The sequence below is a fragment of the Canis aureus genome, chromosome 36 (assembly GCF_053574225.1).
Source record: "Canis aureus isolate CA01 chromosome 36, VMU_Caureus_v.1.0, whole genome shotgun sequence".
Classification (NCBI taxonomy): domain Eukaryota; kingdom Metazoa; phylum Chordata; class Mammalia; order Carnivora; family Canidae; genus Canis; species Canis aureus.
In genome coordinates this window covers 5533974-5598172 of record NC_135646.1, presented here as the reverse complement: position 1 = coordinate 5598172, position 64199 = coordinate 5533974, and the positions used below count along the sequence as shown (strand labels likewise).

General features: G+C 44.8%; 1 protein-coding gene, 1 long non-coding RNA gene and 1 pseudogene across 3 annotated transcripts; all 3 read left to right on the top strand.

The window, feature by feature from the left end:
- Positions 1 to 9341: 9341 nt before the first annotated feature.
- Positions 9342 to 11019, top strand: LOC144306191 (small ribosomal subunit protein eS6 pseudogene; annotated as a pseudogene).
- A 72-nt stretch (positions 11020 to 11091) lies between these two features.
- LOC144306193 (uncharacterized) lies at positions 11092 to 16971 on the top strand. Its single transcript, XR_013373199.1, has 3 exons — positions 11092 to 11427; positions 11845 to 11995; positions 14783 to 16971. It is a non-coding gene; the product is annotated as an uncharacterized LOC144306193 (long non-coding RNA).
- Positions 16972 to 24831: 7860 nt separating this feature from the next.
- Positions 24832 to 60636, top strand: CYP27A1 (cytochrome P450 family 27 subfamily A member 1). Of its 2 annotated transcripts, XM_077885604.1 has the most exons (10): positions 25099 to 25221; positions 50751 to 50889; positions 54853 to 55043; positions 58015 to 58214; positions 58343 to 58540; positions 58709 to 58881; positions 59403 to 59569; positions 59727 to 59808; positions 59889 to 60101; positions 60252 to 60636. In XM_077885604.1, exons 2-10 carry the CDS (start codon positions 50794 to 50796, stop codon positions 60369 to 60371), a joined length of 1440 nt encoding a protein of 479 aa, XP_077741730.1. In that variant the 5' UTR covers positions 25099 to 25221; positions 50751 to 50793; the 3' UTR covers positions 60372 to 60636. The 2 variants fall into 2 exon arrangements, with proteins under 2 accessions (XP_077741732.1, XP_077741730.1); XM_077885606.1 differs by lacking the exon at positions 50751 to 50889 and having other exon boundaries at positions 24832 to 25221.
- The last annotated feature ends 3563 nt before the right edge of the window (positions 60637 to 64199 follow it).

The window sequence follows — 64199 nt, the reverse complement described above, 5'->3', positions numbered from 1 at the left end:
AAGTCTCTTTACTCTCATTTTCTAGCAGTGGTGCCCAGTAAGAAGGCACCTGGCCCCGGGCTCTCTGCCTTCATTCTCTCGAAGTTTTGGAAAGATGACTACCCTGCTTTGTGGCTCCTAGAGTTCTAAGTGGAGAGTTGGGATAGAGCTATAGAAAAGTCACTGAGAGGCCTGGCTGGGTTCAAGGCCACCCAGTGATGGCTACACTGGCCAGTCTGAAGGCCATGTTGACAATTGTGAAGAAAGCTTGGTGGCAAAGTCCTGGGGCAATACATGCTGCTCGGCGGCAAGGATTTCAAAGTTGGGCCCAGCAACAGTGGCCCTGGCAGTCTGGTTAAATCCATTTGGGTAGAAATGAAGCCAACTCCCCCATCCTACCTGCATGCAGTACTCTAGAGCAATGTCAAAACAAACCTTGTGACAAGGGCAGATGCGGTCTTCCTAAAAAAGCTGGCCACCTACTTGAGTACTTTTGTGATGTCTGGTCTGGTGCAAGGGCTTCAGTGTGGAGGCCTGGCCAAGCTGCTTTACTTCTTGGAAAGCAACTTCAGTTCTTTGGCCTGCCATCTGAGAATCCCCAGACAGCATCCATGCAACGAGAGGGGACCAGCATTGTGGCAGCATGGAACGGCGGGTGAGAGGTGGACTTAGTAAGTTAAATGAGTAATGAAAATAAGTGTCCTTAGTAGTTTAAAGCATGTGTATACAGACATTTTTAATTTCCATCACATCGCATCATATCTGAAGGTGTGTTTTGCCAGATGGGAGAAAGGAATGGGTCTTATATGCCCCCTTCATCCTTGAGAGAAAATTGAATCTTGCTTAAGCATTCAGCATACATGTTTAGCAATGAAAACCCACAGTATAAGGTATTCAGCTAAATAAGGGCTTTAGGGGAAGTAATGAAATTTTTTTTTTAAGTTTAATTTTGGAGCTATAGTAGGGTAAACATCAGAATGTATCCGCTATTTTTCTAAATTGGTAACTTACACCCAGGCAAGTGTTCCTGAGCCAAAGAATGAAATACAGGGTATTTCTGGGTCAATGGAGTAGGGATCCAGGGGAGTGGGGGTATGGAAGGTGGTCACTATTCCCATTCACTTCAGATTCACTCAGGATTGATAGAAAACTATTTTTAGAATGAACACTAATGAAGAGGTGGCATTGTGATAGGAAGAGAGCATGGACCTTGTAGTCTGACCCTGGGTTCTAATCTCAGATCTGCTGTGTGACCTTTGGCATGTTATCTAACTTTTTAAAGTCAGGGTTGGTTTTTTTAAGATTTTATTTATCTATCTATTTATTTATTTATTTATTTGAGCACACGCATGAGCGGGTGGGGAGGGCAGGGGCAGAGGGAGAGAATATCAAGCAGACTCCATGCTGAGCATGAATCCTGATGCAGGGCTCAGTACCACAAACCTGAAATCACACCCAAGCTGAAACCAAGAGTCAGACACCCAACTGATTGAGCCACCCAGGCATCCCTAAAGTCAGGTGCTTTTAATAATTTAAAAATAATACCTACATGCCAGGACTGTGAAAATTAAGCAAGACATAGTAAAAGTACTTAGGTTGTAAAGGGACTTAATACATGGTTACTCCTCTCTCCATTTGCTGCTCAAGCCCCGCTCCTTGGCTAAGGGAAGGCAAACAAGAAATGTAAAGCCCTTTCCACAGGGAAGTGAAGCAGCTGAGACGTGTTCGAGGTGAGGAATGCCAGAACAGGCTTTATATACCTCATCACCCTCCCACCCTGCACAAACACCACCAGCATTAATCATTCTGCTGTTTTGCTCTTCACTGGGCATTTCTTTGATTCATATTTTAGAGAATACAAATTCTCTGGGACAGGAAACACATTAAGCATTTTAAGTATGTGAATTGAATGAAATTCTTCAGTCCTATCCCAAGAGAAACCTCAATAAAAACAAGGGAGCGAAAAGGGACCTGGTGGCAGGAAAGGGGGAGGAGCAGGGCAGGTACAGAAAGGAGACCTTGAGCTAGGGCCAAGGAACATGCAGACCCAACAGCTGTGCCGAGGGATAGCTGTTACAGGTGCATTCTTAAGATTCTAGGCTGTTCATTGAGGGTGGTTATCCCTATCACCATAGCCAAACAGCACACCCGGAGGTCCCCTGGGACCATCCAGCACTGGGCCAGTGAAAGAGGTGGAGAATCCAGCGCATGGTAGGTAATTCCATGTCCCTGTCAGCTGAATTAGTTACACAAATAAGGATCACTAAAGGCAGCCAGGGGTCCTCCCCTTACTGTTTACCCTGGATTTGTCCTTTAAGACTTACGATTCAGCTGTGTACTTACTGATTGAATCCCCCAACTGCTTTGAGACTTTTCAGAGATGTGTAGCCAAGGCACCTCTATTTCATGCCACTTGTGATTCTGATCCAGCCTCTCAAACCTTGGCCTTTGGACCTCACCCCTACCCCCACCTGAGCAGAGTTTGCATCCTTGTTAATGTCCAGGGATCAATAGATGCTCTTTTGCCATGACCTTTCATCAGCTTTGGAGCAATGAAAACTGCAAGCAGTCTTACATTGCTCTTGGCAGATTTCTCACATAGATGAAAGAATACAAGAAGGATCAATAGTTTTCTAAAACTTATTTGCGCCTTTATTATAATGGATTAGGACACAGAATGCTAGGGACTGTCACTGGAAAAGCTAACACAATGAAAAGCTCTTCTATGTTTCCATTAATGAAGTGAGGAGGCCAAAGCATACGAAATAGGGTAGTTGTGAGGGTTAAATGGGGATGAGAAATATATGTAAAACATTAGACAAAGTGATAACATAGTGCAGATTTATTTTTTTTAAGATTTGTTTATTTATTCATGATAGACATAGAGGCAGAGACACAGGCAGAGGGAGAAGCGGGCTTCATGCCAGAAGCTCGATGCGGGACTTGATCCCAGGACTCCAGGATCGTGCCCTGGGCCAAAGGCAGGTGCTAAACCGCTGAGCCACCCAGGGATTCCCCCATAGTGCAGATTTAAAATAGATTCTGGGGCTCCCAGCTGGCTCAGAAGAGCATGTGACTTGATCTCAGGGTCGTGAGTTCAAACCCCAAGTTGGGCATAGAGATTACTTAAATAAAACTTTAAAAAAATAGATTCTAAAATCACCAAAAGGATTTTTTCCATCAACTAATAGTAACCTAGCACGTTACTATTTCAATAGTTCTTTTTTTTTAAATTTTTATTTATTTATGATAGTCACACAGAGAGAGAGAGAGAGGCAGAGACCTAGGCAGAGGGAGAAGCAGGCTCCATGTACTGGGAGCCCGACGTGGGATTCGATCCCGGGTCTCCAGGATCGCGCCCTGGGCCAAAGGCAGGCGCTAAACCGCTGCGCCACCCAGGGATCCCCTATTTCAATAGTTCTACAAAACTGTTAAAACAGCATTTTGCTATTATAAAACTAACCAAATCTACTTTAATAGTATTTGTGAGATACAAAACCTCATGATTTCATCAAGATAATTAACTTAGAAAGATTGGATCCTTTAACATTCGTTGTCAGGAAAGTGCATTTAAAACTATAAAGATGCAAGTTCAGAGATTTGGTGTATATGCTTGAATGAGGATCCAGTGAGGGCAAAGTTACCATCTGTAGGATTGTGACTGATCCTTTAGGTCAGAATGTTATTGAGGCTAAACAATAGGGCAGCATGACTGGGCCTCCACCCATTCTCGCAGGTGCCTGCTGCCTGAGCGGAGAGCCGCTCCTCCAGATACGAAGGAAGGAGCCTTCTCCTTGCATGCCATGCGAGGCACATTCAAGGAGAACCTGGTGTTACACTTTTTGTAGAGGGCCTGTTTCTGGGTCTGGGTTGCTAAGTAGCTGAGCAGTAGCCTCACTGGGATCTGTTGAAAGTCAGCCCTTGACATAAGCGGGTAGGGGTGGGATGGGAAAGGAGTAAAACAAAAGAAAACCAAAATACAAGAAAAACCGCAAGGAGACACCACGTACATAGTGGGATGGCTCAAATGAAAAAGGCTGAAAATACCCTGTGTCAGCAGCTGGAATGCACACATTGCCGGTGGGAATGGTACATTGGAAAACAGCCTGGTAGGTTCTTGTAAAGTGAAACCTACTCTTCTTCTTCAACATATGACCCAGCAGTTCACTCTTGCATACAAACGTTCATAGCAGCTTTATTCATAGTAGCAAACACTTGGAAACAACCCAAATATCCAACAACTACTGAATAAATTGTGATACATCTATTCAATACTACTTCGATATAAAAAAAGGAATAAGCTGGTGTGCCTGGGTGGCTCAGTCGGTTAAGTGTCCAACTCTTGACTTTGGCTCAGTTTGTGATCTCAGGGTCGTGACATCAAGCCTTGCGTCGGCGCCACGCTGGGCGTGGATCATACTTAGGATTCTCTCTCTCCCTCTGCCTCCCCCAGCCTCCCACCCCAGCATGCACACTCACGTTTCTCTCTCTCTCTCTCTCTCTCAAAAGAACCAAAACCAAAACAAAAACCTGATATGCAACAATATGGATGAATCTCAAGAGCATTGTGCTAAGTCAAAAAAGCCAGAAACAAGGGACTATGTACTATACAATTCCACTTAGTATAACAAAGGCAAACTAGTGACAAAGCCTATCAGTGGTTGCCAGAGACTGTAGATGAGGGAGGGGATTGACTCTTCAGGGGCATGTTGGAAATACTCTATCTTGATTGTGATGGTGGTTACATGACTGTACATTTGTTAAAAGTAGTCAAATTAGACACTTGAGATGGGTGAATTTCATTGTAGTAAGTAAATAAAGCTAACTTTTTAAAAAGGACAAAGAGATACCGTTTCATGATGCATATGCAAATTAAAGACAATGAGATAATACCAGAATAATTAAAGTTTAAAAGGCAAACAAGACCAAATGTTGGAGAGGTTATACCATCGGGGCTTTCACATACGACTTGTAAATGTAAAATGGTACAACTGCTGTGGAGCACCAGCAGTTTCTTGTGAGTTAACATATATCTACCTACGATTCAGCATTTCCACTCTTAGATAACCCCTCCCCGATAAAATAATACACCCACCAAAAATGTTGTTGCAGCTTTCTTCATAATAACAAAGCGTTGGAAACAACCCAAATGTCTCTCAATAGAAGATCAGATAAACTGGTCAGAAATACTATCACTCAGCATAAAAAGAAACAAACTACTGATTTATTCAACAACCCGAGTCTGGAAAAAATTATATTGCGTAAAAGAAGCCAGATGCAAAAGAGTACACGCTGTACCACTCATGGAGTTCAAGAACTGAGGAAAGTAAACTATGGGGATTAAAATCTGAGCAGTGTTTCCTTCTGAGAGTTAATGGTGTGGTAAGTAAGGGGGTGTCAGGGAACTTTCTGGAGTGATGGCAATGGCAATGTTTTTTTTGTTTGTTTGTTTGTTTGTTTGTTTGTTTTGGATTTTATTTATTTGCCAGGGAAGGAGACAGAGCATGAGCATGGGGAGGGGCAGAGGGAAAGGGAGAAGCAGGCTCCCCACTGAGCAGAGAGCTGGACCTTGGGCTGATCCCAGGACCCCGGGGACATGACCTGAGCTAAAAGGCAGACATTTAACTGATTGAGCCACCCAGGCGCCCAGCAATGCTCTATTCTTGATGGGGGTGTTGTTCACATAGGGAATGCACTAGTTCAACTCATCAAGTTGTGTGCTTAAGACCTGTACATTAATTTTAAGATAGCACTTATTATTATTTTTTTTTAGAAATTGAGGTAACATTGACATAACAAAATTAACTTACTTTTTAAAAGACTTGTGTGAGAGAGTAGTAGGGAGAGGGGCGAAGGGAGAGGGAGGAAGAATCCTCAAGTGGATCCCCCACTGAATGTGGAGGCTGATGTGGGGCTCATTCTGGGGACCCCAAGATCATGGCCTGAGCCGAAATCAAGAGTCAGCTGCTTAAGCAACTAATTTGGGCGTCCCCAAATCAACTGTTTGAAAGTGAACAATTCAGTGGCATTTAGTACATTCACAATGTTGTGTGACTGCCATCAGTCCCAAAACATCCTCATCAATCTAAAAGGAAACCCTAGGGGGGAATCCCTGGGTGGCTCAGTGGTTTGGCGCTTGCCTTTGGCCCAGGGTGTGGTCCTGGAGTCCTGGGATCGATTTCTGCATGGGGCTCTCTGCATGGAGCCTGCTTCTCCCTCTGCCTGTGTCTCTGCCTCTCTCTCTGTCTCTCATGAATAAGTAAATAAAATCTTAAAAAAAAAATAAAGGGAAACCCTAGCACCCCTACCCCCAGCCCCCACTTTCTTTTTGCTGTTTCTATTGATTTACCTATTGTGGATATTTCATGTAAATGGAATCCTACAATTAGTGATCTTTTGTGCCCGGCTTCTTTCACTTAGTATATTTTAGGTCCATGCACTTCGTAGCATGTATCAGCACCTCATGCCTTTTTTTGGCTGAATAATATTCCATTGTGTGCCTGTGTAGATTCACAACCACCTCCTAAGCTTTCCTGGTGTAATCTGAAACCAGCCCGCATATGCAGAGGGCGGGGAGAGGCTGAAGAAAGAAGCAGGCCACCCCAGCGTGGTAGGTGGCAACTTTAATACTAGCAAAGGGAACTTACATATGAGGCTTGTGTTGGGTGGCAGCAAGGTGAATGGATCCCCACACCCGCCCTGCAAATCTTAAAAGCTTATAAAGAGGCCCTACCTGGGTTCAGCCACATATACTATGCAGGTGTTTTCAACACCTCATCACCACCCCCAACGCTCTGTCCTTGGAGGAGGGAAAGCAAGTGGAACCCACATTTCAAGGACAGGGGAGAGAGGGAGTGCCTGGGTCCAGTTCACAGGTCAATCAGTGCTCATGTTTTGTTTTGTTTTGTTTTGTTTTGTTTTGTTTTGTTTTGTTTTGTTTTTTAAGACTTTATTTATTCATGAGTGATAGAAAGAGACAGGTAGAGACAGACAGAGGAAGAAGCATGCTTCCTATGGGGAGCCTGATGTGGGACCTGATCCCAGGACCCTGGATTCACAACCTGAGCCGAAGGCAGAGGCTCAATCACTGAGTCACCCAGGCATCCCAATGTTTTTTGTTTGTTTTTTAAGAATCACATCCCCCAGAGTATATACTATTATTTATCCATTCATCCATTGGTGAACATTTGGATGGTTTCTGGCTTTTGGCTATTGTGAAGAGTGCTCTTGTGAACACGCTTGTGTATGTATTAGTTTGAGTGCCTGTTGTCAATTCTTTTGGATATTGTATTAGTTCACTAGGGCTGCTGTGACAATGTACCACACATTGGGTGGTTGGTTTAGAACAATAGAGATTTATTGTTTTGCAGTTCTGGAGGCCTGAAACCTGAAATCAAGGTGTCTCCAGAGTTTGTTCCTTCTGAGGATATGAGGGAGGATTTGTTCCATGCCTCTCTCCTAACTTCTGGTGGTTCATTGATAATCTTTGGCATTCCTTGGCTTGTAGACCTAACACCCAATCTCTGCCCTCAGGTCCACATGTCCTGGTGTCCCTGTGTGCCTATTTGTATCCAAATTTCCCCTTTCCATAAGGACACCAGATTGGAATAAGGACCCACCCTGCTCTAGTATAACCTCAACTATTTACACCCTGCAATGACCTTATTCCCCAATAAGATCACAATATGAGCTACTGAGGGTCAGGACTTCAATATATGAATTTGGGGGCACACAATTCAATGTATCATAGCACATACGTAGGGGTGGAATTCCCAGCTCATATCAGCAACTGATAATGCTGTGACAAGGACATTATCAGCCGTAGTATGTACCTCTCTAGAATAATTATGATAGTCATAATATTGTCAGTGCATGATATATTTAAAATTTGAGGGATCCCTGGGTGGCGCAGCAGTTTGGCGCCTGCCTTTGGCCCAGGGCGTGATCCTGGAGACCTGGGATCGAATCCCACATCAGGCTCCCGGTGCATGGAGCCTGCTTCTCCCTCTGCCTGTGTCTCTGACTCTCTCTCTCTGTGTGACTATCATAAATAAATAGAAAATAAAAATAAAAAAAATAAAATTTGAAAGATAGTTCACTTGAAACAAGCCAACCCAAATCTGAATACAAATAGAGAGGAATACAAATTTTAAGTCATTTTTCTTGGAACTGATTCAAAATCAGGATCCATGGGCTTGGTAAGTGCCAGGTATCTCAGCAATCATACCTGAGACTGTAGCTGAGAGAAATTCTGTTGCTTTTATCACATGGGAAAAATCTCAAATCCCTGGGGATGACAGAGGGGTTTTTTTTGTTGTTGTTGTTGTTTTGTTTTGTTTTGCAATCCTTCTCTAGCCTCCAAAAATGACCTTATGGGTCCCACGTTGGGCTCCCTGCATGGAGCCTGCTTCTCCCTCTGCCTCTCTCTCTCTCTCTGTGTGTGTCTCTCATGAATAAATAAATGAAATATTAAAAAAAATAATCCTAGAAGGTCTGTTCTAATCCCACCTAACAATTTAAAATCTACATGGCTGAAAGTACTTATTTCCCATCTTTGGAGATGGTTGTCTTCCCATCTGGTCCCACAATAAATATTCATTAAATAACTATAAAGCTGAATAGAGATTTTTGCCTAGATTTTGGCATCCAACTCCCAAGTTATACAAGCGTGAGGGGAGATATGGGTGAGAAGGTCACAGAAGTGGAATAAGGTGTACCCTTTGTCCGGGAGCCAGAATGTCCGGTCCCCTTCAAGGTCCTTCCAGCTAGAGTAAGAATCAAATTGACTTGAGACAGAGAAGATCAAAATTAAGAGCGAACATATAGGGGATCCAAACAGACATGGAAATTCCAAAGACAGGCGTAATGAGGTCTATATGTCATCCTGAATGAGGAGAAGGGGGGTTGGGGTCCGGGACTCCAGAGGAAAGGAATGCAGTTTACAGAGCAGTAAGAAGAGCAGATGCTGGTAACTGTATGTTTTCCCTGCTGTACAGATGGGTCACTCAGATAAAACTTATCTCTGGTAATAACTATTATTTTGGGAAAGATCCCCAATTTAAATTCTTCTAAGTAGTTAAGGGAAGGGCAAATGTTTCTATTGAGCCCTCAGGGTCTTAATTGCCTTCAGCTCGAAAAAATCTCCATGCCAAAGTGGCCCATCTTGGGGGGCGGCCTGCCCTGGGCCCCTACACATTCAATTTCTATTTTCTCCTCTATCTAGTTTGTGTTCTATTTAGCAGCAGATGTATCCAGCTCTCTGGCTAAAGCTGTAAAATCTAATGCCCCCATATGTGTTTAGAACGTGCGATGCAACTTTTTTTCGTGGCACCTCGCAGGCTGCAGCCTGCTCTAGAATATGACTGAACAGCTCTTTCCCAGCTACTGGCTGCCAGGACTCATTGAGGTGGATGATGAATGCAAACTTCGTGCCTTTTATGAGAAGCCTATGGCCACAGAATTGCCGCCGATGCTCTGGGTGAAGAATGGGAGGTCATGTGGTCTGAAGCACGGTGCCAATGACAAACAAGGCACCCCGCGAAGCAGGTGCTCTTGACCCACAGCAGTGGCCCCGCGGCCGTGGCCCCCAGCCACCAAAAAAACAGAAACCCCTGCTGCTGGGTAAGGGGCATTCCTGTGAGAGACCAAGGAGGTCTGGAGAAAGGATGCACAAATCTGTTCAGGGTTGCATTGTGGATGCCAATCTCAGGGTTCTCGATTTGGTTATTGTCCAAAAAAAGTGGAGAAGGATATTCTTGGGCTCACTGATACCGCTGTGTCTGGTCACCAGGGGCTGGAAAGAGCCAGCAGAGGCTGCAGACTTTTCAATCTCTCTAAAGAAGATGTCCACCCGTTTGTTGTGAGAAAGCCCCTAAACAAAGCAGATAAGAAACCTAGGACCAAAGTGCCCAAGATCCGGTGTCTTGTTCCTCCATGTGTCCTCCAACGCAAATGTCGGTGTATCGCTCTGAAGGAACAGCGTACTAAGAAAACTACGGAAGAAGTTGTAGAATATGCTAAACCTTTGGCCAATAGAATGAAGGAGGCCAAAGAAAAGCACCAGGAACAGGTTACCAGGAGATGGGGACTGTCCTCTCTGAGAGCTTCCACCTCGAAGTCTCAGTCCAGTCAAGAGGAGATTTTTCTAAGAGTAACAAATAAATTCCATCAGCCATCAGATCTTTAAAAAAAAAAAAAAAAAGCCACCAAAAAAATAGAAACCGGAAACGAAATATGTGATGACAGCACTAGAAACCACTTCCTCATTTTGAACAGACAATGTACCCATTGTTTGGTAGCATTACTGCCCCCTTGTTATACAATCACCCACATAATATCATTCAGGCAACACCACTGCCCAGAGACTATGCTGGTGATCTTTCTGCCCCGGAGAGTTGCTCTCAGCTCAGTGTCACTGTTCATTAAAAGTGATTTTGAGAAATTCACTAATGTTGTTGGAATTGTAAGTTAGTCTTCCAAGGTTGGTCTTGTAAACCTGTTGAAATTCTGGGTTTGGAAATGGAAGTTGGTCCTTTGGTTTTATTCTTAGCCTCTCGTTTACTCTAGTGAGTACACTTGATCGTGGGTCCAGCCAAACCCTCTCCTATCCTTCACACTATCTACAAAAGCTCTAACAAGCTTCTAGATGGAGGATCATGGGGGTACAAATTATATGCACAGGGAGGACCCAGAACATAGTATCCAGCTTTTCTCTGGAGTGTCATGCCTCGTTTCCCACCAGCCCTGGGCTGGTCTGGGCCTCTTTCTTTCCTTATTTACTCCGTCTCTTCCTTCTTTCCCTCCTCCCTTCCTCCCTCTCTATAGTTTTTTGTTTTTTGTTTTTTTGGTGGCAAAATATATATAAAATAAAATTGGCCCATTTTAACCATTTTAAATGTACAACTCAGTAGCATTAATGACATGCACATTATTACATAACCATTATCTCTACGTGTTGCCAAATATTTCATCACCCCAAACAGATGGCCCAAGTGGGAGGTTTTTTGTTTGTTTTTTCCCCCAAAGGGAACCGCAACAATTTCTTTGGAAACTCATGTAATTTTTTTTTTTTTTTTTTTAATGATAGTCACACACACACACACACAGAGGCAGAGACACAGGCAGAGGGAGAAGCAGGCTCCATGCACCGGGAGCCCGACATGGGATTCGATCCCAGATCTCCAGGATCGCGCCCTGGGCCAAAGGCAGGTGCTAAACTGCTGCGCCACCCAGGGATCCCAACTCATGTAATTCTATAACTGATCTGGTCACTCCTCCGTTAGGAATTCGAGTGTACCATCCCTCCCCCTGAGCATGGAACTTCTCTGACGAAAGCGTATGGCAAAACGGATGCTGTGTCACTTTTGAAGCAGGCTAATAAAAGGTCACGCCGCTTCTGTCTTATTCTTTGGAACATTCATGCTCGGAGCCCTGGGCTGCCATGTAGTGGTAAGTCCTACTGCTTCACTCCCGGAAGCCCAGCCACACAGAAAAGCCATGTGAGGACATTCTGGATGGCAATCCTTGCCCCTGAGTCACTGGGCACTTCCAGATTCTTCCAGCCCTCAGCCTTTGAATCCTTCAGCCTGAGCTCTCACACATCATAGAACAGAAACGAGCGATTCCCACTGTGCCCACTCCTGATCCCCTGACTCACAGAATCCGTACCTGTAACATAGCAGTTGTTGTTTTAAGTTGCTAATTATTTGGACAGTTTGTTATGCAGCAATAGCAGAAATCTAATACACATGACTGGTTTTAAAGTGTCATGCTCAGTATGTTAGAACACATTAGCTCCAGTTGCCTTCCTGCCTTTTGCATTATTATTACTATGACATTGTGATTTATGATATATATATCACGCAGATGACCAAAACATATTCTTCATCCGTGGCTCCTGGCTCACAGCTCCTAGGACCCTTGGAATTTCCTGAGCAATAAGAGCAGTGGGACAATCTTTTGTTACAACATTTGCTCTCTCGTCTTCAGTTCCCGAAATCACTCCCGAGCCATAAAGGTACAACGAGCGTCTGGCTATTCCTCACGAGCCCCTTTGCACCCCAATTGAGTTTACATTCATAAAGGGACTTTTGGAAAGCACCTAAGAGGGGAGGCTGGTCGCCAGGGGGAACCAACCAGGAATAGAGGATTGGAACTTCCAGTCCCAACCCCTGATTCCCAGGGAGGGGAGTGGGGCTGGAGGTGGAATCAATCACCAACAGCCAATGATTTCACCAACATGCCTCTGTAATGAAGCCTCCGTAAAAAACCCAAAGGATGGGGTTTGGAGAGCTTCCAGTTGGGGAACCAGAAGGCTTCCACATGCCTCTGTGCTGGGCCCAAAGTCCACGGGGACAGAGGCTCCTTTGTTCTGGATGTTGTCCTGTTTCTCTTCGTCTGGCTGTTGGTTTATCTCCTTTAAAATTCTTTGTAATAAACTAGCGATCTCGTGAGTGACTGGGTTTCCTGAGTTCAGTGAACTGCTCTGGCAAATTAATCAAAGCCCCAAACTTAGAACCCTCTGATTTACAGCTAGTTGGTCAGAAGTACAGACAACTAACTACCTGAATTCATGGCTGGCATCTGAAGTCTAAGGAGGAGGCCATGGGAACCTCCAGGCTGTAGCTGGGTGGTCAGAAGTACAGATAACCTGGGCTTGCAATGGTACCTGCAGGGGTGGGGGGCTGTTTTGTGGGACTGAGCTCCTAAGCTGTGGAATCTGATGCTATCTCTGGGTACCTAGTGTCAGAATCGGGTTGAACTGTAGGACACCCAGCTGGCATCCAAGCACCATTTGGTGGTGTATTCCCCACCCCAGGGACACATGGAAATTGGGTGAGCAGAACCTCTTATTTAAAATTAATATTTTTAATTCTATGCATATGGCAAGGCTGCTAAAAGCAATGCTCTGCTTTGGGGAGCCTTTTCTTCTTAGATTTTCAATCTCTCATTTTGCAACCCTAGAATCTGGCAAATGTCCTGAAGGAGAAACTGGCTGTGTGCTGAAGGCCCCCATAAGTTCTGCCAACATTCTTTGTACTTTCTCCATCTCTCCTAAGTGGTTCTCCTTGAAATTAAAGCCTGGACTTTCAACCTTCTGCCTGTTTCCAGAATTTCCAAATGCTCCCCAGTTGAAAATACTTGCAGTGATCAGCTATACCTTCTTTCCCCTCAATGTCTTCATCCCTCCAGACCTGTGACTCAAAATGTGGTCTATGGACCAGATGTCTTGTCATTACCTAGGAGCTTGTTACAAATGGGGAATTCCAGTCTTACCCCGGGCCTCCTGAATCAATACTTTTCTTTCTTTCTTTCTTTCTTTCTTTCTTTCTTTCTTTCTTTCTTTCTTTCTTTCTTCTTTCTTTCTTTCTTTCTTTCTTTCTTTCTTTCTTTCTTTCTTTCTTTCTTTCTTTCTTCTTTCTTTCTTCCTTCCTCCCTCCCTTCCTTTTTTTCTTTCTTTTTCTTTCTTTCTCTTTCTTTCTTTCTTTCTTTCTTTCTTTCTTTCTTTCTTTCTTTCTTTTTAAAAAAAAGATTTTATATATTTATTCATGAGAGACACAGAGAGAGAGGCAGAGACACAGGCAGAGGGAGAAGCAGGCTCCATGCAGGGAGCCCGATGTAGGACTCGATCCTGGGACTCCAGGATCACACCCTGAGCAGAAGGCAGGTACCCTACTGCTGAATCACCCAGGCATCCCAATACTTTTATATCCATTCATTAAAAGAAGTGAACAGATGGGGATCCCTGGGTGGCTCAGTGGTTTGGTGCCCGCCTTCAGCCCAGGGTGTGTTCTGTGTGTCTCTCATGAATAAATAAATAAAATCTTAAAAAAAAAATAAACAGAGCCCTGGTTATAGATTAAACACGATGCCCTGGTATATGACAGTAATGATAATAATTAATCTAGTGATGAACTTGATTTATGTTATCTTTCATCCTCACAACAGCCCTGGAAATTTGCTGTGTATTATTCTTACTTCATTCCTTAAGAACTGAGGCTTGCTCAAGGGGTTACGTAACTTCCCCAAAGTCTCATGGCTAGTAAGTAACAAAGCCAGGACTCTATGTGCTTTACTGTCCTGAACATTTTTCTTCTTCTTATAAAGAAATTCATTTTAAAAATCAAGGCAGCTTGCAGAAAAGGATAAAGAATATAAGCCACATCCAATTTATCACCATTATTAATTTTGGTGTGTGTATTTCCAATTTTGTGTGTGAGGGGGAGAGAGGTAGGGAGGGAGAGAGACAAATTGTTGAAATGGTTTCATAACATGTTTTTGTTTCTTCTTAATGAAACATGAGCATTTTTAAACAAAGATTTTATTTATTTACTTGAGAGAGAGAGAGAGACAGGGATAGGGAGAGAGAGCAAGAGTGGGGAGGAGAGGGAGCAGCAGGCCCTCCCACCCCAGCAGGGAGTCTAACCGGGTTGGGGGTGGGGGCAGGCTCAATCTCAGGACCCTGGGATCATGACCTGAACGGAAGGCAGATGCACCCCACGTTGTGAGCATTTTAACACAACCCTTGCTCTTTCCACCATGTCAAACTGTCTCCTGTCTCCAGGAATTCTTTTGTGTCAGGCTAGGGAGCCCCATTCAAGTGTCGGAGTATAGCAACACTCCCAGTGGTTCCCTTTTCATCAGGTGGCCCTCACCCATCAAGGAAGCAGTGGCCGGAGTGTTTTATCTCATTCCTTTTAGGGAAAGATTTTAGGGAGAAGAAGATAGTCATTTATTTGTTCACAAAATTTCAAGCTTAGACATGTTATGAGATATTTAGAAAAATATGTATTTGTTACCTTAGGTGGCAGAAGGGGAGGCAATGGCGAGGAGGTCTGGTGAAAGGAAGTCAGTACAGAGCACTGCAGAGAGCAAGATGGAGTCACTCGTGTCAAGCAGTGGCCTGTGTGGAGCAATGGTGCAGGCCGCGCAGGGCATTGCAGCTCAGACCAGATACCTAGACGGGCCACAGCTGAGGACGCACCGGAACTGATAACCAGTAGAAACAGAGGCGGTCTGCAAGGGCCCAACACTGACCAAATCCCTGTTAAAAAAGAAGATTTTTCCAGCAAACGGTCAGACTCTCTAGACACTGACTCCTCTATGTCTGACCACTTAAAAAAGGCAGCAGCTGCCAAAGGCTCTGCCCAATAGGTCTCGGAGAGAACCGAGATCCTTCACGGCTTGAACACAATGAGCAGTAAGTGCGGAGAGCTGACCTGGACCAGACAGAGGCCTTATCTGAGGCCTTATCTCAGGGGCGGCTCAGACTGACTTCACTTTTGGTTCATTAATTTCCAACCCCTGTTCTATCTTGTTTGTTGTGTGACTTGCCTTGAGCCTTGCGTGACTTTTTTTTTTTTTTTTTTAAAGGAGGCTCCACACCCATCACAGGGCTTCAACTCATCTGGGATCAAGAGTCAAACACTTGGGGCGCCTGGGTGGCTCAGTTGGTTGAGTGTCTGCCTTCAGCTCAGGACATGATCTCTGTGGGTCCTGGGATCGAGCCTCTCATTGGGCTCCCTGCTTAGTGGGGAGTCTGCTTCTCCTTCTCCCTCTGCTCCCTACCCCCCCACCTCTGCCACTTGCACACAAGCTTGCTTTCTCTCTCTCAGGTGAATAATGAATGAATAAAATCTTAAAAGAGAGAGAGAGAGACTTAACCAAATGAGCCACCCAGGTGCCCCTCTTTGTGTTAAGAAAGAAGCCAAGTTAAACATGTGGTGAGATGTCCTTGGGTTTGGAATCCTGACTCTGCTTTACAGTCATGTTAACCTGCCTTTATGACTGAACAAAACTGACATGCGGAAATGATGCAGCGCATATGTGCTCATGACAAGCGTTGGTGATCATGGCAACTTTCGGTTTTGGAATTCTGGGCTCTGATTTTACTGGCTGTGTGACTTGGGCAGATTATTTTTAATCTTTACCCCTCTGCTTTCTAAAATATTAGGATAATAATGTAAACTGTAGTGCTGCTGCGGGAATCCAATGGATTTAATATTAGGAAAGTCTCAGACCAGTGCCTGGCACATAGTAAGTCCTCAAATGTTAATTCTTCCTCCTTCTCCCATCCCCTTCTTCTTCTCTTCTTCCTCCTCCTTCTTCTAGACTGATGTGTGTCTCTGAGATTGGGGCCTGTGTCCTGTACTTCTCCTCTGCCAATGATCTGGAGAATCAGAGAACAGAAAAGCCTTGCACCAGCCTCCTGGAAGGGAAGTCCCAGAGATTCCTTCATGCCCAATATGAGGACATATGGGATATGTAGGCAGATAGGCCTGAGATGACCTTCAAGTTCTCTTTGCCTGAGTTCAGGAAGACCCAGATGCTCCCAGGAGCCCATATAAGATGTAGAAGTAGGAGAAGATGTGTGTGTTGGGTGAGGAAAGACCGAGTGGGAACTGTACCTAAGAGCCCTTTGGTCAGAAAGAGGAGAGGAGTTTGCAGCCAGGCAGAAATGAGGATATTTCAGTTAATGGCAGCCTGAGCCAACAGCAGCTGAAGACCAGGTTGGGACCCTCACAGGCACTGGGCACAGCGTGATTGCTTAACCACAGGGAAGGGGTAGGTACGACACTGCAATTCTGACACTAACTACCTGCAGTTAGCACAGACTTTACAAGAGGCCAGTCTCCCAACAAGACTACCCTCATTTCAGATGCCATCTGCTACATTGGGGGTCCCCAAGCCACCTATGCTTCTGATCAACTGGCTACAAAGCCAAGGGTTCCCACAACCCTATGAGATTTGATAATTCACTAGGAAGACTCACAGAACTGGGGAAAGTTCTATACATAAAATTACAGTTTTAGGGGTCCCCTCACTGGCTCAGTGATTTAGCACCTGCCTTCAGCCCAGGGTGTGACCCTGGAGTCCTGGGATCGCGTCCCACATCGGGCTCCCTGCATGGAGCCTGCTTCTCCCTCTGCCTGTGTCTCTGCCTCTCTCTCTGTGTGTCTCTCATGAATAAATAAACAAAATCTTTTTTAAAAATTATGGTTTTATTGGGGCACCTTGGTGGCTCAGTTGGTTAAGCAGCCAACTGTCTATTTTGGCTCAGGTCATGATCTCAGGGTCCTGGGATCAAGCCCTGGGTTGGGCTCCATGATCAACAGTGAGTCGGCTTGAGGATTCTCTCTCCCTCTCCTTCTGCCCCTCTCCACCACTCATACACACACACTCTCTCTAAAATAAATAAAGAAACACATTTTTTTTAAGTATAGGTATGTTATAATCATCTGAATCAAGACCAGGCAAAAGAAGAGACCTATAGGATGGAGTCTAGGAGTGTCTTGAACATGAAGCTGTCAAGTCCTCTGTCCATGGAATCAGGAGGCGTCACCCTCCCAGCATATTCATGTGCTTACCCACCAGGAAGCTCAACTGAGCTTTGGTGTCAGAGTTCTTTTATTGGTGTTTCATAACTTAGCCAGGATCTAATCATATGACCAAGCTCTCCAGCATGACCATCCCCACCCTGGAATTATCTAAGGATCCACTGTGAACAACAATGGATCGTGGACACTCCTACCACTCATAGAATTTCAACAGCTAGACACTGTCCCTGAGGAACCTGGGACAAAGACCAGAAAAATTCTTTATTATACAGCAGCAGGCATCCCTAAATTTACTGAGGATAACTTTCGGTTGCAAAATGGAATTCCACGGGTCACCTGGGTGGCTCAGTTGGTTAAGTGTCTGCCTTTGGCTCTGATCATGATCGAGGGTCCTGGGATCAAGCCCCAGGTCAGGCTCCCTGCTCAGTGGAGAGTCTGCTTCTCCATCTCCCTCTGACCCTCCCTCTCCTTGTGCTCTCCCTCAAATAAATAAATATATATATTTTAAAAACAAAACAAAATAGAATTCCAGATAAGAGCTTGTCCAGATTCAGAAGGCCAGCACGTACCCTTGAGGTAATTTCTGGAGGCCTCAGCATGGCAGCACTGGTTGGGGTAACAGTGAGCCACCACACCCACAGATGCTCAGGTCACAAGGACTGGAGGGCACTGTTTGCTCCAAGCAGATGTCTTTATGTGGGGCCAGGCTAGGGGTCCTACCTTCTTATGGACCATCATCCAGCCTCTGGTTATCAGGGTAATAGTGAGCTCCTCCTCATTCCCATTTTTGCGGTAGAAATGTTCGAACAACGTAGTCGCTCCCCTCTCACCACAAACCTAGCAGAAAGAACACTAAGCTCGGTACCTGAAGTCCTGGGTTCATGCAAAGTCTGGCTCGGCCACCTCCTTTTCACCTCTCTGAACTTCATTTTTCTTACTTGGAGAAGTGTAATGACCTCTAACTATTCAAGGAGGCTGTAATAGTCCCATAAATTGCTGTGAGTTGGAAATCTTTTTAAAAAGAGGCAGCACCTCAGTGGCTTGGTCAGTTAAGTATCTGCCTTCAGCTCAGGTCATGATCCCAGGGTCTTGGGATTGCGCCCCACATCCGGCTCCCTGCTCAGTGGGAAGCCTGCTTCTCCCTCTCCCTCTGCTTGTGTTCTCTGTCAAATAAATAAATAAAATCTTAAAAAAAAAAAGAAGAAGCCTCTGAAGCACCAAGTCACGAAGGTCTAGGGCACCAGCTGCCCACCCTTGAGCAACATGAAGGAGAATGTTTGATTCTCCTATGTAGTGCTTCCCTTCTGGAAATGTCCTTTTTGCTAAAGGAACATATGCCCCCTGCTATGTTGGTCTTGTGAACACTAAAAAGGCAGAGTGGCATGACGTGGAAGGGGATGTCCCTTCCCATCTTCTCCTGGCCTCCAGTGAAAGATGGAGGGTCACCCTTGGGTGAACTGTAACTCTAAGCTGCAAGTGGTCATTGTAATATCAGAAGATGATCCAGAGGACAGCATTTGAAAGCTACATGGCCCCAAAGGAATGTTCTGGAGTGAAATGGAAGATCAAATCTGCTAAGCCTTGTAGTTTAAAGAATGCTACTCCCAGAGAGGAGATGGAAGCATCTAGCAAACTCCAAATCTATTATATAATAAATCATGTTGGAATAATTAGATGTCATTTAATTTAATGACATTGGAATAATTAGATACATTAACACCCTAGGTCACATCAGAAATGAAAATTAATGCCAGATGGATTAGATTGCTCATTGTGAAGAAAATGTGTAGCATATAAAGACAAAACTGTCAAATATAAGGTAAAATCTATTAAAGTTTTTTCCACTAACAATCTTGGGGTAGTCCCAAGTAAGATATGGAACCAAGAGGTCATAAAAGAAAAAATTCCAGATTGGACCACACAGAAATTAACAAAAGATGCCTCAAATGTAACCAAGATATAGGGAACAGACTAGCAGGAGAAAATACTTGTAATACATACAGACAAAGGTTAATCTCCCAAAATAGGGCAAGAACACCAACACACTAATAAGAAAGACCCAAAAAACCCAATGGGAAAAAGATCAAAGAATATGATTAAGGACTTCATAGAGAAATAGAAATGGTCAATAAGAATACATTTTTTTTTTAGAAACCCTGAGCCTTTATAATATTTAAAGGAATTCATGTTAATGTATCAGTCTGATTCTTTTACTTATACATGAAAAAAGATTTGTAAATGTGGAATAAGGTCTGAAAGAGTATGTACTTACCTACGAGCAGTGCTTTATTCTAAGGGAATAAAATTGGCCAAAGAGAGCAGAGGTCTTTTATTTTGTTACATTATATCAACTTTTCATGTGGTGAGATTATGGGTGATTTTTCCTTTGGGGATGTTTTGCTGTATAATTCAAAGCCTTTGCAAGCAGCGCAAACATAAATTCACTACTTTCGGAAGGTCTGGGAAATTCTTGTTTATTTTAGTTTTCGAAATCACACACAAAAATGTATGAGTTAGAAGAATCAGACCAGTTTTTACCTCCTCTCACATCTCAATATTTTGGGGTGAGGAGGGGTAGAGGGAGAGGAAGAAAGAGAATCTAAAGGAGATTCTAAGACCTTGAGATCATGACCTGAGCCGAAATCAGGAGTCCAACACTTAACTGACTGAGCCACCCAGGCACCCCTCAAACCAATTTTTATTCACACTATTTGACCTTGTACTTAATTCATGGATATCTTCAATTATACATTTTCCCCAATATACTTCTTTCTAGAAATCCCCCCCTATTGAAAATAGAAAGAAAACAAGAAGGAAAGAAAGAAAAAAATGTGCCTATGTGTATATGTGTGGCTTTAATTATTTTAATTATTTTAATACATGATTATTGCTTTCACTAAAGCTTTTGGCTCTGATGAGGATCAAAGTGACCAAGATAATAGCCAGACATCACTTTGGGAAACGAGTTTTCAGAAAGGTGAAAAGAAAATGTCCTTGCTATGTGACTTTTAAATAAGCCACTTGAAAAAATTAGGACATGTACATATTGCATAATTCAAAGAGTCCAAGAGAGTGTGGTGGGAAATTGTGTCCTTGCCACCTTTGTTCTTTGAGGCAGATACTATTACAAAGAGTAATATCCTGTGTATCCTTTCAGCGACGGTCTATGCATGTGCCAACATTGGCATAATCACAGGGTAGCCTATACCCTACTACAACACAGTTTTGCATCTTGCTCTTTTTACTTAGAAAAATATATATCTTAGAACTTTCTGTCTATTGGAGCTCCTGGGTGGCTCAGTCGGTTAAGCATTGGCCTTTGGCTCAGGTTATGATCCCAGAGTCCTGAGATAGAGCCCCGCATTGGGCTCCCTGCTCGGAGGGGAGTCTGCTTCTCCCTCTCCCTCTGCCTGCCGCTCCCCGTTTGTGCTAACACGCTCTGTGTGTGTCAAATAAACAAATAAAATCTTAAAAAAAGAAAAAAGATTTTGTTGCATATCAGTATACAGAGAGCTGTATCGTTTTCAGTGATATGCAAATTCAAATGGTATCAGTGTGTGGATTAAGCTTAATTTACCTCTTTAGTCCTCTACTCATGGATGTTTATGTTGCTTCTAAAATTTTATCTTTTCAAGCAATGCTGTAATAAATATCCTTCTGTATTTGTGATTTTGCAAATGTGCAAGTATATTTGTAGAAAAAAATCTCTGCAAGTAGGATCACTGGTTCATAAGGTAAGGGCACTTTAAACTTCAAATGCTCTGTAGCAATTTGTATTCCTTTGAACCATGATTAAGAGTTTGTTTCCTTATACCTTCATAGATAGCAAGCTTTTGATCTTTGCCAAACTAGGTGAAAAATGAACTCTTATGTAGTTCAGATTCGTCTTTCTTTCATTGTAAGTGAAGTTGAACATTTTTCATTCATATTTCCTCTTCTGAATTACCCATTTGTTGTCGTAATTTTATTCAGTTTCATTTATTTAGTTTTAAGCTTCATTCAAATTAAAAAAATATTTTTTGCTGTTTAAAGATTCTCTTCCTGGGTAAGAAAAAAATCCAGCTACATGGTATTTACAAGATACTTCTAAATCAAAATAACTTAGAATAACTAAAAATAAAGGGATGAATAAAGGTATCAAACATGAATAAAAAATAAAGTAGGAGTAACAATATTAAAATCAAACAAACTAAATCCAAAGCAATTTTTCAGATTTATGACAGGTGCTATCCATCAAGAATATATAATAGTCATGAACCTTTATGACTCTAACAACAGATTCCAAAATGTCAAACAAAAACTGTCAGTGGGATGCCTGGGTAGCTTAGTGGTTGAACCTTTGGCTCTGGGTGTGATCTTGGGATCCTGGGATCAAGTCCCGCATCTGGTGCCCTGCAATGAGCCTGCTTCTCCCTATGCCTGTGTCTCTCATGAATAAATAAATAAGATCTAAGAAACCCCAAAGCAACAACAACAACAAAAAACCTGTCGGAAATACAGGAAAACTTGACGAATCCACAAATATATACTATTTTGAGGATCCTTAATGAGCCTCTCTCAGAAGTTAGCATATCAGGGACACCTGGGTGGCTCAGCGGTTTGACGCCTGCCTTCAGCCCAGGGCCTGATCCTGGAGTCCCGGGATCGAGTCCCACATCGGGCTCCCTGCATGGAGCCTGCTTCTCCCTCTGCCTGTGTCTCTGCCTCTCTCTCTCCATCTCTCATGAATAAAGAACTAAAATTAAAAAAAAAAAAGAAGTTAACAAATCAAGTAGACAAAAGTAAGGTTATAGAGGATCTGAATAACAAAATTAAGTTAATAAACAGAGAATACATATTTTTAAAAAACCATATGAGATGCTCAGAAAAAGCAATTATGAGACTTATAAAAACATTTCAATAATTCTAAAAAGCAGAACCCATACACTGACCACAATGTAATACCTATAAATCAATAACAAAGGAATGGAACTTTTCAAAACAAAAAACAAAACTGCAACTATTTGCAGGAGAACAAAATTGCCTTTTTGTATGACTCTTAGCTTAAAAAGAAAATCAAAATGGAAATTACAAACTATTGGGATTTGAACGACTACGAAAAGAGAGAATGTGTATTGAATCTTGTTGGAATGGCCAACACAGTAACATGTGAAAATGTACAGCATTCAACGTACTTATTGGGAAATCAGAAAATCTGATGAAGCAGTTTGGTTTTTTAAAAAGGTTAAAAGATACAACATATCAGGAAAATGAATCCAGAGGGAGAAAAAAGAATAAAGGTAGAAGCATATATCAGATTTTTACTTCTAATACTAGACTCTCTAAGGATAGCTAGGAAAGCTATATGACTACGAATATGTCAAGCATTTACTTGAAGCACCAGCATCAGCGAACACACAAGGTAACAGACAAAAACCAGACAGGAACCGGAAGACAGAAACTCAGAGGTAAGTTAGGTATTAGGTACCACTTTCCTATTAGTGGTATTTCCCATTTTCATTGGAGGAAGCTGAGTGTAATGCTGGGATCCACGATCTCTTATACCCAAACTTTGGGTTGAGATCCTCAAGGATTAAGGACTGGATTAGACTGGCTTTCTAAAGGATTGCAGCCTGGTTTCAAAGCATCTCACTCCCCAAACTGAATTAAGTGGATCCTAGGTTGCTTGTGCCTTCAGGCAACTGTCAGGAAGAAAAGTAAACCTTGCCCGAGGAAAATGAAATCATCCTAAACTTAAATGAGTTCCTCCAGTAACTTAATTCTTTTTTTCTGGCACACCAATCAAAAGCAACCAGGCCCAGGAAGAAATATGGCAACATGAACAAAACCTAGTAGAAACAATGGACAAAAGAAATCACCTCAGGGAGAATCCAGATGTTGGAGTTATTAATCATAATTCTTAAAACAACTGTTCACACAATAGAAAGGGATATTAAGAGATAAAACTATGAATTCTGACATAAAACTAGAAATACAAAACAAAGACATAGATTTGAAAAAAACGAATCGAAATTAAAAACTGAAAAACACAATACCTGAAATTGAGAATTCAATGGACAGATTTAATAGATTATACACAGCAGAAGAGAAAATTAATGAGCTAGAATAGACAGGAGGACTTTTAAAAATGCAGAAGAGGGGCACCTGGGTGGCTCAGTCCAGTAGGTGACCAATTCTTGATCTTAGCTAAGGTCTTGATGTCAGTGTCCTGAGTCTAAGCCCCATATTGGGCTCCACCCTGGGCATGCAGCCTGCTTAAAAAAAAATTCAAAAATGCAGAAGAGAGGGTAAGAGATGGGAAGGATCAGTTAGAAGGTCTAACATATGTATAATCTGGAGTCCTAGAAGGGGGGTGGAGAAAAAGGAATGGGGTAGAAAAAAATGTTTGAACTGATAATGTCTGAAAAACTCCCAAACTGATGAAAGATTTTCAGTCACAGTTTTGAGAAATTCTACGGTCCCAAATGGGATAAATAAAACCGTAAATCCACACCTAGCCACATTAACTGACCCTCTAATTGTTGCCCCTTTGAACCTTATATGCCCCATTCTTCCTCTGATTCCTAATAAATAACCAATTCTTCCAATATTCTTTTTTTTTCTTTCCGATATTCTTTTTTTTTTTAAGATTTTATTTATTTATTCATAGAGACAGAGAGAGAGAGAGAGAGAGAGGCAGAGACACAGACAGAGGGAGAAGCAGGCCCCATGCGGGGAGCCCGATGTGGAACTCAATTCTGGGTCTCCAGGATCACACCCCGGGCTACAAGCGGCGCTAAACCGCTGAGCCACCAGGGTTGCCCTCCTTCCAATATTCTTAAAACAAGTTTTTCCATCCTGCTTTTAACTTTCTGAAATAGAAATAACTTTTCAGTAGACTTCCAATATACACGAAACAAAAGATTCATGAAACACCACTCTTTCTTCTTGGCCGTGTTTCCTGTACTATTTTATTCTTTTCCACCTTATTAAAAAAAAAACCCGGCCACAGTCCCTAAATCTGGGCTCAACCTGCGGTCTGAAAAACCCTGCCTTAGCCGACTTAGGAGTGGGGGTGGGGGGCCTCTAGAACTGCATTAGTAAATCCCTAATATTTAAATGTTTGTTTGGCTTTCACCTTCCAGGAATCAGATGACCTTGGACACCGGACCGGTGTGTTTTTCTTTTGCTTTGCTCTGCTTTGCTTACTTCCTTCTTCTCCTTCTTCTTCCCCCCCCCCCCCCGCCCCCCGCTTTGCTTTTCTTTTCTGTCGTCCCTGGACGCTCCGACTCCGGGGATCACCCGGGGTTGGGGGCATTAGGAGAGGCCCGCGAGAGGCCCGGCTCCCGGGCTGGGGCTTCCCGGCGGTGGAGGCGGCCCCGGCTCCCGACAACTTGCTGTGCTGCGACCCAAAGAACTGGGAGCCAGGGAAGGCGGGGAGTCGCGGCGAGGGCCGCGGGGCCGCTGAATCCGGGGCGCGCCCTCGGCTTGCGGCCGGAGGAGGAGGCTTCGGCGCGTGGGTTAGCTCCCCGCCGTCGGGGGACCGGGGCGAAGCGAGCAGAGGGGCCCGCCCCCCCGCGCCCTTGAACCCGCCCCTCGGGATCGGGCTGCGAGCGGCTCGGGCGCTGCTCACTCGCGGTCCCGACGCGCGGCGGCGCGGGCCATGGATCGGCTGGCGGCGCTGCGGGGCGCGAGGCTGCGGGGGGCGCTGCGGGGCGCGCGGGGGGCCCTGGCCGGCCTCTGCCCACGCGGGGCCAGAGCCAAGGCCGCGATCCCCGCCGCCGTCCCGGCCACCGCCGAGACTCCTGGAGACGGGCCTGGCGACCGGAGGCTGCGGACGCTGGAGGAGCTTCCAGGGCCCGGGCAGCTGCGCTTCTTATTCCAGCTGTTAGGGCAAGGCTACGTTCTGCAGTTACACAAGCTCCAGGTAACCGAGCGGGGGTGGGGCGGGGCTGGCCCGCCACCGGGTGGGGTGCGGGGCGTGGGGGGGTGAGCGCCAGGACCCAGACGCCCGAGGGGGAGAGATGTTGGGGCAAAAAAAGTGAAGAAAAAAGAAAATCAAAATGGAAATTACAAACTATTGGGATTTGAACGACTACAAAAAGAGAGAATGTGTACTGAATCTTGTTGGAATGGCCAACACGGTAACATGTGAAAATGTACAGCATTCAACGCACTTATTGGGAAATCAGAAAATCTGATGAAGCAGTTTGGTTTTTTAAAAAGGTTAAAAGATACAAAATATCAGGAAAATGAATCCAGAGGGAGGAAAAAGAATAAAGGTAGAAGCATATATCAGATTTTTAGTGGAAAGGCCTAATTCTCCAGTTGTTGAGAATTTAGCTGAGGACCAACTGGAGCTGTAGGGATTATGTGCAAAGGGGAGTCAGAACCGCTTAAACTGAAATGGATAGGTCCTCGAGGGGTTTGCACCAGGAGGGCACCAGGGAAGAGGTGACTTGGGAGGCCGGGCTCAAAATGAACAGAGGTCGAGGGAGGAGGGACCCGTTTGGTCACGGAATGGCAGGTACAGGTGTCTAAACGACCAGGTGTGGAAGAACCACTGTGTAATTCTGCGATGCTGTTGGCTACCACAGACTTGTCCCGAAGGAGGGGGCTTCATGGAGGATAGACATCTAGTGATTTGCAAGACAGACTTGGCCATAGGGAGAAAAATGTCACTTCTCAGGGAGCAAAATCATAGACATTCTGGAAAAGGTGTATTTTTTGTTGTTGTTGTTGTTGTTATTAAGGAATCCATGTCCACGAAGAAGAGTTTATTCAGTGGGACCCTGGTTGAGGCAGCGATGGGTGGAGATCCCACTGTGAACGGACAGAGATTGGAAATCCCGATGTGGGTTCAGTTGGAGAGGTTTTGGGAAATGAACTCAACACATCTGGGTGGGATCTGTCTTCTTAATGACTATTACAAAGTATAAACACATCCACTGTGACCCCAGTATTTTTCCAAGTGCTGGGATTCATTGGGAGGTGGCCAGTGCTCTCCTGGGCTATATGCTCAGCTGGAGGCTTACACCCCAAGGTTTCTATGCTCCTTTGGGGGAAGAAAGAGGGCAGGAGTGTGAATAAGTCAATACACAGCTAACTTCAGATAGAGAACTTCAGTACCCTGAGAGGGGAAGCTGGTCCAGGGTTGGGGGCGGGGTGGGACTTTTGATTCATTTGCCCTCCTGGCACATGTGTGGTTATCGGTGGTTGGCGGGAGGAGTGGGCAGGCCTTTGGCTGGGCTGGTGAGCAGTCTGGTTACTGGGTAGCTGGGCTGGGCAGCGGTCAAAAACTCAGAGGAGCTGTGGGCACTGGGCTAGGACTAGCCTCTGAGGAGGGCCTTGGAGGTGAGACTGAGAGCCCTAGTTCCTCTGAGGGCCACGGTGGGCTCTTGAGCAGGTACTGCCCAGGTACTGCCTGGGTACTGCCTGGGTACTGCCCAGGTACTGCCAGGTGTGTGCAGTAGGATGGACCAGGCAGGAGAGGTGGAGAGGCCCTCAGGGGACAAAGGCTTCAGCGTGGCCTGTCAGAGCCACCCTCTATTCAATGGACCAAGAGTTGAGGATGAGGGGGAAATGACTCTGAGGGTTGGAAGCACTAGCCTGACCAGTTTCTGAGCATCCCACACCCTCTGCCCCCTCCTGGGTGCTACTACAGGGCGGGGATCTTCCCTGTTAGCTCTTGTTTCCAGGACTTGGTGGGCAGCTCCCGAGGCACTCTGGGATGGTGAAAAAAAATCATTCCTTCTGGGCTCAGCATCAAGAAACTAAGTAAGCCAAGAAACCAGAGTCCTGTAAATTTTTCCTACTTCATTTAACCTCTGGAAATATGAGAGGCCCAGTGAATGCCCCAAGGGTGGGTTTAAAGAGTTCTCATCACTTCTGAAGGAGAATTTACTGGAAGGTGTAGCTTAGGGTTCTCTCTAGAGCAATAACTATCAAAGAAATTCTAGACCATCCTAGGAGGTGGTCTCCTGCTTGCTTCCTCAAGCAGGAGAAAGCCAGGAATGTGTAGTTTTTATTTTATTTTATTTTATTTTATTTTATTTTATTATCTTATACAGAGAGAGAGACAGGGGACAGGCAGAGGAAGAGGGAGAGAGAGAATCTCAAGCAGACTCCACACTGAGTGTGGAGCCCAATGTGGGACTCCATCTCACAACCCTGAGATCATGACCCGAGCTGAAATCCAGAACTGGCTGCTTAACCAACTGAGCCACCCAAGCACCCCAGGATTGTGCAGTCTTTTAAAGGAGCAGCCAGGGCTAGGGTTTAGGAGAGTCCCCGGCTCCAGCCCTTGTATCCCAGAGATCTGGCGTCACATGAACCTTCCCAGGGCACGGATGAGAAATATATTAGGCCTTTCTACTACATGTGGCTGGTGTGAGTTAATCAAGGGTGTTGTGCTGCACATCCGGAAAACCCAGTTAGTGCCCCTAATGAGGAGGAGGATACATTTCAGGGACCCACTTTGTATCAGTTAGGATTTGTTTGGTTGCCACTCACCCTGACATAAACTTTAAAGTAGCTTTATTGGTTCATATAGTTCAAAAATTCTAATAGTTGGATGCTCTTCAGCTATATAATTTGCTCTAGAGATTCAGGAGATCATCAAAGCTATAGCTTTGTTTTTCTGGAGTTCTCTTGGCTCTGTTGTCTTGCAGAAGTTAGTTGACTGACCTGGGTTAATAGGTCATCTCTGAACCCAGCACAGAGGCCAGAGGTGTACTCTAATTAGCTTAGATGCATGCAGGCTCGCTCCTAAAGCTGGGATTGGGGTCCCTCCCACCTAAACCGTCTGAGGGCTGCACAAGGCAGAGGAGTGGAGTTGAAGGACGGCTGACCACGATATCCCCTGCACCCTCAGTTGTCAAAAACTGCATATCACACAGAAAAAGAATAAAATCAGCTCAGGGAAACATTGAAGGACTTAAGGGCATGGTGGGAATTGGAACATGTGAAAATCATACTGGTCCATAAATGCAGTTCCCTTCTCTTTCTCAACTAAAATAATACCAAGCATACTAGAAAAATGAAACGTGAACATACATTAAATTTATATGTAGATTTATAGTCAATTGATTTCTTTCAAAAATGTTAGCCCACCAGAGAGTGATGAGACCTGTTATCTGTGCTGTAGCTCTTTTATTTTCTTTTTAAGGATTTTATTTATTTATTCATGAGAGACACACAGAGAGAAGCAGAGACGCAGGCAGAGGGAGAAGCAGGCTCCCTATGGGGAGCCCGGTGTGGGACTTGATCCCTGGACCCTGGGATCACAATGCTCAACCACTGAACCACCCAGGCGTCCCAAAGCAACGCCATTTAAAGAGAATATACAAAGTAAAAGAAGGTAATAGTTGTGGTCATTATGTGGAATATACATATTCAGTCATCCAAGATAATTAATCAAATGAATAAACATTGAAGTAATTATTTACTTGAGTATCATTTTATTTTATTTATTATTTTTTAGAATATCATTTTATTTTATTTTATTTATTTTTTTAAAGATTTCATTAATTCGTGAGTGAAACACAGAGAGAGGCAGAGACATAGGCAGAGAGAGAAGCATATTCCCCGCAGGGAGCCTGGTGCGGGACTCGATCCCCAGACCCTGGGATCAGGCCCTGAGCCAAAGACAGACGCACAACTGCAGAGCCGCCCAGGCATCCCTAGAGCATCATTTTAAATGGTAAAATCGTAACTCTTTCCAAACATAAATGTGTCAAAGATTTTATTCAACTGATTAATTAATGAAGGAACCAGCGAGATATACAGAACTAAATATAGACAACTTAATAAAGAAATATTACTTTTTAAAAAAGATTTTTTAATTTATTCATGAGAGACACACAGAGAGAGGCAGAGACACAGACGCAGAGAGCCTGATGCGGGACTTGATCCCAGGACCCGGGGACCATGACCTGAGCCACCCAGGCACCCCATTCTGCAGGTCTTATTGTGGGCTGCCTAGGCTGGCGACTCCCTGTGTGCCACACAATGCCCTGTGCACATGTCACTTCATATATCACGTTTCTCTTTTTTTTTTTTTTTTTAAAGATTTTTATTTATTTATTCATGATAGTCACAGAGAGAGAGAGAGAGAGGCAGAGACACAGGCAGAGGGAGAAGCAGGCTCCATGCACCGGGGGCCCGATGTGGGATTCGATCCCGGGTCTCCAGGATCGCGCCCTGGGCCAAAGGCAGGCGCCAAACCGCTGCGCCACCCAGGGATCCCACGTTTCTCTTTTTTTATAGTTACAACATTTTTTCTTTTGATGAGAACTCTAAGATCTACTTTCTTTGAAACTTTCAAATATACAATACCGTAGAAATAACTACAGTCTCCAGGCTGAGCATTGTATCTCCAGGACTTATTTATTTGGTATCTGGAAGTTTGTTTCTTTTGAGCCCCTTCACCCCTTCCGCTCATCCCACTCGCCACCTCTGGCAACCACCGGTCTGTTCTGTGCATCTGTGAATTCGGTTCTGGTTGGTTTTGTCTTTAGATTCCACAAGGATGAGACATCAGTCAATATTTGTGTTTCTCTGGCTTCTTTCACTTAGCATAATGCCCTCACCGTCCATCCCCGTTGTCAGAAATGTCAAGATGTCCTTTCTTTTGTGTGGCTGAATAATAATATTCCGCTGTGTAGGTAGCACAGTTTCTGTATCAGTTCATCCATCAATGACACTTAGATTGCTTCCAGGTCTTGGCTCTTGTAAACGATGCTGCAGCGAACAGGGGGTGCACATATCTTTTTGGTTAGTATTTTTGTTTTCTTCAGATATTTACCCAGAGTGAAATTGTTGAATTATACAGGGTAGTTCTATTTTTTATTTTATTTTTTAAAGATTTAGTTTATTTATTCATGAGAGACACACAGAGAGAAGCAGAGACACAGGCAGAAGGAGAAGCCGGCCCTTTGCAGGGAACCTGATGCGGGACTCCATCCCGGGACCTCGGGATCATGCCCTGAGCCGAAGGCAGACACTCAACCGCTGAGCTGAGGCACCCAGGCGTTTCTATTTGTGATTTTTTGAGGAACCTGCCTACTCTTCTACAGTGGCTGCACTAATTTGTATTCCCACCTACAGCGCACAAGGGTTCTCTCTTCTCCACATCCTCGCCAACGCTTGCTATCTCTTGTCCTTTTGATGTTCATTCTAACAGCTGTGAGGTGTTATCTGGTTGTGGTTTTGATTTGCATTTCCCTGATGATGGGTGATGTTGAGCATCTTTTCATGTACCCATTGGCCACCTGGATGTCTTCTTTGGAGAAATGTCTGCCCAGATCTTCCGCCCATTGGTTAGGCAGCTTGTTTTCATTGATACTCTCTATTGTCTTTTTGGTCTCTATTTGATTTATTTCCATTATGATCTTTTTTTTTTTAAGATTTTATTTATTTATTCATGAGAGACAGAGAGACAGAGAGGTAGAGACACAGGCAGAGGGAGAAGCAGGCCCCCTGCAGGGAGCCCAACATGGGACTCAATCCCGGTCTCCAGGATCAGGCCCTGGGATGTAGGCGGCACTAAACTGCTGGGCCACCCAGGCTGCCCCGTTTCCGATCTTTATTTTCTTCCTTCTACTAACTTTGGGGTTAGTTTGTTGTTCTTCTTCTATTCCCTCGAGGGGTAACGTTATGTTGTTTCTTTAATATCTTTCTTGTTTATTTATTTATTTATTCCTGAGAGACACAGAAAGAGGGGCACAGACAGAGGCAGAGGGAGAAGCAGGGTCCCCAAGCGGGGAGCCCAATGTGGGACTGGATCCCAGGACTCTGGGATCACAACCCAAGCCAAAGGCAGGCGCTCAACCACTGAGCCACCCAGGCGCCCCTCTTTCCTGTTTCTTAATCACCGTGCACGTCTCTCTTAGAATTGGTTTTGCTGCATCCCAGAAATTCTGGCGTTTCCCACTCTTTCCGTCCTTTCCCTGAAGCCGGCATTCCCATTCTCCGCTGGACAGCCCATCAAAGGCCAGATGATCCGTGACCTCCTGAACCTGGCAGGCTTTGTTCTGCCCACCGCGGAGGGTAGTTTCCAGCTCTGGCAGCTCCAGCAGCCCCAGCGCCAGGTCGGCCTCCGGGCTGGGCTGCAGCGGCCCCGTGGGGACCCGGAGGAGCGGTGCCGGGCGCCCCCTCCCGCCGGGTCTCCCGTGCTGCGCCGCCGCCCCTATAATGTGCACAGGCTCCACTGCCCGGTCACTGTCCCTAAAGGCACGTTTGGTTCCCCTGCTCAGGAATCTCCATATGCCCCCCACCCCCACCCCCCGGGGGAGAGGGGGAATCAGCTTTTAACTCCTCCCAGGGCCCGCGCCCCCTCTTTTTGAAGTTTTCATATGCTGTATTTCCATTTCCATTTGTCTTTAGGTATTTTTTGATTTTCTCTTTTGGTTTCTTCTTGGTTATTCAGTGGCGTGTTTGTTTAATCTCTTGTAAATTTTTCCAGGTGGGTTTTTTTTTTTTTTTTTGATTTTGTAATTGAGTTCTCGTTTCATACCGTTGTGGTGAGAAAAGATGCTTGATAAGATTTTAATCTTCTTAAAGGTGTTAAGACTTGTTTTGTAGCCTATCAGGTGATCTCTCCTGGAGAATGCTCCACAGACACTTGAGAATGTGTGTACTGTTGTGTTTGGATGGAATGTCCGGTATATGTCTGTTAAGTCCCTCTGGTCTGTTTTGTGTCATTTAAGGCTATTTTTTCCTTATTGATTTTCTGTCTTGATGATGTGTCCAGTGGGGTATCAGATTTCCCTACTATTACTGTATTGCTGTCTATTTCTCTCTTTAGGTCTATTATTATTTGTTTATATATGCATGTGTACATATTTTATACCATCACCTGTTTATATGGTTTAGAGGCTGGACTGGAAATTCTGAGGGCTGAGTCTATATCCTTCCCACCTCTGTGTCCTCCAGCACCAGACACAGTCCTGGCTACAGGGAAAGTTCTCCAGTAACGTTTGATAAAAAATAAATTTCAGGCGCATCTGGGGGGCTCAACTGGTTAAGTGTCTGACTCTTGACTTCGGCTCAGGTTATGATCTCGGGGTGGTGAGATCGAGCCGCACATTGGGCTCCATGCTGGGTGTGGAGCCTGCTTGAGATTCTTTCTCTCTCTCTGTCCCTCCCTGCTATCTCTCTCAAAATAAAAAGAAATAAAAATAAATAAGAATAAATATCATATACCAGTCAAAGGACTATGAGGGATACCGAGCAGTGGCAACATCTGGTGGTAAACTTTGTGAGACTCTCCTCAGCTCTTTGGCCTAGGTTATGTGACATGAGATTGGGTGAAGAAGAGACAGTAAGCATGGTGGCAGATGGAGTAAGCCTGACTCTTTGGTCTCAGCTTTTCAAGTTCGGAAACGAAATCTTATCAGCAAATTCAGCATAGGCAGACTACCAGGGGTTGGCCAATGATAGCCAAGCCCACAGAACAAATTGTGGACTGGAGTGCCCATGTGTTTCCTTACTGAAGAAGCTGGCCCTCTAGGGGACCATAATACTCCATCACATAGAAATCCTGTAATCTCATTATCTATTGCTGTGTAACAACCTATCCCAAAACATAATGGCTTACACCAACATTCTGTTACCCTCCTGAATTGGGCAGTGCACATCAGAATTGACTTAGCTTCACAATGGAGTGGGGCTTCAGTTTGAGTGGCTGGCGATGGCTGGGATGGCTTGAGTGGGACCATATTTGCAGGCCTCAGGCCTGGCTTTTGGCTGGCTTCTCAGTTTTTTCCCCGGGTCACTACTCCCGGGGCTCCTCCAATTGCATGTTGGGTCCCTGGGCTGATTTGGCCAGATCAGCTGAGTATCTCTCTCTCTCTTTCTTTCTATGTAACTAGATTGGGCTTCCTCACAGCATGGTGGTCTCTGGATAGCCAGATTATCCAGTCAGGGTACTGGCTTCCCCGACAGTGAATTTCCAATTTTCCAGAAAGTGGAAGCTGCCAGTTTCTTAAGGTCTGGGTCTGAAAACTAGCACAGCATCATTTCTACTGTGTTCTACCCATCAAAGCAGTTGCAGAGCCCACTCGGGTTCTAGAAGAGAAGATGTAGACCTCAACCCTTAATGGGAAGGGTGGCAAAGAATCTGTGGCCATCTTTAATCTGCCATATCCTCTTTATAGGATCCAGGTACCCAAGGAGAGAAAATAGTCATTACACTAGTGGACTGCTTGATGTGCAGAGACCCCAGAACAAAAGGCATAGAATCATATGGAAGGAAATTTTGTTTAGGCTTTGGAGAAATCTGGTTGAATGTGTCTCTCTGGTGCCTGTCCATTGGATTAAGTATCTCCCTCTCGAGAGATAAATGCTGCCAAATTCTCGCTATTTGGCTCCTCTTAACACATTCTTTCTTCAGTTTGGCTAATACCATTGATTAGTACGTTTTCTGCCCCAGGACTCCTGTTACCATCCAGTCTTTCAGAGAGTATCCTCTAGTTACCTTTATTTGGCTCTCTGTCTCATCTGGCAGACGAGATAGGTTGTCCTTGAGACTATAGCCAAATTGGGTGGACTGCTTTTAAAGCTTCAGGGATGGGTAATTTGAAACCAGATATTAAGGTCAAAAGTGTGAATCATATCAACTTAGCAACTTACTGTTAGAATTTTTATCTTGCAGATAAAATTCCATGGTCAAAGAGAATACTGAATATTCAAGGTAGCAGTATTTCTCATCGGGAAAGATTAGAATGATGTATATCCCCAGTAAGGGCCTAATTGATTATAGTATCTTCACACGATGGGATTTTAGGCAACCGCTAGAAAGAATAGGGGCAGTTCTATGTCTATTAATATGAATTGCCTGCTAAGAGATGGGAAGAAAGTAAGGCACAAAACTATATTATATGCATCCTCGTCTGTGGATGAAGGAAGAGTGTGATTATAATGCATATGCATGTTTAGGAGGTGCGTAATATATCTCTGGGAGGGCACACAAGAACTTGGTAATGATGGCTGTCCCTGTGTGGGGTCTTGGAGTTGGAGATGAGAATTAGAAGGAAGTCTTATCTTTTATTGCAGGACTCCTCTGGACTTCCACCAGGTTTTCTCTATTACAACAAGATTACCTGTTACAATAAAAATAGCAATAATAACAGCCAAAGAATGGAAAGCAGGAGATAAATGCACAGCTGACTGCGTGCTTCCTGCTGTAACATAATATTCCGAGGTCCTCTCATGGCCCTTCCTCTCGTACCCTTGTTTGGCCCTGGGTCCTTTCGATTTCTGCCTCTGCCTACATCCTGTTTCCAGTTCTGCCTCCGTTGGGGACGGCGCATCCCTTGTTCTTGGAGTACTCCCGTTGTTCCACCCCAGACCAACCCGACCCATAGACACAGTGTGCTCGGCGTACTGGAGTTCACCTCTGGGGGGGTGAGGACTGCAGATGAGGGGTGGGCAGCGCTCCTGTTTCCCTGACAGCCTCTCTCAGGGCGTCCCTGGCAATGCCTTTTCTTGGATCACCCTCTACCCTCAGCCCATTGTTTTTCTAGAGAGCAAAATCAGAGGGAAATTCTCACTGTTGTAGGGTCCAGAACATGTCTTTGTAACTTATGACAGTTCTGTGTTGCATAAAAACAGACATTTTTATGATTATTGAAGTAGTAATAGCTGCACACATGCACATTCTTGGGCAGTTTTGTTTATAAAATAAAAAATTCAGGAACATGTTGAATGCCCATGAACAGGGTAAAGAAATTGTGAGATGGTCATACAATGGAACAGTATACGACAGTCATAATGAATGTCCAAGCTTTAATGTATTTTTTTTCCAAGCTTTAATGTATTGATATAGAACCAAAAACAAGGTTGAATATAGAATGATAGGTATGGAATACTATTTCTGTGAATTAAAAACCACACAAAAATACTATAGGCTATCATTGGACACATATATATGTAGTTAAATTATACAAACATTAACAGGATACATTTCAGATTCAGGATAGTGGTTCTGGGGAGGGAGGGCAAAGGGATGGATAAGAATGGGACTTTGAAGCATTTTCTTTTTTATGAAATGTCATTTTTGAAAAATACTTGAAGCAAATATGACAAATATTAACTTCCTTAATTATTAACTAATGACATTTATATTAAATATAATATCATTAAATATATTAATTATAAATATATTTAAAATAATTAATATTTGTAATGTTATTGGAGCAGCTGGGTGGCTCAGTGGTTGAGCATCTGCCTTTGGCTCAAGGCATGATCCCGGGGTCCTGAGATCGAGTCTTGCATTGGGCTTCCTGGAGAGAGCCTGCTTCTCCCTCGGCCTGTGTCTCTGCCTCTCTCCCTGTGACTCTCATGAATAAATAAATAAAATCTTAAAAAAATAAATATTTATAATGTTATTTTCTTTAACTATCCACATTAAAATATTAATAATAAAAAATACAAGTAATCCTGCTCATCCTAAATCCAAATGGTGCCACTGGCTTAGTCTGATCCCAGAGATCATTCGAGGCCAGGTTGAGAGCAAGGAGAACTGGGGAATGCTGTTAATTATTTAGCACCTTCTGTCTCTTGGAAATGTGAATTCCACTTGTGTAAGGGGGTTGGGGCTAAATTCCTGATGACACTTGACAACATTGAGACATGACAGTCCCAGCAGGGCTCCTCTTCACCTTTGACCCCGAGTGGGCCTTCTTTCTGACACATCTGTCAGGGTAGGCAAAAGAGTGGCCAGCACCTACAGTTCTCTCTCTCCTTCTGTTTATCCAACTGATGGCTGCCAACTTTTAGGGGCAGGTCTGTTGACTCCGGCAAAACAGTACGTTGTGTCTGTGAGTTTACTTTTGTCCCCAGGGCTATTTACTTGCTGTTTTTGTGGGTTTTCCTGCGGTGCTGAGAGCCTCCCCAAGGAGTCCGCAAGTCAGTAAACTGATCAGGCCGTTGAGTAGGAAAATAGAACATTGCAATATGGTATCAATTTTTCCTAGAGGAGATTTTTAGATGATTTCAATGTTCTTTTTTTTTCCCCCCTCCTGGAACAGCTTTATTGAGATATAATCACGAGCCATGTAAGTCACTCCACTGACCCATTAAATGACTTTTAGGGAATTCACAGACTTAAACAACTGTCACCACAGCAATTTAAGGATATTTCCATCACCGCAGAAGGAAACCCTGTGCTCTTTAGCATCACCTGGGCCCTATCCCCTTATCGGTCCCCAGCAGCCACTAATCTACTTTCTGTCTCTATGGATTTGCCTCTTCTGGATATTTTGTATAAGTGTACTTGTTTTGTATACGTGGTCTGTTTGAAGGCTTCTGTCACATAGTGGGCCGTTTTCAAGGTCCACCCATGTCGTGGCTTGTACCAGAACTGTGCTCCTTTTCATGACTGACTAATATTCCACCAAATGGTGGGGGATATGCCACCATTTGTTTCTTCACTCACCTTCTTTTTTTCTTTTTAAATATTTTATTTATTTATTCATGAAAGACAGGGGGGGCGGGAGACAGAGGCAGAGGGAGAAGCAGGCTCCTCACAGGGAGCCCGATGTGGGACTCGATCCCTCTTCACTCACCTTCTGATGGAGGTTTGTGTAGTTTGCATCTTTTGGCTCAGTGTTACTTTCTGAGTTTGCAGGGTACACACAACTGTCAAAGACAAATGCAGCGGACATTAGTTAAAGTGTGAAAACAGGTTTTATTCAGTAATGACTGACAGGAGGGGAAAGAGATAAACTCCATTCTGGTTTGGGTGGGGGTGACTGGGCATTTTAAAAGGAGAGTGAGGGAGCGGGGAGCAGCATGGTGGACACTTGAGCAGAGTCAGGGAGGTGAAAAATTATTAAAAAATAGGAACAGGATGCCTGGGTGGCTCAGTGGTTGAGAGTCTGCCTTTGGCTCAGGGCGTGACCCCAGGGTCCTGGGATTTGAGTCCCGTATTGGGCTCCCCTCAGGGAGCCTACTTCTCCCTCTGTTTGTGTCTCTGCCTCTCTCTCCGTGTCTCTCAGGAACAAATAAATAAAATCCTTAAAAAAAAAAAAAAAAAAAAAACAAAAAGCAGGAAGTGGGGAAGTGGACTCCTGGTGGTCCACTCATCCGGTTTGTTAACCGGTGCTTATCAAAGTTAGACTCCTACGTTTCCTCAAGGACTGGAGACAGGGGCCTTATTTTTAGGTGTTGGCTGGAGCAAACAGGAAATTCTTCTGGCAGCCGTTCTCCGAGGGACGCAGGTCATCCTAGGGATGCTACTCTGAGCTGTTAGAAACTATGTTAGCATGTTCAAGTTGAGAAGAGGGCTGGGGAGAGCCTGACCAGAATCTGGTTCCAGAGAGAATCTCTATCACAACTCAAAGCTGAGTTTCCTAAATTTGTTTATGTACCTGGCCCTTCAAAAATCTGAAAGCTATGGCCCTTTGCAGCAGCAAAAAATGAGTTTGTGTACAACGTATTACATAGAATTTCAGCTTTCCATCCCCCCTCTGCCGTCACAGCCTGTCTGCACATCCCAGGTGACCACCCCTTGGCCTAGAGGTGGATTAGTACATTCTGGGCACTATGCCTATAATTTGGGTAATGGCCATTATGGCTTGCCTTGAGCCATTGACCTTATCACATGGCTAGTCACAGTGTACCTTTGGGATCAACTAATAGTCTAGGGCTCTTATTTAACAGATGAAATGTCAGAAGAAAAGGCAAAGCTAAGGCCTGGTTGATTTAATCAGCAAAGATACAACAAGCTGCTTCTAGATTTAGACAAGTTTATTGCTTGTATAGTGATGGGCAAAGGTGCCAGCTCGCCGTGAATCTCGTCCCACGTGTTTAAAACGCCAACACTGAAACTTTTCCCATCAAGTGAGGGCAGTGTGACTCCCAGGGTACCCTGCTGGTGAGTTCCTTTTGGACAGCAGCCAGAAGGATTTCTATTCTGTGGCTCTTGTCCGGGTAGGGGGTGGGCAGAAAGCCAAGCCCTCATCAGAACCTGGGAGGTGATGAAAAACTGTTTCGTGACAACCTCCCAGGGGAGATTAGGGAGGTGAGTGGGAGGTGGCCTTATAGCAGCTCCTTATAGAACATTCTTTCATATTCTAGGAAGATGGTAGTGTTCTGCCAAAACTCCTAAGCTATGGCTCAGGTCATTGTGGGCATGGATACATCTGGCACTGCTCCACAATTCTCCCCTGACCTTTCACATATCCAGAGGCAATAGAGAATTCTCAGGGATGTGACTACCCCATCAGATAAATAGTCCGGTTCTACTGATAGGAGCTCATACCAAATCAGTTTGTCTTCAGCAACATCAGATGAGAGTCCCCACATCTGCAACTCCCCAGAGGCTGGTTAGGCCTATTTGGAGCAGAGACTGCAGCCAGGCACCACGCCCGAGGGCAGCCAGAGGTGTCGGCAGCCACGCACACCCTGCCTCAGCTGGCCCGCGTAGGTCCTGGGCACTGCGACTGCCCATTACCACCCGTGCGTGAAGAGTTTCGAGAAGCTGGTGACAAATGAACAAAAGAGGCCAATGGTGACAGGATGAAGGTAAGGAGACCAAATCAGTGTCCAGAAAGTTAATCTTGTTCTGTTATCTTCGCTGGAAGCTGACCATTTCTGGAATTAAGGTCTCTTGAGAAGTTTCTAAGAGTTTTCATATTGAGATTCTATTTGGCTGGTGGTCTGGGTTACATTGGTCAGATGTCAATTAGATGCCATCTTGTCTGTAGATAGGAGCTGAGAGAGAGAGAGAAAGAGAGACAGAGATTAATAGTCTCTCCTGCACCTTCAACTTCCAGAGAATGACCCCTGATCTCCCACAAGCCAGAGGTATTCCTCTTACCACAACCATGTGACCAATGCCACCATTTTTCTAGTAGTCACTTCACTTTATGTCCCAATCCTTCTTGTGTCTTATTCTCACATGAGCCCTGGTTTCTCCTGAGGTGCTTCAGTCATTTCTTCCTTATCTGCCAACTACCATTCTAGAACATCTCCGAAACCTCATGGCAGGACCAACTAAGGAGTCGTCACCTCATACTCATGACCATTATCGTCAATATCTGCTATTGCCCAAGAGCAGCAAGCATAGCTGATGGCAGAAGCAGCATCAAGTTAGAGTTTTCACTCCCTGACTCTCCTTGCTACGTGCAAATTCCAATAGCCTTGGTTCTCCAAGTGGCAGGTGTGGGAAGAAAAATGGTAGAATGAGGTTAATTATGTGCCTTGGGTCTCTTTCAGCTTATCCAGGCCTCTCAAGAGAATAGTAGGGGACCTGTACAGTCTATTTGCCAAGGCAGGCCAGCTCTGGTACCGCTCACTATGTGCCCCCAAATTTCCTTAACCACTGGACTGTCTCGCTGACGGTCTTGACATATTTGCCAGGCTTCTTTGGCTTCATGTGCCAGAGTCACTGTGCCTTGTTTTAGGGCCCAGTCTTTTTTTTTTTTTAGATTTTATTTATTTATTCATGAGAGAGAGAGGGGCAGAGACATAGGCAGAGGGAGAAGCAGGCTCCCTGCGGGGAACCCAATGTGAGTCTCCATCCCAGGACCCTGGGATCAATGACCTGAGCCGAAGGCAGACGCTCAACCACTGAGCCACCCAGGTGCCCCTAGGGCCCAGTTTTGAACTATAGTACCATGCCCTGTGCAATGGTGCATTCAGGTGGTCCTTACATGGGCATTATAGGTCCCCTCAGCTTGCTAACTCCACTGATGTTCATCCCAGGAAACCTTTGCCTCGGGCACCCACCTGGGTCACAGAGGGTATGGGGCTTGTGTGATCTGCTGCTATAATGTTCATCACCACAGAGCCTGAGACCTGCTCATCCAGGCATTCCACTGCCAAGCATCAGCCCACACTGTCATGAGTCAAGTGAAAATATAGCAAGGTGCATTTTGGGAGATCTTTTCCAGAACAAGTACCACAGCTCACAACTCTGTCCACTGAAAAGCAAGCATTCTCTTTTCCATGCATAATTGTGAGCAGTTTTCTTTGGAGCTGCACGGCAGCAGCAGCCTAGTATACCCCATGGCCCTCAACGTAGCTGATCTGTCCATGAACCAGGCCCAGGCTTTGTCAGGAACCTCAGTGCAGCGAAGCCCCCAAGAAATCTGAGGGATGCTTGCTGGGCAATACCCACTTGTTGATGTTCTCATTTCTGACCTATCTCATGCGAGGGACACGGGGTAGGGCCACACTTGGCTGTGTCGGTCTCTCAATACATGCTAGTGCTCTGCAACCAGGCAGTAATGGTTTCTCACATGGGGTGCTCTGGGTGCTGATGTTGGGCAAGGGGCATGTCCAGAACCCTAGAGAACCATTGCCCAGTGGCCACATCATTTTACTACAGGCCTCAGTCTACATGTCAGTCACTGATGCGTGTAGTTCAAATGGCTCGTGAGGGTTGACCCCAGTGGAAGGGCAATCTGTACTGTTGGATTATTTGGGTTTTTCTTTTAAAATATTTTATTTATTTATTTGAGAGAGAGCGAGAGTGAGAGAGATCACGGAGGAAGAGGGAGAAGTAGACTCAGCCACCGAGCAGGGAGCCTGATGCAGGTCCATCCCAGGACCCTGAGACCATAACCTGAACCGAATGCAGACGCGTAATCAACTGAGCCACCCAGGCACCCTCGTTTGTTTGTTTTGTTTTGTTTTTTGAGCCCTGGGTGTTTACTTTTGTTTTTTTTTTGTTTTTTTTTTTAAATTTTTATTTATTTGTGATAGTCACACAAAGAGAGAGATAGAAGCAGAGACACAGGCAGAAGGAGAAGCAGGCTCCATGCACCGGGAGCCCGACGTGGGATTCGATCCCAGGTCTCTAGGATCGCGCCCTGGGCCAAAGGCAGGCGCTAAACCGCTGCGCCACCCAGGGATCCCTTGTTTTTTTTTAAATACATTTATTTATGTATTTATTTATTTATGTATTTATGTATGTATGTATGTATTTATTTAAATGACCTCTACACCTAGGGCAGGGCTCAAACCCGTGACCCTGAGATCAAAAGTCGCAAGCTCTTCCTGCTGAGTCAGCCAGGTGCCTCCAGATTGTTTTTCTTAAGCATGTTTGTCTGTACTAATTCTTAGACCGTGATCTCCTCTTCCACACCTTCTCTTCCCCTGGAATCCTATACTACTTAATAGATGATTGATAATCACATGACTCAGCTGAGAGAACAAGGTGGACTCCTGGTGGTCCATTCAACCCACTACCACTGCTCTAATCATGGCTTTTCCCGACTGGGAACATCCCTTACAGTGTAGAGTATTACGTGCACTTAACTCATCTATTCCCACAATCTATTCAGTAGTATCCATGAGAACCATTTTTGTGTATACTGGCTCAAAAAAGGCTCACCCACGCTGATTGTTAATTTTATGCATCATCGTGGCGAGGTTATGATATTTGGTGAAGCACTAGTCTTGATATTGCCATGAAGGGATTTTATGAGTTTGATTAACATTTAGAGCAATTTACCCTCCATAATGGGGGTGGGCCTCATCAAATCAGTTGAAGGCCTTAGGTGAAAAGACTTAGTGTCCCCATAAGAAGAAGAAACTCTGCCTCCAGACTGCCTTCAGACCCATGACTACAACATCAACCTCCCGCTGGAATTTCCAGCCTCCTGGCCTGCCTATAAATTTCAGACTTGCTAGCCCCCACAATTGGATGAGCCAATTCCTTAAAATAAATCTCTCTCTCTCTCTCACTATATATATATATATGTATATATGTATATATACATATATATATATCCCAGTGGTTCTGTCTCTTTAAAAAGGCCTGATGAATATACCCACAAAATTATATCAGTCCATTGTCCAATCAGTGTCACTTCCAAATCCAGCTGAAGCAATTTTCAGCCCAGGCCCATGGGTATTTCTCAGCATGGTAATGACTTGTGCCCCAGAGTCCAGAAAGGCTAAAAAGTTCTGACAGCCTTGGTTGCCAACAAGTCCCAAACACATCTTGACTGGTGCATATGAATCCTAGTCCTCCTTAGGGAATGAGGGACTTGGGCCCCTGCCCTCATCCTGTTTGTTCTTGAAGGGGATAAGGTCTGGGGAGAGAGGTGGGGCAGAGCACTGCATCAGCACTGCTCCAAACTGCAGAGACCTCAGCAAGCACGTCTTGATTCTCTTGCCTCTCCTCCTGTTTGACCACAGTAAATGCTAGTGATGACTGGGGAGTCTCCCATTATAGCCTGGGACTTTTCAAATTTGTCGCCTTCTCATGGCCTAGTAGCAAGAGAGAAATTCCCTTGTGGACAAGCTATCATTCTCCAATTGGTTGTCACCCAGGCACAATAACCAGGTCCATGTGGCCCTACATTCTGGACATCTGTATTCCTACACTGTCCCCATGTGTTGGTTTGCTAGGGCTGCCATAACAAGGACCACAAGCTGAGTGGTTTAAACAACAGAAATGTACTGTCTCTTAGTTCTGGAGGCCAGAAGCCCCAGATCAAGGTGTGCAGGTTGGGTTCCTTCTGAGGGTTGGGTGGGGAAGGTCTTTTCCAGGCCTCTTTTTCTTTCCTGGTAGAAGACTGTCTTCATGTTCACTTGCCATTCTCCCTGGATGCATGTGTGTTTCTGCATCCAAATTTCCTTTTATTAGGACACAAGTCATATTGGATTTGGGCCCACCCTCATGTTCACTGTATTACTTCTTTATTCTATCTTAAAATAAGGTCACTTTCTGAGGTACTGCATATTGGGACTTCAACATATGAATTTGGAGAGGAGCACATTTCAATCCATGACACCCCCCTCCCTTAGCCTGAGGGATATTGATCTTGCTCTGTGTCTAGGCTTCCATTCTGGAAAGTTTGTTGCCCAGAGGTGCATAGTCTTCCAGTGTCTGTCTTTGGAGTGCAAGAGCAGATTTAACCATCCCCTAATGCCTGATGGTGCCCATTGATTGAACAAACAGCTCAATCTAACCATAAATGACTGATCCTCTGGGCACTCATGTTTTCTACTGTGAATCCAGGCAGGGTCACGCTGGTCCTAAGGGAAGTTAGGGTTTCCTCCATTGTCATCCCCAGGTGCTCATCAGACAATGGTTTCATTATGGATGGAAGGACCCACTGCAACAAGCCCTGATCAGTCTTCGCCTGTCCTTCCTCTGTGCTCGTGCCAGCAGCCAAGGTGTTGGTGGCCAGGGTGTCTAAGGAGCATGAGGTCGTCATTAAGAGACATGTTAATTTCCATTCCTTCTCATCTGGCGGAACTGCTGTGGCTTTCTCATCTGCTACCTGGTGCAACCAAACTTCCGGAGTCTCATTAGGCTATTGCCCAAATATTTTCCTAACCCTCCTTTCCTGCTCATTGTAAGAGGAGACTTTAGTATATCTCTGAGGAACCAACTGCCCGCGATGATAGGGCATATTTTACCTGTAGCCACAGCCACCTGTCTGATGGAAACAGTTTTGCTTTCCTCAGTGATACAGAAGGGGAAGAAACAACTGTGGAATGCTTTTTAAACATTTTATGGAGCCCTCTTCCCTTTTGGTCTAAAAACCAACACAACTCACAGGGGCTCTCAGGGACCACGGTCAAGGTGACCCTTGTCACCTTGTCACTAAGCACATCAACCAGGTCTGCTATTGCCTACCAGGATCCTATTGCACATTTGGCTACTTGGCTTGTGGGGTCTCACTGTCTTTTTTCTGAAAGGATGCTGTGACCTTGTCTGCTTTGGTGAGGAGGGTTTAAAACCCCCACGTAGTCCATCTGTCTGGGGCAGTGGGGTGACACCCCTGGTAGTGTGGTTCTTTTTTGCAGGTGCAACTTTTATATCAAGAATATACTGCTTTTTAGTTGGTAAAAAGGCAGCAGTTTTTCTTTGGCTGCCAGAGGGAGTCCTTGTTGTCACTCTACCAACATTGTTTCCAAAACTACTTGGCAAGCGGACGCTGAATCTTACCAGTCATTCCTACTGAGAGCTTCAGCTTGCCAACCGACAAGGTGTCATTATATAATGAAAAGTTTAGACATCAGAGGAATGTTTCTAACACTTTAGAGACACTGTCAGTGAGACATCTCAATACTGGTCACACATTTTGCAACAGCACGTAGGAGGGATCAGCTCACGGACGTCTCACAGAATCACTTTCCCTTTTGTTCTCTTTTTGCTGTCATTCTTGTCCCAAGCCATCAGTCGCTTTTTACAGAAACACAGACCAAAGGGTTTAGCGCAGGCACTTCAGGAAGTGGGCAGTGGCTGAAAGGTCAGGGAGTCCAGGGGCAGGGGAGAAGGGGCAACGCAGGGGGACAGCTCCACTGGGAGGACAGCTTGGCATTTACTTTCAATTTTCAGTGGCCTTTTTTCTTTTTCAAGATTTATGTATTTATTAGAGAGAGAATGAGCACAAGAGCAACTGGGGGAGAGATGGAGGGAGTGAATCTCAGGCAGACACCCCGCTGAGCATGGACCACCCCCCCCACCCCCGCACTCTGGGGCTCCATCTCAAGATCCATGAGATCATGACCTGAGCCAAAATCACGAGTTGGAAGGTTAGCTGACTGAGCCCCCCAGGCGCCTCTTCAGCGGCCTTGAAGAGCCCTACTCCACTGCCTTATCTCTGCTACCGTGGCCCATGCCAACCGCCAGTGGAGGGCCCTTCTCTGCCCGCCCCTCCCACAGGCACTTGGCCCCGAGCATGTGCCCCTACATCACGGGTTCTACTTTATCTCCGAACCTGGCCCCATGGTCCCAGTTCCCTAAAAAGAGCATTGTAACTTTCCCAGCCCCATATTGGGCACCAAATATGTCAAGTTTATACGTTAGACAAGGCAAGGCCAAGACATAACTGATTTTTCTGGTAAAGATACAATAGGCCACATTTAGACTTCAGTGGTTTATTACTTAACCCAGAGAATAAAAAGAAGAGGCCAAAGGTGCCAGCTCCCCAAGATCCTTGTTACACAAAAGGATGGTGGAGGCGCCCCTTCTAGATTGCAGCTGGGGGTTTTTATATTTTGTAGCTCTTTCCTGAGGGGAGCAGGGCAGGAAGCACACACCTCATCAGAACCCAGAGGAGAAGCTGTCTGTCTGTCTCCTGACAGCCTCCCAGGGGACAGAGGGAGGCAAGTGCTGGGTGGCCTCATGGTGGCTCCTGGTCGGCCTCCTGTCCCCCCGTGTCCCAGGAGGGTCACAGGGCACTCAGCCCTGAAGACTCAGGGAAGGCTGGGTTCCAGCCTTTGTGTGTATGGATGCTCGCAAGGTCAGGAGGGTGCCGTGGTGGAGCTGTCACCCAACAAAGTGACAAAGCCTGTTAGTGTTGGAGCTGGAACTGGAACAAAGTCTCTTGCCAGGCAGTCCCTGATCCCTCCACTGATCCTGCCAGCAGTGGATGAGATAAAAACACATGACAGAGAAACAGGCACTTTTTTCCTATAAAAATTGCTCTTGTTTTTTTGAAAAATCACGTAAATATGAGTTACGTGCTAATTATTTATGACTGCGTACCACCCGAGGGAGACAACGTCATTTTGATGTGGCTGACGTAATTTGCAGGATATTAAACAATATTTTGTCCACAGAGATACGTGTTTATTGTAGGGAGATCAGAAAATATAAAGACATAAAAAGAAGAAAATCCCAAGCTTCTGTAATCTCCAAACCCTGCACATGTCACAGTGTCTTGTACACATGAGGTGCTTGATAAACATTTGTAAAATGAGGGATCCCTGGGTGGCGCAGCGGTTTGGCGCCTGCCTTTGGCCCAGGGCGCGATCCTGGAGACCCAGGATCGAATCCCACGTCGGGCTCCCGGTGCATGGAGCCTGCTTCTCCCTCTGCCTGTGTCTCTGCCTCTCTCTCTCTCTCTGTGTGACTATCATAAATAAATTAAAAAAAAAAAGAAAATATTAAAAAAAAAACAAAAAAACATTTGTAAAATGAATTCATTAATACACACATGATCTTAGTGGTGAGGAATCATTATCCCTGGTTGCTTATCCTTGGTGAATATCAATCATAAATAAATTTTAAAAAAAAAGAAAATATTAAAAAAAAAACAAAAAAACATTTGTAAAATGAATTCATTAATACACACATGATCTTAGTGGTGAGGAATCATTATCCCTGGTTGCTTATCCTTGGTGAATAGATTCCCACACTTTCCCCCATGTGTGTCATCGACATATATATGTTTTTTTAAAATGAAAGCATGCCATATGCTCTCTTTTGTAACCCACCCTTTATTAAAAATAAATATGCATACCTTTATATCAACAAACACTTCTATAACATCTTTTTAATGGCTGAATAGCATTCTAGCGTATAGCTTCACCAGAATTTGCTGGTGAATCAGCCTTACTGTTACATATTTAGATTTTTTTATGTATCAAGCTTTGATAAATATGTCTATTGCTAAATATCATGCCAATCCTGAATTAGTTCCGTAGAATAAATCCCAAAATGGAATTGTTGTTAAAAGATTTTGTTCAGGGCTTTGATATGTATCGCCTGCCAAGTTGTCCTCTAGGACAGTTGTAAACACAGTAGTTTTGAACAACAGAGGGCATTCTCAGACACTGCCACTGTGTTCTTCCTGGAACAAATAAACAGACCAACAAATACCCCTCAAAGCTTGATGTTTAGTCTTGGGTTAGGAGCTAATAGCAGAAAGGAAAGGTCGGCCCAGTTCTCTTTCCTCCTTTATGTACAAGAGAGAAAATCATGGAGCCAAAGAAGAACCAACTCGAGGGAGCATTTCTTAGCTTCTTTCTGTTCTTTTCTGAGGGGCTATTTTTTGTTCACAGCAGGTTCTTGCGGAGGTTCTGGAGGCTTTTTTTTTTTTTTTTTTAATTTAAAGTAGGCTCCACACCCAGCGCGGATTCCAACAGCCTGAATTCATGACCTTGAGATCAAGACCTGGGCTGAGATCAAGAGTCAGACGCTCAACCAACTGAGCCACCCAGGCGCCCCTCTGGAGGTTTTTGTTTGTTTGGTTTGTTTGCTTGTTTGTTGAGAGAGAGACTGAGCATGCACACTAGAGGGGTGCAGGGGCAGAGGGAGAAGAAAGAGAGAAGAATCCCAAGCAGGATCTCATGCTCAGCCTGGAGCCCAACATGGGGCTTTATCTCACCACCGATAGATCATGACCTGAGCCAAAACCAAGAGTCCATTGCTTTACCATCTGAGCCACCCAGCGCCCCTGGATGTTTTAAATACCACAAACTTCTAGGCTTTTTTGTTTGTTTGTTTTGTTTTAGGAGAAAATCACACAATACATTTCAAAGTGTACAATTCAGTGGCATTTAGTATATTCTCAGTATTATGAAACCATTCCCTCTCCCTAATTTCGAAACTTTTTCAATATCCCAGAAAAACAGCCTGTCACCAATTAATCTCTCCTCATTCCTCTCTCCTATCGCCCCTTGATAATCATTAATCTGCTTTCTATGTCTATGGATTTGCCTATGTAGTTAAATCACAAAAAAAGGATCATACAGGGGCACCGGAGTGGCTTATCTGACTCTTCATCTCAGCTCCGGTCTTCACCTAAGGGTCATGAGTTCAAGCCCAGTGTTGGGCTCCATGCTGGCATGGAGCCTACTTAAAAAAAAAAAAAAAAAAAAGAATCATAAGGGATATGACCTTTTGTGTCTTTTTTCACTTAGCACATGTTTTTAAGGTTCATCCAAGTTGTAGCATGTATCATACTTTGTTCCTTTTTTTTTTTTACTTTGTTCCTTTTTATGGCTGAAAAATATTCCATTTTATGTATAAACCACAATTTGCTTATCCATTCATCAATTGATGACATTTGGGTTGTTTCCACCTTTCGACTATTATGAATAATGCTGCTATAAACATTTGTGTCCAAGTCTGTGTGGCATATGTTTTCCTTTCTCTTGGGCATATACTTAGCCATGGAATTGCTGGATCATATGGTAATTCAGTATTTAACTTTTTGGGACCTGCCAAGTCGTTTTCCATAGCATCTGTACCATTTTTACAATTCCATCAGCAATGTACAAGGGTTTCGATTTCTCCACATGCTCACCAAAAACTTGTTATTTTCTGTTTTTTTTGGGGGGGGGGTTAAAGCTATCCTAGTGGGTGTGAAATGGTGTCTTATTGTGATGTTGATTTGTATTTCCTTAATGACCAATGGTGTTGAATGTCTTTTCATGTGCTTATTGGCCATTTCTTATGCCTTCTTTGAAGAAATGACCATTTTCAAGTTGAACTATCTTCTTATTTTTAAGTTTTTTTCTTCTTTGTATAGCCTAGTTATTAAATTCTCATCAAATATATGATTTGCAATTTTTTCCCATTCCATTGATTATCTTTTCACATTCTTTTTTTTTTTTAAGATTTTATTTATTCATTCATGAGAGACAAACACACAGAGAAAGAGAGAGAGAGGCAGAGACACAGGCAGAGGGAGAAGCATGCTCCATGCAGGGAGCCCGATGCAGGGACTCCATCCCGGTCTCCAGGATCAGGCCCTGGGCTGAAGGTGACGCTAAACCGCTGAGCCACCAGAGCTGCCCATCTTTTCACATTCTTGATAATATCTTTTGATGTGCAAATATTTTAAATCTTTATGAAGTCCTATTTATCTTTTTTTTTTTAAAGATTTTATTTTTTTATTCATAGACACAGAGAGAGGGGCAGAGACACAGACAGAGGGAGAAGCAGGCTCCACGGAGGGAGCCCGATGTGGGACTCGATCCCGGGTCTCCAGGATCACACCCCAGGCTGCAGGCGGCGCCAAACCGCTGCGCCACCGGGGCAGCCCTTTTTTTTTTCTTTTATTGCTCATGCTTTTAGCATCAAATCTAAGAATCCATTGTCAAATCCAAGGTCATGAACACTCACCTCTGTGTTTTGTTGTAAGGGTTTTTATAGTTTTAGCTCTTTTATTTAGTTTATTGGCCCATTTTGAGTTAATCTTTGTATAGGAAGTGAGGTAGTAGTCCAACTTCATTCTTTTGCACTTGGTTCTCTAGTTGTTCCAGCATCATTTGTTGATGAGACTGTTCTTTCTTCCCACTGAATGGTCTTGGCACTGTATAAAAATCAATTCACCGTAGAGGGTGAACTGTCAGTTCTTGTCCATTGGTCTGTGTATCCTTATGCTACTGCCACACTGTTTTGATTATTGTAGCCTTGTAACAGGTTTTAAAATTAGGAAGTGTAAAACCTCCAACTTTATATATATATTTTATATATATAGAATTTATATATATATATATATATATATATATATATATAAATTTTGGCTAGTCAGGGCCTTTCGTGATTCCATATAAATTTTAGGGTTGATTTTTCTATTTCTACAGAAAAGGTGATTGGCATTTTGGTGAAGATTGGATTGCATCTGTAGACTTTGGGGAGTACTCCATTTTAACAATATTAAGTCTCCCTATCCATGAACATGGGATATCTTTCCATTTTTCTAGTGCTTTAATTTCTTTCAGCAATGCTTTGTAGCTTTCAGTATACAAGTGTTTCACCTCTTTGGCTAAATTTATTTCCAAGTATTTTATTCTTTTGAATGCTATGTATTAGTCTTCTCTGGCTGCTATCACAAAATATGACAGATAATAATAAGATACCAAAATATGGGTGTCTTGAATAATATAAATTTATTTTCTCACAGTTCTGGAGGCTAGAAGTCTGAGATTAGGGTGCCAGCATGGTTGGTTTCTGGTGACAGCTTTCTTTCTGGCTTGTAGACAGCCACCTCTTCCCTATGTCCTCACATGCCCTTTCTTGGTGTCTACATGCAGTCAGAGAGAGAGAACGTTCTCTAATGTCTCTTCTTATGAGGACACTAATCCTATTGGATCAGGGACTCACTCTTATTTAATCTTAATTATTCATTTAATCTTACTTTCTTAGAGGCCCCATTTCTAAATTCAGCCACACTGGGGGGGCTAAGGCTTCACCATATGAATCCCCCAAAATACAAATATTCAGTCCAGAACAGATACAATTCTAAATGGAATTATTTTCTTAATTTCCTTTTTGGATTATTCTTCCAGGCTTTTACAACAAATGCCCACTCCTTTGGAGCCGCTGTGTATCAGTTTCCTGTGAATCTCCTTCCTCACTTTCTTTCTGTCTGTCTTTGTTTCTGTCTGCAAACAGCATTGTCTGCAACTTTTTTTCTCCACCTGACTCATTAACAACTGCTAAATATTAAGTGTCTAAAATGTGCCTTGTGATATGTCAAGCAATATGGGAGGCAACAAAGAAGTATGACATCGTCCCTGCCCTCAAAGATTTTCAATCTAGTGGAAGATACAAGACATAATTAGGGAGCAATTTATAAGCATATGTGGTCAATCTCAACTGGGTGCTCATGCACTAAGATGTAAACTCTCTAAGGGTAGGCATTCCTGCTGTGCTCACAGTTGTATTTCCAGCCCAAGATCAGTATAGGAGGAACAGAATACAAGCTCAATAAATGAATGTTGAGTGAATTCATCCTTCTCCCCCTTCAGAATCTCACTTGGTGGAAGCTACCCCTCCCATTCATCCTGGAAGATGATCCCTAGGGGACTGTGTTCTGCAAAGTGGCACTTGGACAGGATCTATCTGAGAACCTTGGGCTCTCTAACTGGCTCAGGTTACAGCCTAATGGTAGGTTCACAGACACAGCACACTCTTTCAGCAAGTATTCTGGTGTCTTTCTAAAATAAGTTCTTACATAAATAGATCCTAGTTAAGTTCCACTGAGTAAACTGAGAAGAGGAATATGAAGGAAGAGGAATAAAGCATGGCCTATGCAAAGGGAAAAACATCTCAGAAACCTGCAAACTGACAGCCAGGAAGAGGTGCCAAAGGCTTTGGATTCCAGAGAAGAACCTGGTCCCCAAGTAAATGGTTATTTCCTTAGTCTTATAACTTTTTTTTCCTGATTACAAGATCACGGTAGAAAATCTGAAAAACAAATCACAGTGTAAAGAAGGAAGTAACCTATCTATGAACCATGACTCAGAGATAACTACTATTTGCATTTTTATATAACTGTGGCATGTAATTGTATTTGAACTTAACACAAGGGAAAAAACCCCAAACTTTAGATAAGTATTTCTTCAAAATGAGAAGACTGTTCAAAATGTTCAAAACTGTTTCTTGAGAAAAGTCTTCTAAAATTAAAGAATTAGAGTCGTATTAAAAGGTTGGGGTTACAAAACAAAACAGCAACAAATAAATCACCAACAACAACAACAAAAAGGTTGGAGTTATTGTAGAGGTTCTCAACCTCCACAATATTGCCTCCCCCCTCCCCCAGGGACATTTTGGATTGTCACAACTTGGAGTGCAGGGAGATACTAGTGAGTAAAGTCCAAGAATACTGCTAAACATCCTACAATGCACAGGACAGTCCACCACAACAAATAATCATCCAGCCCCAAATGTCAACAGGGCAGTGAGGAACCCTGATTTATTGCATAGTTATGTTGGTTTTAAATAGTACATATTTTTCAAGGGCCTAAGTTTATTTCTGTTTAGTAGGACATAGTTTTCTCAGGGATCAACAGAGTAAGTGGTTGAGAGCATGACCTCCATTTAGGTGGTCTGAGTTTGAATTCTGACTCTTCTACTTCCCAGTAAAGTGACCCTGGCCAACTTCCTTGGGCCTAAGTTCCCTCGTCTATAAAATTGTCATAAGGTTATACCCCCCTCATACAGCTGTAGTGAGGACTGAATTTCTAAAATAAGCAAAGTGCTTTGAACAGTGTCCAGTTTATGCTAAGCTCCATGGAGATATTAACTATTATTATGTCATTAATATCTTAAATAAACCAACTGGAAACACAAATTAAAACTTATATTTAGAAAAAAAAAACTTATATTTAGGATAATTCTCCTAAGGAATTCAGTACAGAAAAACAGGCCTGTAAGTACTTTCACTTTTTTTTTTAAATGAGATGGAGAGAGGGAGTGTGCAGAGGGAGAGGGAGAGAATCCCAAGCAGACACCATGTCATTGTAGATCCCAAGGTGAGGCTCGACCCCACAACCCTAAGATCATGACTTGAGCCCAAATCAAGAGTTGGGCACTTAACCAACTGGGCCACCCAGGTGCCCCCGTATAAGTACTTTTACAAAATGGAAACTTTAAGAGAAATAAACAAAGTGAATAAAGCTAGGGCCCACTTATAGGTCTAAGGAGAGGTTTTACAAGCCTTTCTTGCTTTCTGGAATTACCTGATAATGGCAGGTGACTCGATGTTTCACCAGACACTTTCTTTTTTTCCTTTTAGATTAAAAAAATTTTTGAATTCATTCTCATAGTTCAAAACTCAAAATAATATGACAAGATATACATCATGCAGTCTTGCCTCTCCCTGCTGTCTCCTCCACCCACCCATAGGTGGTCATTTTAATTAGTTTCTGATGCATCAACACAGTGTTTCTTTATCAAAGCAAAAGTAAATGCTGTATATTCTTATTTGGTCCCCCTTTCTTAGACAGAAGATATCACACTTTTCCATTGAACAATCTACCTTGGTTATCTATTTATCTTTCCATATTACAACCCATCTTTCCATATTACTACACAGGAGCTGCTTCATCCTCTTTTAAGGTAACATAGTGTTCCATTATGCAGACATCCCATACTTTGTTTATGGATTGTAATGGATTTGTAATTTTTATAAATATTAATAAATTGTCCTCCATGTAGGTTTGTGCCATTTTTAGGCTCCCACCAGCAATGTATGACTATACCTGCTTCTCTCCAAGAATCACTGTAGTTTACAATAACCATCTGTTCAAAACCATACTACAAAAACAAAACAAAACAAAAAACCATACTGCACTGGCAGGCATTACTGGGAGGTAGGAGTGGGAAACAAAGCTAAAAAGATGTTGGGGGTCAATCAAGGCTGTTTTCCTGGGAACTGACAAAAGGTGGATTCTGGGCAACTGGGTAATATATTGTAGGCAATCAGGTCACATTGGTCCTAGGAGAATTTAGTTAGTAAAACCCAGTAAGATTGCTGTTTTTCTGGACCAGGAGTTGGATGAAGCTTCCTTCTATAATTTGATTGAAAGATCTCTTCTCTATAATTTTAACACGTCTTTTACAGAAACCCTTTGGTCTAATTTCTGTACTGGAGCAGATTCTGATCATCTTAAAATCTTTTCAGTAACAGTTTAGGAAAGATGGAGTACCCGGGAAGCCACTTTATTTCATATTCTTTAAATTTGTAGGTGTAACTTAGCCAGTGAATTTAATCTCAGTATTTGTGAGTTCTTCTTGAGTTTTACCCCCAAACTCAAGATATATTTATTTTCCCCCTCATTTTCAACAACTATAAGAACATTATACGGATGTCAATTAAATAGATGCTGTGGGTATCAATTGTCAAGTGATTTAGAAATTCTAAGATAAAATATTTGAGAGTTGGGCAGCCCGGGTGGCTCAGCAGTTTAGCACTGCCTTCAGCCCAGGGTGTGATTCTGGAGTCCCGGGATCAAGTCCCACGTTGGGCTCCCTGCATGGAGCCTGCTTCTCCCTCTGCCTGTGTCTCTGCCTCTCTCTCTCTGTGTATAAATAAAAATAAAAAATAAATAAAATCTTAAAAAAATATTTGAGAGTTACATTACTTAACACAGCTAATGAATTTTTCATTAAAAAAAATTCATACCAGGGCACCTAGGTGGTGCAGTTTGTTAAATCTCTAACTCTTGGTTTTGTCTCAGGTCATGATCTCCAGGTCCTGAGATCTAGCCCCTCCTTGGGCTCTGTGTTCAGCATAGAGTCTGCTTGAGATTTTCTCTCTCCCTCTGTCCCTCCCACTTGTGCATGCACTGTCTCTCAAATAAATACATAAAATATTTTTAAAGATTTTATTTATTCATTCATGAGAGACACACAGAGAGAGAGAGAGAGAGAGAGAGAGGCAGAGACACAGGCAGAGGGAGAAGCAGGCTCCATGCAGGCAGCCTGACATGGGACTCCATCCCGGGTCTCCAGGATCAGGCCCTGAGCTGAAGGCGGCACTAAACCGCTGAGCCACCTGGGCCACTCATAAAGTATTTTTTAAAGATAAAAAGAATTCATACCACATTAGTGTACTTCATATTTGAATCCTGACTTTCTGTCATTCAGCTTCTTTTTTTTCCTGGAGTTTCTATTGTGTTTCTTTTTTTCTTATTGATTACAGGAGATATTTATCTTTATCTCACTGACAGCAAGCTGCCTTAGGTTTAAATGCTTCTATGAAGGAACAGTGGGCACTCTACTAAACCTTAGTAAAGGTTTAATTTCTTTAAAACCTTGGACCCCAAGTATCTATACCTCAAAACATATCCCAGTTTGCCACATATCCCATTTTTCTAAAATTTCATTTCTCCAAGGACAACTTCCCCAGTTTTGCCAGACACTCATTGTCTCAGTATTCTAACTCCTGTGTACCCATTTTTTGCAGTGTTCTCACAGGCCATCCAAGTGCCCACCTCCTATACAATTCACTTTTGCCCAGCCCATTTGCTTTGATGTGACTAATGGATACTCCCCATTCCCATGTCCTCTCTAGTAAATACCTGCCTGGATAGGCCATGGTTATTCAGCTTTGGTTGAACCCCACAGGTGCTGAACAAGGCCAAGTATGGTCCAATGTGGGTAACCCACGCAGGGCCCCAGACCCATGTGAACCTGGCCAGTGCCCCCCTCCTGGAGCAAGTGATGCGGCAAGAGGGCAAGTACCCAGTACGGAACGACATGGAACTATGGAAGGAGCATCGGGACCAGCAGGGCCTGGCTTATGGGCCCTTCACCACGTGAGCTGGGGCCTGAAGGGACTGGTACAAGGCCTCAGAGGGCCAGGCCCAAGGACAGTGGCATTGGGAAACCTGTGGATAATGAGCAGAGAGGATTTTCGCTGCATCCTCTGATCCTGATACTCAGTCTAGAAAGAGTGATTAGGACCATACATTATTTTTCCATTAATAGACTATGACTTTGAACAAAGGAATAAATGTAAAATGGGAAGTTTGGGGTAGAATATCTCCAAGCTATCTCTAGTGCCTTTCCAGATCCATTATTCTACATTATGGTTGAAAATATGCCAACTTGAATCATAATAGGACATACTTGTTTATAGTTGAGAAAACATTGTCACCACATTAGTTAGGAAGGCTGACTTTAATTTTAAAAATATTTCCCAAATTATTTATTATAGGTTTGTTATGGGATATAACTTTCATAGATACTCTTCATACACAGGGACAGATGTAGGCTGCAGCTTTGAAGTTAAACCCAAAATAATTTTGGCAGTGATGTATTTGAGGATGGGCTGAATGTGTTATGTGCACATAGGCCAACTGAGGCAAATCATTGAGAATCATTGGTGATGAACCATCCCAATGCTATAGGTTGTAACTGGGTATATTATAGGTTTTTTTTAAATTGTTTTTTGTTTTCATTCCAGTACAGTTAACATAGTGTTATATTAGTTTCAGATGTATACTATAGTGATTGGACAATTCTATACATTACTCAGTGTTCAGCAGGATAGGTGCACTCTTTAATCGCCATCACCTCTTTCAACCTATTACAGGTTTCATTTTGCTGTAGTATGTTAACAGAACTTCAAAAATAATGAAGAACTTTTGTTTTCCTTAGTTGCTTGACATCTCATGCTTTCATCATTTCTTAAGGGATTGAAGCTGATCCTGGTGATGGTTGTAATAGCAGCACCAATGATAATAGCCAAGTGTGTGTTTATAATATGCCAAGTATCAGGCCAGTCTCTTTATATTTATTATTTCATTTAATTCTCACAACAAGCCCATGAGCTAGATACTGTGATTATCCCCATTTATAGATGAAGAAACTGAAGCCTAGAGAGTTTTTTGCATCACTTGCCACTCATGAGTGGTGGAATCGATCTCTGATTCTGGAATTTAAGAGCTCAATGCCTTAATACTTTTGAAAAGGAAGCAGACGAGTTGGAAGGTGCATTTCGTCTATCTTTGATGCCTAAATGTTCATTCTCCCATTGCATGTTTTTTTTCTTTTTTATGGTTCCTTCACAGGTGGACAGTTTCAGAACTGCAACAATGAGTGAGGCCTTTATTCAAAGTTAGGTGAAGAAAATCTAGTATCTGTCCTTCCAGACCTCTTTAATTTGATGTCTGGCCCTGAGGGCTAGATTTGGGTCTTAGGTTTTTGCCAGGTCAGGCTACCAGTTGAGCTGATGGCTCAAATTTTAGAATTGGAGCTGAATATTATGTACACCCCTATGTATCTATTTGTAGTTTCCTACTTTACAGCTAGTTTCCTAATTATATTATACCATATATATGTATTTTAAAGCTATTTTGCTAACCAATGATAAGTTTTGTCTCAACATATATATATATATTTTTTTTTTTAAATCTCATTTTAAGAAGCATTGTTTTCCCAGGAAATATTTTAACGAACACATAAATGGACTCATTCAAGTTCTGCAAATCTGATTGCTACTATTGGGAGAATTTTTTACTCCTGGAGAAGCACACACAATCTCAAGTTCCAATAAATGACTCTATTCTGGTTTTCATTTCTTTTTCAGCAACACTTTTAGTTCACCTTTTTGCAACTTTTGCCAACATAATAAAGAAAACTCCTGGGGTTTGAGGTTCATTTAAGTAAATACTTCTCTAAAATTTAAAGAAAATCCTGATTCTTGCTATAAGCCTTTTTAAGATCTTTCTTTTTAAAATACCTTATCGGTTTTTAAAATTCAAAAGTAATACTTATTGTAAAAAGTCCAATCATACAATATTGTCTCCCACCACCCACTCCCATCCCATTCTTCTAAGTAATCCTGACAGTTTGGTGGGTGCTCTTCCCTACTTTATGTGGAAACATGAGAATATACATATGGGCCTATAAGGTTTCCTTTCTTCTTCCTAAAATTGGGCCATGTTGTGCTTATTACTCTGCGACTGGCTTTTAAAAAAATTGATCCATGCCCAGCTTGCTTAGGAAAGGTAACAGATTTGGGGGACAGCTGTGGGTGGGGACAGTCCCTGGACATGAAGCCCCCACTGTGGGAAGCACGTTCCCACCCTCGGAACATCTCTGTCCCAGGATGGGGACCCACCCCCTTACTGGATGACTGTAGCAAGAGGGCCTAGGGCATCAGCCTGGTGGGTCTCCCTGTCCCCTTGGCTCACTGAGCCAAAGCAGAGCATGAAGGTCCAGAATTTCAGTTTCCCAGGAACCCTAATTTGCTCCTCCTTTACTCCTCATCCTCCACACAGAAGGACTGGAACCATTTCAGTTCTTCCTCATTTCACATAAGGAAGATTCTGGAGTTGTACCATCCTAAGATAGTCATAGTCAACATTCCTTAAGTGTTCACCATGTGCCAGGCTCTGATCTAAGCACCGGGATTGTTCGAACAACCCTACTAAGATCGGCACGCTTATTATTCCCATTTTACCAAAGGGAATACTGAGGCACAGAGGAGTTAAGACACTTCACCTGCCTAAGGTCACCCAGTGATTGTCAGACGTGCGTTTTGACCTTGGGTAGCCTGGCTCCGAATGCCCACCTTGACTCACTTCCATGATGCTGCAGCGGGAGTCTGATGTTTTGTGATTTGAACATTCTGTTCTTTGAAGTTCAATGATTCTATAATTCTAAAGCTAGGGGTCTGAGATTTTCCTAGGCTCTCTTGGGGTCTTGGGGCAGGGGGAAGGTACCATCTAATGCAACCGCCATCAGCCACTCACAAGAGCGTGGTTCCTCCACTCTCCATAGCGAAGGACACCACTGGTACCAGCTGCGCCACGCTCTGAACCAGCGGATGCTGAAGCCGAGTGAGGCTGCGCTGTACACTGATGCTTTGAATGAGGTGGTCGACGACTTCATGGCCCACCTGAGCCAGCTGTTGGCAGAGAGCCCCTCCGGGAACCAAGTGTCCGACATGGCTCACCAATTCTACTACTTTGCCTTGGAAGGTACCCTTGTTGGGAGAGGGGCTGGGGTGGACCTGGGTCAGAGGCAGGCTGTGCCCCCCACCCCTCCAGCCCCCTGGATTCTGGGCGTCGCGACACTGCCTCCTGTGACGGCATCTGTGCACTGCCAGCTATTTGCTACATCCTGTTTGAGAAACGTATTGGCTGCCTGGAGCGCCCCATCCCCCAGGACACGGTGGCCTTCGTCAGATCTGTCGGGCTCATGTTCCAGAACTCAGTCTATGTCACCTTCCTCCCCAAGTGGACCCGGCCCCTACTGCCTTTCTGGAAGCGCTACCTGGATGGCTGGAACACCATCTTCTCTTTTGGTGAGGAAGCCAGGGAAGGAAGTGGCGGTGGGGTGGGGGGACGGGGAGGGGTTCCGAGGTCGGTCCATCAGGACCTTCTGCCTCATGCTACCAGCTGTCACAGTGCCTCCTGGTTTTGGTGATCGTGACTTTGACCTTGTCCTCCTTTGTTCTCCACTGTCCCTGTAGGCAAGAAGCTGATTGATCAGAAACTCAAGGAGATAGAGACCCAGCTTCAGACAAAGGGGCCAGATGAAGTCGAGATATCTGGCTACCTGCACTTCTTGCTGACCAGAGGACAGCTCAGTACTCGTGAGGCCATGGGCAGCCTGCCTGAGCTGCTCCTGGCTGGTGTAGACACGGTGCGTGAGGGGGGCCAGCGAGGAGACCAGGGGCTCCCAGCTCCTATCCTGAACCAATTCCCCATTACCCTCACCTGAGCTTGACCTTCGTCCCTCCAGGTACCTGCTTCTCTTTCTGTATCGTAGATGTAGAGCTAGAAGGAAAACAGGGGAGGGGTCATTGAGCCCGGCAGAGGCGGGCAGGGAGTGGTCCTTTTGTGAGAGGGATCCCATCGCCCCCCAGAGCCTCTCTCGGACAGCCAGAAGGTTCACCTCGCATCTTTCTAAGGTGTAATTTAAGGGGAGAGCTTGACCTCAAGCACCTTCTTAGTTGGACTGTTTTCCTTTTGTTGCGTGCGGTCTCCCTCCGTTCCAATCCTTGTTGTCAGAGCACGATTCTCCATCCCGTGGGTCCTCATCCGGCTGTGGAGTCCCCATGCGCCCCTGTGTCTATCTCTGCCACACTCGCTCACCCTCCCACTACCTAACCAGCCCTTTTCCTAGAAATCTCTCCTCACTTCATCTCTCCCTCTGCCTCCCAGACATCCAACACAATGACATGGGCCCTGTACCATCTTTCCAAGAACCCAGAGATCCAGGCTGCTTTGCATAAGGAAGTGGTGGGTGTGGTGCCCCCCGGGCAGGTGCCCCAGCAGAAGGACTTTGCCCACATGCCCCTGCTCAAAGCTGTTCTTAAGGAGACCCTGCGGTAGGTTGTGGTTCCCAGGGGACAAGGTCTGTGTGGAGGAGGACTCAGGGATAAGAGTTGGAAGTAGAGGCCGGTGGGCTGGAGCTAGGGCCAGGGGTGGGATGGGAGGAAGGACCTGGGGGACCAGAGGCAAACCTGCACTTTCTTTTCCCTGCAGCCTCTACCCTGTGGTCCCCATAAACTCCCGGGTCATCACGGAAAAGGAGATTGAAGTCAATGGCTTCCTCTTCCCCAAGAACGTGAGTGGGGCTGAAGAGCTGGGGTTCCCAGGGGCGCCCTGTAGCCCTAAACTCATGTGCCGCCCGTTCTTGCTCTGCAGACCCAGTTTGTGTTCTGTCACTATGTGGTGTCCCGTGACCCGGACATCTTCCCTGAGCCAGAGAGCTTCCAGCCTTACCGCTGGCTCAGGAAGAGCCAGCTTGCTGCCCCTGGGGTCCATCATGCATTTGGCTCCGTGCCCTTTGGCTACGGGGTCCGGGCCTGCCTGGGCCGCAGGATTGCAGAGCTGGAGATGCAGCTGCTGCTGTCAAGGGTGAGTGGGGGGGGCGGGGCGCTGTGAGGGGCCAGGAGGGCAGGTGCAGAGTGTGGGGAGGAGCGGGAGGTCGGGCAGGGAGGGATCCTGGGAGGGAGGGCAGTGGGTAGGGATCACAGGTTCTAAGTCCAACGTGTGTTTGCCCCCCAGCTGATCCAGCAGTACCAGGTGGTCCTGGCCCCCGAGACAGGGGAGGTGAAGAGCTTGGCCCGCATCGTCCTGGTTCCCAATAAGAAGGTGAGCCTGCATTTCCAGCCGAGACAGTGCTGAGCTGGGCCCGGCCTCCTGGGAGCCGCCCCCTTCTCTCTCCCAGGCGCAGTCATTCCAGGCCACCGCCCGTGTCTCAGACAGGAAGGGGGAGAAGGTGGCTGCCGGACCCGGAGATCGAAGAAACCCAGCGCACTTTCTGTAGGACCTTGAGCTTTTGCCACTTTAATCATTTCCAATGTCTCCGTCTCAGATAGGAGGCCACCCCGTGCCACATTACTATCCTTGGAAAAAATACAGAATAAAGGGACTCTGGTGGATAATTGGAGACCTGTGTCATTCTTTGTGATGACCCAGCATCTGAAGCCCTTGCTGTGTTTGGGGAACAGCCTCTCCCCTCTTAGGGATCTTGTGGGAGGCGGAGCCCTCTCCCTCCAAGGAAAGTGAGAAGGACTGTGCTCTCCTGCACCGCACAGAGGCCAAGGCCTCACCACCCTGTGCTGGCTGAAGCCGGCCCGAGCAGGACCTGCAGAACCACCCTCCGGACACCTAGAGGGACACCCATCTGGGGACAGGAAGTGCTCTGACAGAGGCAGTGAAGTGCTGCAAAAATGGATGGAGGGGCTCCCGGCTGGATCTACAGGACTGGGTCCAGGGGGTACCGATCGGCCCGGGAAGCACCAGGTTGGCACCCTCAGGAGCATGAGTGCTGGGAAGTATCACGACAGCTGCCGGCCCGAGGGAGCCTCCGTGTCTCCTGGGTGGGGTCAGTGCTGCCAGTAGGAAAAAAAAAAAGTATCCTCCCTGCCCCCATCCTGGCCCATGACTGTCCCCCCCAACGGCGACAGTGGGAGCAGCAGAAGCGTGGCCTCTGCCCCGTGACCACCTTCCGCACACCTCCCAGAGGTGGAACCCAGGGCCACCTGGAAGTCAAGCTGCAACAGAGTTTGGGGACTACCGTTTTTAGCTTTCTAGCCTCTTTAGTAGAGGAAGGCAACAGAAGGAAAGCAGGCTGGCAGGGAGACCGAGGGTACCACAGGTCTGAGAAGGCGGTCAGTCCCAGCCTCACCGAGTCCCAGCCCCACTGGGACTCTGGTACATTTCTGCTGGGTCATAGAAAACTAAAAACTAAAAATAAAATAAATCATGTCATTTCCCTTATTAAAATCCTTTGGTGGAGGGACCCCTGGGTGGCTCAGTGGTTGAGCCTCTGTCTTCGGCTCAGGGTGTAATCCCGGGGTCCTGGGATCGAGTCCCAAGTCAGGGTCCCCACAGGGAGCCTCCTTCTCCCTCTGCCTGTGTCTCTGCACCTCTCTCTGTCTCTTTCATGAATGAATGAATAAATAAATAATAAAAATCCTCCGGTGGCTCCCCTCATCCTCAAAGCAAAGTCCTAAGTCCCTACTATGGCTTGGAAGACTCTGGCACTCTGCCCTCCATCCCCACTCCCTGCCCAGGCACCCTTTCCACAGCCGAACCCCAATTCCTTGTACTGTCCTGAGTACATTATGCTCTTTCCGGCCTCAATGCCTTGTTCTCAATGTCCCCTCTCCTTGGAACATCTCCACCAACTGTGATGTCGTCCTGTCATCCTGTCGTCCTGTCCCAGAGAACTTGCTCTTCCTTAGGGCTCATCTCAAAGGTCACTGCCTTTGAAAAGCCTCCCCTGAGCTGTCAGGGAGCACAAGCACTTCCTGTGTGCTCTCCTCTGCCTCCCCCCCACACAACCTTACAGAACTGAGTGCTCAGCTGGTTCACCTTTGTCAGAGACCCAACTGCATCCCCAACCAGTTGAGCACCCCCTGGAGGGGCACAAATCAAGCTCCTTTCAGCTTGGATCCCAGTGCCCAACACTGTTGTCTAACACCTAGGAGGCCACAAATCAATGTTTGTGGGTTGAGAAAAGGCTGGAATAGGAGGCAGGGGAAGGAAGAAGAGGGGAGGATGCAGAGATTTCCATACCGAGTACAGAAATCTGGAGAGACATGGGAGGAATTCCTGATGACAAGGGCATAGCTCTCCACCCCATCAGTGCAGGACTTCACCTGTGAGAGCTCCTTATACCTGCAGAGAATGGGGGCGGGCTCAGAGGGCGCCAGATTTCTGTCACAAAGTCAACCAGGGTTATATCTGCCTTCCCAGTGGGCTGCTCCTTTAGACCAGCAGGGGTCTGCGGCCTCAGGGACCCTGGACTGCCCACAGAAGTCACAGGGAAGCTATGTCAAAGTGAGGCTCCTTCATTGTCCACCCTGACCTGACTCTGCATAATTGCAGATGTAGACATTAACTCAGCACAGCAGGTACCCTTTGACTGAAAAGGATGTATGTATGTACCTCATTACTCTCATTGCAGCTAATCTGCACTTGTTGGCCAAATTAGGATCCAGATTTTGGGGTAAGACTTTAAGAAATCAGCTTGTCTTCTTAGCATTTATGCAGCACTCCCAGCAATAAAAATAGATGGAGTACTCCATGTTTTGCGGCTGTCTACAACGCTCATGTCCTGTAGATGTTTTAGCTCTGGATGTAGCTTAGCTTGCTAATATTAGTTCAGCTCCAACTCATTACTTATGATCCCAGTTTTAAGATGCATGTCAAATAAAAATTCTGACAACTGTCATCATGGGATGGACGCACGTGACATTGTACTGAATTCTTCTGTATTTGTGGCTGTTTAGAAGACTAGCGAGAATGCCAGCAGATCGTGTCTCTTCTATATTGTGTCCCTGCTCTTAGCCAGCTCTTCCTGTAGATCGTAGTCATGACAAATAATATAGATGCCATTATGTGACAAATGATTTTCCCAATTATGCAAATGAAGCATCCTTATTGCTCAGCCAGCGAGCCATCGTGCTCATCGTGCTCATCACGTGTTACGCATAATAAGTCTCTAGTGTTTACAGAAAATAAATGCATTTGCCCAAGTCCTACCCCCAAGTCAGGATATTAGCATCGCTAGGGATGGGCCCTGGAAGGTCCATCTGATAGAGCTCCCCAGGGGATCCTGTTGCACAGCCCGGATTGACAGCTGTTGAGATGGTGTGGGAGAAGAGATGGGGTTGGCTGAGAAGTGGATGGGAGCAGCCTGGAGGCCCCCTTGTAGAGACCTCGGAGGTCTGGGCAGGAGTCAGGGGTTTGGCCAACAATGGCTAGAAAATTTGGCCAGCCCCAGGTTCACGGGTATGAACAGAGGGACCAGTAAGGTGGGTTTCACATTTTTATTCAGAGTCAGGGCAGGAGTAGTCCCCATGGCAACCTTTTGCCTCTGTTCTTGCAGCCTTGATGCTGGTGATTGTCGGGAACTGAAGGCTGGGTTGTGATCTGAGCAGGGCAGAGTCCCTCTGCTTCTGAGGCAGGAGGCTGGCATAGTCCCTCACAGAAAGGCCCATGGGGGAACTGCTGGGTTCTCAGCATGGTGGGCCCAGGAGATTGGAGACCTGTTTACTCTCAGGGGGAGCAGAACGGGGGTGGGGGGAAGAGTGACCTCCTCGGGCTGTCCTTTCCACCTCATGCCTACACTGTGACATCAGAAGGTCTACTCATACAGAGCAATCTGGGGCAGACTGACCTGCTACACTTTCCCCATAGTTGGCTGCAGCCTGAGACAGACTGCCCCAGGCTCCCCAAGGACACTGTCACTTGCGATGGGCCCAGAGAAGCACCCCCATCCCATCCTCCCACTTGAGCCCAAGGCCCGGGGTCTTCCCAGACCCAGAGCAGAGCCAGCATCAACCCATGGGTTATGGCAAAGTCAGAAACAGAGGCTGGGTGTCTATGAGAAAGGCCTTCCTTTGCTGCCTGACTCATCAAGTACAAGTGTCTCCACTCTGTTGCTCTGTGAGCTAAATGAGGTGGGATCATATTTTAGAAATATTAACCTATCCTCTTCCC

Coding starts and splice junctions, on each gene's coding strand:
- CYP27A1 (XM_077885606.1), top strand. CDS start 24,958: ATGGATCGGCTGGCGGCGCTGCGGGGCGCGAGGCTGCGGGGGGCGCTG. Junction 55,044..58,014: donor GCTTATGGGCCCTTCACCAC/GTGAGCTGGGGC, acceptor CACTCTCCATAG/CGAAGGACACCACTGGTACC. Junction 60,102..60,251: donor TGCAGCTGCTGCTGTCAAGG/GTGAGTGGGGGG, acceptor TTTGCCCCCCAG/CTGATCCAGCAGTACCAGGT.